Raw genomic sequence first — 72,089 nt, 5'->3', positions numbered from 1 at the left:
ATAATTCATTTCAAATTGAATACAAAGCACATATTAAATTATTTTTCCACAAAAAAAAAAAAAGAAATCTTTTCCCTTCTTGATTATCTCAGGTATTAAGTTACAACAATGAAAAGCTGACTAACAGGTGATATTTAGAATTTATAGTTAACAATAAGTTAAACATCCTACTTTGGAAAATAAAATAATATCTATGCAAAGAAAAAAGATTGGCTGCTATATACCAAAAACATCAGCAATGCCTTCAAAGTGGAAGGATTTGGGTAATCTTTATTGTTCTGCACTAATCTCTTTTATAGATACTTTATAGTGGGCATGCATTATTTTTGTGATCAGAAAAAGCGTTAAAAGTTACATCAGGATTTATGAATTTCTGTGCATAGATCTCTGTAAGATATTTTTAATTTTCTGTAGCTTTTGCTTTTCTTTCCCCAAAGCTTTGCACCACTCTTCTCTCTTTCTCCCACTCCAGTCACCTTTTTCACGTGTGTCTCGTCAGGTATTGCTTATAAAAGAGGTGTACTTCATTAATACCTCTGAGAGAAGAAATCCCTGGTTCATGGAGCCAGAAGACAATTGGATACAAAAAAGAAAAAAATATTTCTTTCTTTCACCAAATATCAGTCATGCAAATTTAATTCTAGAATTTCTTCTCCGTATATGACCAATTTAATTTTTATTTTGTTTAAAATGAGCAGCAAAAACTTTTGAGGTTCTTCGAAGTCTTTCAAGGTCGTTTATATAATTAGACTCAACTTTGTTTCAGAAAGGATTTAGAGTAGCTAGTAAAAACACTAAAGTTTAAAAAATGAATGAAATACAAAGTAAAATGTAAAATGAGAGAGTGAAGAAAGCAGAACAAGGAAAAATGTGACAGAAGGAGAGGGAAAATAAAATCATAAGATGAAATCTATTCCTGAGGGGCCAGTACTCTCCTTGAGAGGGTTCACTAGCTTTTGTAAGCAGCCTCTTAACTTCCCTTCCACAAAAAGAGATTGTAGGGGCTGGGGATGTGGCTGAAGCGGTAGCGCGCTCGCCTGGCATGCGTGCGGCCCGGGTTCGATCCTCAGCACCACATACCAACAAAGATGTTGTGTCTGCCGAGAACTAAAAAATAAATATTAAAAATTCTCTCTCTCTCTCTCTCTCTCTCTCTCTCTCTCTCTCTAAAAAAAAAAAAAAGAGATTGTAATTGGAGTGGATCACACTTTCCTAAGACTAAAAGCCAGAAGGAAATTACTCCAGTGCAAGATACATGTTTAGAGAATAATAATGACAGCAACATCTATTGAGGCTTCCTGTGAGTCATGTGCAGTGCCAAGCTCCGTAAGCCATGATTTTATTTACTCTTCATAATGACCCCATTTTTAATGGGTCTGTTAGTTAGCTTTCCATTACAATAACAAATATTTGAGATAATCAACTTATAAAGAGAAAAGGTTTATTTTGGCTTATAATTTTAGAAGTTTCAGTCCATGATTTGGTGGCCCCGTTGCTTTGAGCCAGTGGCAACACCTCACGGCAAGAGTGTGTGGCCAAGCAAAAACACTTCACCGCTGGGAAGTGAAAAAGAAGAAGAGGAAGACCAAGGTCCCATAATTTCCTTTGAGGGCACATCCCCAGTGACCTAAAGATCACTAGGCCCTGCCTCTAAAAGATTCCTCCTCCTCCTCATAGCACCAAGCTGGGGATCAAGTCTTTTAACAGGTGGACCTTTGTGGGGACATTGAAGATCCACACTGTAGCAGTGGGGAACATTTATTGCTGCTTCTCATGTTTCCACCATTGAGACTTTGGGGAAGAAGCTGATTTCTAATTAACTTCCAAGGAAGGAAACATTTGGGAGGACCTGCCTGAGCTCCTCAGTTTTGCCCTCCCCCCTTACCTCTTCCTTCTCAGAAGGAGTTGGATCGAGTTTGTGAATTTAAGAAATGAAATGAGCAACTGCAGTTCCTCTAGCCTCAGTGGATCTCTGCTCCTCCCTTCACCACCTTTGCTCTGGAGAGCTCTGCCTCTGTACTTCTGGGAGGTTGATGTTTTCCTCAATTCAGGTTTATCAGCAATAAACCTGGCCTTGTCCACAATCTGTTATCTGAAACGTTTGGGGGTCAGTTGAGTTTGAAAATACAGAATTTTCAGATTTTGGAGAGATTGTATGGTTCACAAACAGATTCTGGAGCAACATCCTATCAAACATATTAGGATTTCTGTAATAAAGGATATGAATATCCACACCAAGTGAAATAAATTAAGACTATATCACATTTTAAAAAAATGTATTGGAATGCATCCTTAAAACAAAGGATTCTACGGGGCCGGGTTGTGGCTCAGTGGTAGAGTGCTCACCTAGCATGCTTAAGGCACTGAGTTCCATCCTCAGCACCACATAAAAATAAAATAAAAATATTGTGTCCTCCTAAAACTAAACAATAAATATTTTTTAAAAAATTTAAAAACAAAGGATTCCAACATTATTACATCTGAAACAACTCACAATTATTAAATAATATCATCAACTATCTGATCAGTCATGCTGATTATTGAAGTTGTTGGTTATTATGACCGAAGTTGATGTGCACAGCAATGCTGTTAGCCTGGAGTTGATCCTCAGCGCATGATGAGGAGGGACTAGGATGACACCAGGTGAGAGCAATAAAGAGAGGGGAGGTTTTCCTGTTGGGTAGAATAAGCTCACAGGTGAAACTCCTCCAACTGACCCTCATATTCTCACCCTGATATACATGGAATATAAGAGAGAAAAACAGCTCTAGTTGAAAGGGTTTGTATTAGTATTCCCCAGAGAAAAAAGAATCTATCGAACAAATAGAGATACATATGAGTGGATTTATCAGAGAATTAGATGCTGTCCTGGAGACCAGGAAGTGCCACTATTTTTTACCAGCAAGCTGAAGACCAAGAAAGTGGTGGTGTAATCCTGAATCTGCAGGTTGGAGATAAGCCTGTGCTGTAACTCTCAGTTGAAGGTCTAAGAGCCAGGAGGACCTCTGGTGAAATCCTGGTGTCCAAAAACCTGAGAACCGGAAGCTTCAGTGTTTGACGACAGGAGAAGATGGATCTCTGAGCCCAAGAAAAGAATGCAGTCTCACCTTTCTTCCTCCACCTTTTAGTCCTATCCTGGCCCTCCACAGATTGGATGATTCAAATGCTAGTCCCTTCCAAGAATGTTCCTGAGCATCCCTTGACCCAGCCAAGTTGACACATAAAATTATGTGTTGAAGGGAGAAGAATGTTCGTAAGGGACAGCCAGATTCCAGGTGAATTCAGGAAATGACTGAAACATTTAGCAAGGGCTGGGGATGCAGCTTAGTGGTGGAGCCCTTGCCTTGTATTAGTGAGCCCCTGGGTTTGACCATCGCAGAAAGAAAAGAGAGAAACATTTAGCAGAGAGTGAATGGATGAGGACCTGCAGACTGCAGAACTGAAGTCCACAGTGAAAATATATGGATATGATGGTTGGCGATGGGCATAGAGAATCAAGGTAGACTTACGTGGGGGATGTTCATTACAGGAGAGGTCAGGGTGAAAATATATCCCTTGTTCTCCCACGTTCATCCCAGGTTATCTATCATCCTGACATGCAATTTAGGAGATGCCAAGGTTCAGACAATAAAGTATTTGATCTTGCTAGGCATAACGCTCACTGAAGAAGTGTGTTCTCCTGGCAGGAACATGGTTTTTGCTCACGTGGCATGGTGGGATCAGTCCTGACAGCCAGTCTGTTTCTGAAGTGACCACCCTTGGCAGCACTGGAAGCTGGAAGCTGGGATGACGTGTTCTCAACCAGGGAACACAGTTAGGGGTGAGAACGCTTAACCTTTGACCTACGAATTCCATAGCCAAGTATCTTCCCCTAAGGAGATAATCAATACTGCAGATAAAGATTACTTGTCAAGAAATCATTGTTCAGGGCTGGGGATGTGGCTCAAGCGGTATCGCCTGGCATGCGTGCGGCCCGGGTTCCATCCTCAGCACCACATACAAAGATGTTGTGTCCGCCGAAAACTGAAAAATAAATATTAAAAATTTTTAAAAAAAGAAATCATTGTTCCATTATGGTCTATAACAAACCAGACTCCCTGGAATATATCAGAGAATAATTAACTATTTTTGAATGAATAACCTCTACCATTTAACACCATGTAATAACTACCAGGAGAGGCTTTGTTAATATCTGCAAATTTAAAATGCTTATCCGATTTTTTAGTTTTTCTATTTGTCTTGAATCAAACTATGTTAATACATTTTTTAGGTAATTACAAAAGCTACATACTTTTTCAATGTAGTGTTACAGAATTGCTCAAAATACTCATGATTTCTAAATTCTTTAGATTTTTTTTGGTTCTCTTCCTTTTATTTGATTTGCTCCAGTTTGTTTACCCTCTCTAATATTTATTGTTTTCTGTATCACTTATTTCTATTTCTCTTTACTTCTGTTACCATACTAACTTAAGTTTACTTATTTATCTAACTCTTGAGATCACTTAATTCACTTCATTCCTATTTTTCTGGTTTTTGAATCAACAAAAGCATTTAAGTTTATAGATTTACTTCTAAAGGTAGATATTTGTTTTAATCAGCTTTTCTGATGCTGTTACCAGAACAATTGTAGAGGAGGAAAAACCTTATTTAAGGGTTCACAGTTTCAGAAGTCTTAGTCCATAGAAGGCCGGCTCTATTTCTCAGGGCTCAAGGTGAGGCTGAACATCATGGCAAGAGAGTATGGTGGCGGGAAGTACTTCACATCATGGTGATCAGGAAACAGAGAGAGAGAATCTCCATTTTCCAGATGCAAAACATATATCCCATCGCTCCACGCCAGAGAACCACTTCTTCCAGCCTCACCCCACCTGTCTCCAGTCACTACTCAGTTAATCCCACCAGGGATCAATTCACTAATTAGGTTAAGGCTATAACCCAATAATTTCTCCTTGCATTGTCTCACACATGAGCTTTTGGGGGACACCACATCTAAACCATACAATATTCAAATCCAACAAGTTTTGACATATCATACCCTAATTATCATTCATTTTTGATAATTTTATCAAACTCTTGAATGGGAATTATTTTGGAGTAAGTCTGTAGGTTTGCAGCTATGTCTATATTTTAAAAATTAATTTTGTTGTTGATTTCTCATTTGATTTAATCATCAGAGCACATTCTTTCTGCCATATTCTGACTTTGACATTTGCTGAAGATTACTTAGCGATACAGTACATAATCAATCTTTGAAATGTCCTGAATAAATTTTGTGAATATACCATAATCATGTACATGTCTATTTGTTAGAGGCCAGTTACTAGATATGTATTAGATAAAACTAGTTTATTTTGTAAATCTTCTGATCCTTATTAATTTTTTGTTCTAATTTACTAGGTTCTAATGGAAATATACAGAAATATTAGCACTGTGTGGTTGTTATGGCTGGGATATGAGGTGTCTCCCCCAAAGCTCCGTGTAAGGCAATGCAGCAATGTTCAGAGGTGAGATGATTATGGGACCTGTAACATCTTCGGTGCATTAATCCAGCTGATGGATTGATAATTTGAATGGATTACTGGGTGATGATTATAGGTGGGCAGGCATGTCATGAGGGCATGCCCTTGGAGATTATATTTAGTCCAGGGCTTGCTTTCTCTCTCTCCCTCTCCCCTTCCTTCGTCTTCACTCTCTCTTTTCTGGTGCCATAAGCTGCACAGCTTTCCTTTGCCATGCCATTCTACCATGATGTTCTGCCTCAACTCACATCCAGAACAATGGAACTGGCTGACCATGAACTGAAACTCTGAGACCCAAATACACTTTTCCTCCTCTAAGTCGTAACAATTCTGTGATTTGTTACAGGTAGATGCAGGTCCATAATTATTATGTTTTCTCAGTGGATTGTCCCTTCAATTAGTATGGACTGATCTTTCTACCTTACTATTTGTGATGATTATTTTATTTCAGATACTATCAATATTGCCATTCCAATATTGCCATTCTTTTCATAGATATTTGAATAGTGTTTTTACTCTAACTCCCCTTTAAAAAAAAAATAACTTTCTACTTTGAAATAATTCACAGAAACAAAACAACAAAAAAACGTACTCTCCCCCTAGTTTCCCTCAATGGTCATCTTGCATATCTATACATTCCTTTATTTTGAAATTTCTAACGTATGTCTCTTATAAACAAAATATATCTACAGTTTATTTCACCATCCATTCTTATCATTACAGCTTAGATCTGGAAAATACCCAAAGGCTCTTGTGTTGACGGCTTTGGTCCTCAATGCAGCAATGTTTGGAGGTGGAGCTCTTAGAAAGTGACTGGATCATGAGGCTTTGATCTCATCATGGATTAATTCTCTGGTGAATTCACAGTTGAATGGACTTTTGGAAGGGGTGGAAACTGTAGGAGGTGAGTTCTAACTGGAGGTGGTGGGTCATTGATAGCATGCCCCAGAAGGCTATATCTTGTCCCCATCTCCTTCCTTTCTTCTTCCCCCCACCCCCATCTTCCTGGCCACATGAGGTCAAGCTCTGCCACATGCTCCCTGATGTCCCTACTCACCACAAATTTGAAAAAATCCAAATGCAGTGGAACAGAATGACTATGGGCTGAAGCCTCTGAAACCATAAGCAAAGATAAATCTTTCCTCATTTAAATTTATTTTCTCAGGTCTTTTGTCATAACAACAGAAACCTAACACACTGATTATTTCAGATTTTTCTAAAAGGTGAGTTTAATCTGTTTACTTTTTATGTGATTAGTTAAATAACTGGAATTTTCTTTTTTTCTTTCTTTCTTCTTTGCTCTTTTTTTCTCACTATCCTTTGGGGTTTTTGTTTTTTTTGTTTTTTGTTTGTTTGTTTGTTTTGTTTTGTTTTCGTGATATGGGGATTGAACCCAGGGCCTTGTGCATGCAAGGCAAGCACTCTGCCAACTGAGCTTATCCCTAGCCATTACCCATTTTTATCTGCATCTTTATTTCTTCTTTCATGCCTTTCTATTTTCTTTTTTTCTTTCATTTTCTTGTTGCTTACAAGTATAGTGTTATTTCTATAGTCAATATACTCTCTCCAAAGAATTTTTATTGATTTCTATATTTACTGTATATGTGTGTGTGTGTGTGTGTGTGTGTTTCAGCATCTTTGTCTGGGTTCAATTTTCTTTCTGCAGAAGTGTATGCATAATAGCTTGCTGCTGCCATTGTAGTTCTTAATTGAAAGAATATGTGAGACAAGCTGCCTGTCTTAGTATATCCCCCATTCTCTAAGTACCAAACTCTAGGCTGATAATTCATGTCTTTTGAACATCATCTTTGCTGATAATTTATTTGTGATAATCTTTCTTTCTTCCTGGTAACTATTAGGAAGAATATGTTTTACTATAATTTATATACTAAATTGGGTTTGTTTTGGTTTATATTTATTCATCTTCCTTGGTAATTGGACTAGTCTTTAATGTACAAACATATTTAAATTCAATTCTGGGGAAGAGTTTGTTATTCTCTCTTTAAATATAATCCACCATTCCCTCCATTTTATTTTTCTGCATATAGGAAGCATTTTAATCTAACCACTATTCCTGGGTGAATATTTTCATGAACAAATTTTTTCCTTCTATTATATCCAACATAGCTTACCCTGTGTCTTTGGGTACAGTCCTGACTATGTTGTTTAAGTATTTCAATTAGTTATTTTTTATATTCACGCATTCTCAGTTCATTTATGCCACTAGTCTTAAATGCTTCTCTTTAATTTTATTTTTAAGTATTTTATTTTGTGGGGGAGGGGGGCGCTGAGGATTTAACCCAGGGGATGCTTTACCACTGAGCCACCCTCCCAGCCCTTTTTATTTTTCATTTTGAGACAGCACGTCGTTAAGTTGCTTAGGGCCTCACTGAGTTGCTGAGGCTGGCTGAGGCTGGCTTTGAACCTGACACTTTTGCCTCAGCCCTCCTGCCCCCACTCACTGGGATTACAGGTGTGCACCACCATACCCAGCCTTTTTAAGTATTTTAAAATACTTATTTTAAAGGCTTTCAGATTGTCCTATTAAGTTTCTGAAGTACAATTGGCTCAGGGTATTTTGTCAATTTTCTTTCTTGTCTTTATGTATTCTAGATAGTTGTTTTGCAGGCGCTTTGGGGGTTGTTTCAGCTTTGTTTTTATCCCTGCAGAGTATTCACCCCACCTGTTGGGTAGATTGGCCATTGCAGCAAACTTCTAGGGACCCCTGGGCGGTCCACAGTTGTCTCTGGCAGGTTACGGAAAACATTGCAATTCAATCGCGAGCTACTAGGGGGCTAGGGGCAAGCATTTCCTGTGTATGAGTCTGGGTCCTCCTCCTTGGGTCTGAAGTATCACAGAAACTCAGGATTCAGCAGCAGTCCGCAGCAGAAATTCTGAATTACAGTTCAAGGGCAGAGAGGTCACATCAGCCTTTGCTTCAACAGTAAGCTGACTCTGGCTTTGTGGCACAATTTGCCCCACCAGGGCCCAACTCCCAGCTCTCTTACCACCTCTCTCCGTTCAACTATTCAACTCTACATGGACCTTTTTCTGATCTTTAAGAATCACTGTATTTTTAAGTTTCCATTTTTTTTATTTTACCTACTACCATCATATGTTGGGTAAGATGGAGTTCCCCAGTGAAGCCAGTGCCCTCTTCAATGAGGTGCCGTTAATTCAGGATCAAGGACTTAAAATGGAGAATGTGGTTTTAATAGTTGTGTTTTATAGTGGTTTCTGAGCAGTGTGGATACATGGAGTGCATCGTTGAAAGCACCAAAAGAAGAAAAAAGACAATGGAGGCAGATCTCAACGGACCAGCAATGCTTTATTAATCAATCAAGGGGCACGTTTTGAGGGAAAATGGCAAGGAGCTGCAACAAGCATGTGGGTTTTAGAGCGTGTAGCAGGCCCAGGTTGTGGGAGGAGTTTTCATGGTGGACTCATTTAGGGAAGGGCAGGAGGACAGATAGGAGAACAGTAAGAGAAGTTTTCTGGGGCCTATTGTCCATATCCTCCATTCCACCTCTGAAAGGGGTATAATGCGTTGGAGTGATGTTATCCTAATCTGGCCATTGACTTAGGTTGCCTAATTTAAACTGTGGCCAGATCAGTGGAGGACCGTGTGGCCTGGATGAGCAATGAGACAACCTAAGAGGAGTCCCATGGGAGCCCCCATGGTGGAGACGTTTGACCAGGGTAGTGGAGATGGAGGCATCCCTTGATCTCTCCTGTCACCGGTCAGAGTTCCACCAGAGAATAACAGGGCAGCCCTTCCTCTAATCCCATTGGTGGAGGACCCCTGAGGTCCAGATGAGCCAAAAGGTGAGGGTCTCAGGAAGGGTGCCTCTGCCAGAGACCAGAAGGGATCTTAACTTTTCCAGTGAATGAGAAGGCTAGTGCTGCATGAGGGATCCAAATGGCAGAGAGCAGCCTCTGATCCAGAGTCTGAATACAGAGAAGGAAGGAAGGAGTTGGAGCAGAGAGGTTAGAAGGAGGATGCCTCTAATATCAATAAAGGACCTAACATAGGTCCTGGCTCCATCCCCCTGGCAGTAAAGAAGCAAAACTCTAGCCCAGGGCTCATGAAGTGCCTCCTTTTCTGAGTGTAAGGTGGAAAGGGAGAGAGGGGAAAAAAAATCAGTCAGTCGGGGAATTCAGCCATGCTAGTCATAGCTAGGGACTTCCCTGGCCTCAGAGAGCCACAGAAGTGACCTTTGAAGGCAGAGAGAGAGAGAGAGAGAGAGAGAGAGAGAGAGAAAAATGGGAGGGAAATGTGAAAATGTGGTAGAGGTTCATTAGGATGGGGAGGGGTAAAGAGCCTGAACTCCTGCTCCCGGGTTGGACACCAAGTGAAAGCTCATGCAAGAGAATACAGAAAGAAGAAGAAAATGGAAGCAGACCTCAAGGACCAGCAATGCTTTATGAAGCAAAGGAGAGGCGTGTTTCTGAGGGGAAAATGGCAACAGGCTACAACAAGGGTCTGGGGTTTAGAAGGACCAGGTCATGGGACACCAGGTTTTGGTGTTGGCCTAATTTAGGGTGGGGCAAGGGGGCAGGTAGGAATAGTAAGGGGAGTTTCCTGGGCCCTACTGTCCAAATCAGAGTAACTGTGTCCTCTGATCAGAGTTTGTGACAATCCTGGGTTCAGTTTAACAGGCGGTATTAAAAGAACAACCCACCATCTATTGTATTGTCTTTTGATTTTTTTTTTTTCTTTGTGAAAACCGGGAAGGAGTCCAAGTTTATGTCCAAACCTATCGTGTTTCCATTTCCTCTTGAATAGAAACAATTGGGAAAAGCTAAAATCTCAAAGGACAACCATTTTGCCAAACCAATAATGGCAGGTACAGAGAGCAGCAGAAAAACAGAATTATCAGAAGTTCAAACCTCGTCTTACCTTTCCTAGTTCTATTCCTGCAGATGGGAGGTCTTAATCCTTGTGGTTTGCTGAGAGATTGGATGGGAATTTTCTGTTTTTTACAGCAATTGGTTATGGGGAGAAAAAAGCATACCACTGGGAACAATTTTTTTTTTCCTAAAAAAAACCCCCTATGTTTGGTTTCAGCTTCATGCTGTTTTTAAACTTTTCTAGATGTGATGTCTTTGGATGCCTCTGAAGTTTTCTTTTTCTTTTATTTATTTATTTTTTTGTACTGGGGATTGAACCCAGGGGCACTTAACCACTGAACCACATTCATAGCCCTTTTCATTTTTTATTTTGAGACACGGTCTCACTAAGTTGCTGAGGCTAGCCTTGAACTTACAATCCTCCTGCCTCAGCCTCCCAAGTCACTGTACACAACAGCTTCTGGTTCTGGTGTTTTCTTCAAAAAAAAATACATGCTGAAGTGGAGGCTCCTCTCCAAGTGTGCACTTCTTACATTAAATTTAATAAGATGTTGAGATTCTAAATTTTGAAACATTAACACCATACACATCTGTCTTGTGTATGTCTCAAAGCCCTACATTGGAGAGATTTTCAGGCTGAAGTTCATATTGATTTCTAGGTTATTAGCATTATCAGCCATAGTGATGGTATGTGAGTTTATTCCAGCTAGATTAGAAAATTACTATTCAAGGAAAGGAGTCCTGGAATGGTGAAAAAATCAATGCATGGCTGTTGGTCCCAATTTTCACAATGTTGGAGTTATCATAAATTCTCACTTTCCTATAGTTGGGTTTAAGACTGTATAGTGCCAACTAGAAAGAACTTTAGCATTTTTTTCAAAGAGGGGTGCCATGTGCATACATATGAGTCTAAATACAGACATTCACACACATGAATCCATAGCACAAACATCGACTGAGAGAGTTCTGTAAATGAACATCCTAAGTGCCGTTCCGGGAGGACACCCTTTATAGATTTCTTTTTAATGTCCCTGTTTCTAGCTACAGAATGCAAGTCGTGCAAAGAATGTTACAGAGCTGCTTGCTTGGCATAAAGAAGAACTGTGAAATCCATAAGCCCTTTTATGCTGAGAACCAAAACAAAGCAACACCTCAGGAAGGAAGTATGTTGTAAAGGAGAGAGTTTGAATTTGGATTGGACCCTCTCATGGGGATTTTGCAAACTTCTCTGCACCTGCATTTTTCTCACCTGTATAATGAAGATGATTCCCGACCCGGAGGTGTCAATATTCTTTGACCAATGACAAACCCAGGAACTACAAGATGTCTGCTATTTGGAAAAAAAAAATATGTAGGAGGATGTATGGATAGGAGAACAATGTTTCAAAGCGAGTTGAATGCAATGTAAACTAGACATCCAGAAAGACCTGGGCTTGTTACCTTCCTAAGAAAAGCAGCTTAGCTTTTTCAAGCCCAACACATTCCCACACAGTGTCTGAGCAATAGTGACATTTACAGTCATCATCACAGCAGCCTCGTGTCAAGTATTATGATGTCACAGACAGGGAAACCAAGCCCTGGTGAATCTACCTCCAGGTATATAGGAACAAAATCAGTTTTCTATTTGTTAAAGCCCATTATTTGGCAGTATTCTCATTCCTCTGAAAAGCCAAAACTAAGTGATATAGTAATGTAATATCCTATATTTTCTAAAACCGACCTTATGCAGTCTACATGCTTCTTACCTTTCTTCCAAAAAAGAAAGAAAAAGAAATGCCTAGATTTCGTTCAGCTAAGCAGTTTTTGCAAGTCTCGCGCCATGCTGAACTTTCACTTTTTTGATGCTATTTCCAGTGGTAGCTCTCTGTCTTTTCTCTATGTCCTTGCTTTTGTATCCCCTTTACTCGTGATCTGTAAAAGCAATAAACTTATTTATATCCTGCCCCATTTGGAAGTGGATAGGAGGCATCTGCTTAAAGATCTTAGACAATTTCATACTCAAGGAATCAAATATGCCTTGCTTGAGTCTTAGCCATGTCTGATCTCAGTATGTGGGTAGTCAGTGTTATTCCAAAGCTTTCTATGAGAGCAAGGTTCAGCCAACTTGCTTAGTAGTGAGTTCACCTGCCAAACCAGATATTTAGTTTTTTTAAAAAACCATTATTTTATGACAGTTTTGGATCCACAGGAAAATAGCAATGATGCAAAGAGTACAGAGACTTCCACATGCCTCATACCCAGTTTCTCCTACTATTAGCATCTTACATAAGTATGGTCCATTGGTCACTAAAATTTTTCAAGAGATGGGACCTTGCTGTGTTGCCCAGGCTGGCTCCCGGACTCAGCCATCCTCCTACCTCACCCTTTTGAGTAGCTGGGAATACAGATTCAAACCACTGGGCCCAGTCATCTGCCACAATTATTAAACAAGTGGTGATACACTATTATTAACTGAAGTTCAGCTTTTTATTTCATCCATTTCCTCTCTTGATTTCCTATTTCCCATTAAAATGATTTCTGCTCTAGTATTTATAATATTCTACCTATATGCTTCAGCCTTAAATTATTCTTTCTCTAGTTTCCTAAGATGGAAGTTTAGATTGAAGAACTAGATATTTAGATATCTCTTTGCTTCTCATGTTGTATTTATTTCCGTCCAAGAAGAGCTTTCCCTGTAACTCACACACTTTGATAATTGTATTTATTTAGTTCAAAATATTTTTAGTACCTCTCAAGACTTCATCTCCAACCCATGAGTTATTTAGGAATATGTTAATTTCTAAACATTTTGGATTTCCAGGTCTATTTGTGTTATATATTTCTAGTTTAATTTTGTTATGATTTTTATTTAAAAAAAATTTTCCAGGTGTGCCCCAAGATCGATGCTTGGTATGTATTACACCCTTATAAGGTTGGTGTGTGTTCCATGGAAGAAGAATTATCAATTAGATACAGCTGACAGATATTCAGATCACCTAAATCTTGACTGACTTTCTGAACTATCAATTATTCAGACGACTGATAAAGTCTCCATCTATATTAATGGATTTGTCTGTCCTCACAGTTCTATCAGTTTTTACCACATGTATTTTACCATTCAGCTGTTAGGTGCATAAATGACAGTTTTGTCTGCTTGGAGAATTTCCACTTTATTGTTATACAATGTCCCCGTTTATCCCCAACATACTAGACCAGCCTCCATCTAGCATGGTGGCTGGGTTCCAACTGTGCAAATATGCAAGCCGCTGCTTCTCTGGAGACCTAAGTCTGGACCTGGCACCCCGCATCCCTTGGACCACATTCCGTTGGTCAAAGCACATCACAAGGGCAGCTCGAGTTCAAAGGAAATGGAAATAAACTGCTTTTCTCCATGGGAAGGGTGGCATGCACACACAGGGACGGCAGGAGCTTTCATGAGGATGTTTGTAGACAAGTCCACCACAGCATGCTTAGGTATTCAACAGTGTTTTCTTTTCAGCAAGGAGTAGCATTATTGGTACAGTCCAGGCCTTTGAGTACTATTTGTACACTTTGGCTTTGAATTATGAGTTGTTTATAGAGAAAACTGCTGCGAACATTTTGAGCCAGAGCCAAATTGAGCAGCAGCTGAACATGATCATTGATCATGTTGCTCATTTCACCTCCTTCCTTAGCATACAAAGGATATTTCTAATTTTTAAATGTTTGCTCTAAAGTACAGTACACATTTTTAACTAATCTAAGTCTACTGTCAGTGAACACTATACCACCTTACATGTAACGCAGGTATCTTATTATAGAGTATCCCTAATTCCTCCCTCTCTTCCCTTGTGATATATTTGTCATTAGTTATATTTATTTCAGTAATTGCTCAATTTATTGTTACTGTTATTACTTAAACCAAATTATTTCTTTTAGCTCAAGAATGTGAAAAATAAAAAAATTTAATCTTACCTTCATTTATTCCTTCTCTGATAATCTTCCTTCTTTATGTCGATCTGAGTTTCTGACTTAATTTTCCTTTTCCCTAAAGAACTTTTTTAAACATTTCTTCCAGGGAAGATCTGCTGGCTATACATCCTCTTAGGTTTTGTTTGCCTAATGTTAAAAAAAAAAAAAAAAAACAACTGTAGGAGACCATTACTTTGGACTAAGCTCCTGCACCAGGAGACCCAGCCAACTAGACTAAAACTCAAGGAGGGCTGGGGGTATAGCTAAGTGGTACAGCATTTGCCTAGCACACAGGAAGCCCTGGGTTTGGTCTCCAGCACCAGGATAATAAATCAAAAATGAAAATGGAGTCACTCATGCTGAAGTTCCATAACACCAAACCCCAGCTAACTTGTTATCTAACCGTCCAAGCAATCAGGATTAGAGAGATAACCGACAAATGTCATGAATTTTAGAAAACACAAGTATCAATTAGCATGATGATAAAGTTGCCTCTGCCTTAATCCTGGCACACACAAAAATAACCAAAGGTCCCTTGATGCTACCCAATCAATTATTTTTCTATTCTGTCTCCCTGTTCCTGCCTTACAAGGAAAGTACTTTGAAACGACCATAATATACTTCTTGTTCTTGGTCTCTGCTTTTTTCAGGCCTTCCCTGTCTATAAAACCAACCTTCTTGCTTGATTCTTTGGAACATTTATTCTCTTTAATAGAATGAAGTATTGATTGAGTCTAGAATGAAAAATATAGCCAGTTAAGGGGCTGGGGGCATACTTCAGTGGTACAATACCTGCTTAGCATGTTCCTAATTCCAACCCTAGCACCACAAAAAATCCACACACACACACACACACACACACACACATACATAACATCTAGCAAGTTAAGATCTTTAAACTACATTATTATAACTTCTGACTTTTGCCATTGAAAAAAGTCTTTGTTTCTCATTCATTTTTGAGGAATAATTTTGTGATCAAAAACAATTCTAGGTTGGTGAATTTTTTTTCTCTTGATAAATTAAATATTTCACTCAAAGTCCACTATAATTCTGCTTCTTGTTCCTCTATAGGTGAAGCTCCTTTGTTTGAAGTCAGGATTCTTTCAAAATTTCCTCTTTGTTTTTGGTTTTCTGTGGTGTGAATACGACATGTCCTATAGAGATTTTGGGGGGGGGAATTTATACAGCTGGTGTTCTCTGAACTTCCCAGGTCTGTGGTTTTGTGTCTGTCATGAATTTTAGAAAATTTTTCTTTTTTTTCCTTCTGGTATTCTAGTTATGTGTACTTATAACTTTCAAAGTTGTTCTTCAGTTGTTAGATGTTCTTCATTAAATTCAATTTTTTTCCTTCTTGATTTTCGGTTTGAAAAGTTTATATGGACAGATCGTTAAGCTCCCTGATTCTTTCCTTGGCCATTTTCAGTTCTTGATAAGCTCCTCTGCATTATTGTTACAGTGAGTTTTTTTGGTTTGTTTGTTTTTTGTTCTTCAATCTGGGGGATTGAACACAGGAATGCTCTATTACTGAGCTATATTCCCAGTCTTTTTAATAACCCTTTTGAATCAAACTGTGAAATATGATATATCAAGTTAGATGTAATGTTTTGAACGACCAACAATAAAAAAAAAAAAAATTTAAGACAGGGTCTTGCTAAGTTGCTGTGGCTGGCCTTGAATTTATGATCTTTCTGTCTTGGCTTCTTGTTCAGCTGGGATTGTAGATGTGAGCCATGACACCGAGTTATTACACTAATTTTATTCCTAGCATTTATTTTTCATCCTTTCTTAGAGTTTCCAACTCTCTGTTACCTTATACAGCTGTTGCTGAATATTGTTTACTTTTTCCATTACAGCCCTTCACGTATTCAAAAGTCATTTTAAATTACTTGAGCAATAATTCCAAAATTTGTTTATCTAAATTTGGATCTGACACTTTTTTTCCTTTTAGCTTGTCTGGAAACTTTTTTTGTTTTTGAAAGCTGGCCACAATGTGCTAGATAATAGAAATTGAGATAGTAGGGCTTTAGGGTGAGTTTCTAAGTTGATGTAACCAGAAATTGAGCGGTGTCTCATGTGTCTAATGTTTGCTGTAACTATATGTACAAAAAACTTCAAACTCCTCCAGTGTCCTGTAAACTTTGGGTTTCTCTTGTAATGGGGACTGAGAGCACTGGCTCTTCACTTGGGTCTGCAGATACCCAAAAGGTAACGAAAAACAGAATAAAATCTTGCCTTCATTTTGCATCTCTCTGTTTTGCTACCTTAAATTTTTTTGGGGTTAGATCCTGCTCAGCTCTGCAGGTAGACTCGTTAATCACTTAAGACATCTTCATTTAAACCTGTCGATCCTGCCCTTCAATACATCAAGATAAGACTAACTGAGGTATTTTCAAGATTTACAGGGACATCATAAGAATCAGCTTTTAGATTTCTATTCCAGATCACCTAAACAGTGCCTAGATATCTTCAGTCATTGACCTGGAACTGAAAATATCTTGCCCTTGTGTCTTGTCATTGTCCTTTGCAGTCACCCTGGATTCCAGGGGACAAGAATCAAAACTACCCCCAGGCAGGAGAAACTTTGTTTTTATTTTATTTTTTGGTGGTGCTGGAGATTGAACCCAGTGCCTCATACATGCTAGACAAGCACTCTACCACGGAGCTGTAGTCCAGCTCTTTTTATTTTATTTGAATTATTGTTATTATTATTTTTTTAAATCTCAGTCCTTTTTAAATTGTATTTTGAGACATGGTCTCCCTCAAGTGCCTAGACTGATCTCAACCTTGCAATTTGTCCTCAGCCTCTCAAGTAGTTTGGATTTCAGGTGTGCACCACCATACACAGCTCAGTGGTATTTCTCACCACTGATAAGACTCTGATGGCCGCCCTGAGATAATGATCAACTAGGCAACATAGCTATGCACACTTATTCCCATCCCCCTGTTTTTGTTCTTCCTGTATAGCTGCAAAGCTCTTGTTAGTTCCTTAAGGAACTAGGGATTCTTGGTCCCTTTGGTCCTTCCCAGTATGGTTATACTGAATAAATTCCTTTCCTATTTCACCATCATTCTTTCCATTTGGCTTTTTGGGGGGATAGTTGGAAATCAAAATCTGCAATCCACTGTTACTGTATTGGAGGTTATCGGTGTGGGGAAGAGAAGCTGTGTATAACCTTCTGATTAAATCAGGATTTTAGTGACCCTGTCCCTGGGCTGTCACCTCCACCAGTGTTCTTTTTAACCCCCTTCTGAAGTAAAAAGTCCAGAGGAGCTGGCGTGGAAGAAATGCCTTTCCCCAGTTGAGATAAGGCTCTGATAAAGACCTTCCACTTGCTTTGTTAAGGGGAATGTGAGAGAGGGCCTAGTCACTGACCTAACAAACACCATTTCATCCCTCTCTGATGACTCCATTTGTTTCGCAACTTTTATTTATTTTTTTTTCCTTTTAAGCTATTTCTTTCTGCAAGTTACTCTGGATCTCAGGAACAACTGGGCTGCTTGATCAGCATCTTTGTGATAAGGGACTGAAACTACCCCTAACCAATGGTGAGTCTGGCAGAACCAGTCACCCCATGAGATTTTCCCCTTAAGCAGGAGCAGTCATCTCAGGACAGGAACCAAATCATCCCCTCAAGCAATGATACCCTTCCCAGAGCTCCACAGAACCAGTCCTGGGGTAGTGAGCAAGCAGACCATGGCCTGACCAGCATGACTTACTCTGCCAGCTATGCAAAGCCCCCAAACTTTGCCTTTCTTCCCCTTTCTACAACCTGACAGTTTTTGTCCGTCCCTTGAAGACAGATCTTTGGTCACTGTACCCTTCTGTCTGTTCTTCACAGAGTGCACACACTGACTAAAAGCTCCATTCTTGCCCTTCACCCCTGCTCACCTCTTTGATTGGCTTATTGGACTGGTGGCTGGGCTTGGTCTGTGGGGACCTCTGCCCAAGGGCTCCAGTAACAAATGTTCCAGGTTTGCTTCACAGTATGCTTCACGATGGTTGCTCTTTCTCTCCCTCTACCAGAACCCATGGGGGTTTTGTTCACTTTTCATCATAAGAACCTGATAAGATTCTTGGGGAAAAACCTATGAAAGTGTGGGAGTCCCCATAAATTGGGCCCCAGAAGTTTTTCACTCAAGCTAGACCACGGGCAGCCTTCAGCAGTTCATTGAAATTATCATATAAGTGTTCCTACCGTTTCCCGCTCCAACTGCTGTTTGAGTTGAGCAGATATTAGCTGTGACTCTGGATTCACTTGTTTCTCCGTATTTGGGGTGGTAATTTACCTTGTAACCTCAACTACTTGATGTTTCCAAGAAAAGTCATTGATATTTCAGTTTGTAGAAGTTTTCCTTGTTGCGGGGACAGGAGAGATAACTTTCAAACCCTTTACGTGTTAGAGCTAACACCAGAAGTCCCCCAGCTATTGATTTTAATTTCCACATTCTTCCAAGATCAAGAAGATGCCGCTGCAAATGTGACATAATATTCCCATAGTAATGATTTATCCCAAGTACAAGTAGAAATATTTTCAACTTGCCCTGGTACTGTACCAAAAAAAAATTAATGAAAATACATCACATCAGAATGCAGAAGTTTAGGGCAAGAACTTTATGCTGCCTGTAATTTTCTGATGTGATTGTCATATTTAGACTACTTGTTCTACCCCAAGGCTATAGTTATTCCTTTGCCCCTGCTTTCATTCCTCCATAGCCAATGCTGAATATCACTGAGAAAGTTTATATATATATATATGCTGACAACTCTCAGAGTCATGAAGTACTTTTATGTGTCTTTTTGAACTTATTCCTACTGTGATATAAAAACCACATTGTTACATTTCTTACTCTACTTTCTTTGAAGTTCAACACTTAAAATTCCTTCTCTTATTGTAAAACAGGTCCTGGAACTTTTTAGAGTTAGGACTGATACTACAGTGTAAAATTTCCAGAGGCACTGAAAAACTCAGCGATTGAGAGAAAAAAAAATATTTTAGTGCTATATTTCTGGGTAATTAATGAAAAACTATTATAACAAAATATAATAGTTTTCAAGGTCCAGGATAGAACTCAGTGGTAGAGCACTTGCTAGTATGTGTGAGGAGACCCTGGGATCAATTTAAAGTACTGAAAAAAAAAAGTTTTCAATAGCATCAGGATCAGTACATTATCTTGTCCAGAGATTACAGATCCTTCACACATGAGTCACACATGGAACCCGATCTTTTATTACAGCATAGCTGAGACAGTTTGAAGCCTTTAATTAGACTTTACTAAAGGTTCAGAGGTTATAGAAAGTAATTTCAAGGCAATACTCAGTGGTTTTATTTTAACTGTCAATGAATATGGATACGGCTGCTTTCAAAGCTCTTCAGATAAAAAAGTTCTCTAGTGGGTATCTTAACCTAAACTGCATGAGGAAAGAGAGGGTCTTATTCTCCACCCATGATACCCTTGAACTTTTCTCCTGACATTGGTGTCCTGGGCTACCTGTGAAAGAATTACACAGCAGAAAAGGCCTCCATCCAACTTCCTCCCTGCCAAGTCAGTACAAGGACTGAACTCTTAGTTCTAATTTTCTTTGGCATGACTTCCTTTCTGGGATGATGGATGGGAGACTAGCTTCTTGGTTCTGTTGTAGGGACAAATGAGGCAAGGCACCGAAGACAGCAGGAAAACAGTTTTATTTGGCTGCAGCCAGGTTCAGAGGGCACAGCTTTTGCTGTAATCAATTAATCCCCTGAACCCTGAGTTCAGGGAGTTTCAGAATTTTATACCCAGCATGTAAGGGCAGGGGCTCAGAAGTTCACAGTCTGCAGAAGTTCACATAAAAGCAGCTTTTACTTTTACCCTTCTGGGCAAGTTAACTCTTCAAGGACAACACCCGAGAAGGGGAGAGCTTCTTCTCTCCTTTCTTTCCTCCCCCTGCCAGCTGTTACCATGGAGCCCATTTGTAACTTATCTTAAAAATGTAGACATCTCTGTGAAGCCCCAGCTCAAGGCCAGAGGCCTTGTTTGCACATTTCTTCAAAGTACCATACTGGATATGTTTTGAAAAACTAGTAAGGGGGTGTCCAACACCTGGAGTGCTGGTATCTTCTCGGCCAGTGGCAAAGTAAACAGGGCCTCGAAAATGGGAAGTTCATCTACATTGAACTCTTTTGCAGAGACTCTTTTGCTGACAGTCCTAAAATTAGTCTGGGTGAAGATTTCTGGAGAGGCCCCGTTAAGATTTTTCAGTGGAGAAAGGGGGTGTCACTTCAGTTCAACAAAAACCTTCATTACAGGACTTTGGACTTGTAGGGACTCAATTCGAAATCACATCCAAACATATTAATTCAGCATCAAAGTGTTTCTCCAGGTATCAATGATTCTGTTACAATAGCCCCACAAGCAGGAAATCAATGGTATAGATGAGGCTTGAGGCTGAATCCACCAGGGAAATTCCCATTCAAAGAAGAGCTGGCTGTTTCTACCAACATCTATGTCTCAGCTCCTGATTGCTTATGGACAACTTCTGAAACACACACACACACACCTCCAAAGAAAAGCATCACTGATAGTGTAGTTTAAATCCAAAGAAATATGGTTTAACTGTACAATGCCATCCTACCTCTTTAATTCCCCCCACCCCTCTCTGTCTCTCATTATTATCACATAGAGTCTTTGACCTTTCTAAGAGTTCCTCTTTCAGCTTAAGGTATCTATTTAATATATGCAAAGCTTAATAATCCCTCCTTTTGCAGAACAGAGCCCTCAGGATATTTTTAGTTCTTCACCTCCTGTAAGTTTTTCACCATCACAATGAAAGTTTTGAAAATACTGGAACCAAATTTTAGCTAGGACATGATGGTATAATCACTTTGTCCTTTATTTTGGAAGATCAGCACCTGTTACTAATAAAGATGTCAAGATTTTTGAGGTCCTAGAAATAAGGACAAATTTATGAGAGGTTTATAAAGTAAAATGTATTTGATTTTAAAGGATACTCCTTTATTCCTTGATGGGATCTTTATTACCTCTTTTTTTAAAAAAATAAACTGTTTTTATTAAATGATGATGATATCCTAAGTGGTCTTTTTAACTCTTGATTTGGCAAAATAAAAATTTTGAAACCACTGTTGTCTATTTAGCGTCATTGTTTTGTGGCTTGTTGTATGCCAATGGATTGAGTTGTGTCCCCTCGCCCCGCAAATTCATATGTTGAAGTCTTAACCCCAGTACCTTCTGAGGTACTGGGGTTAAGAGCCAATTAAGTTGAAATGTGCTTTTGAGAGTCTGCTCTAACTCAACATAGCCAGTGTCCTTGGGAGAGGAGATGAGGACACACAGAAGGAAGAACATGTAAAGACACACAGAAGATGGCCATCCATGCACCACAGAGAAAGTCCTCCAGAGAACCTTGACCCCAGACTTCCAGCCTCCAGAATTGTGAGGAAATGCTTCCACTGTTGGAGTCACCCAGTTCACGGTGCTTTGCTGGCAGACTTACAAAACCAAAACATTGTTGTTTTTGAAATTTTACCCTTCTATGAAATCCTTAAGTCTTGGGAATCTCACCTCCATCTATTATGGGTCAGTTTGTCTTGAAAATGGATGAGCAGGGGTCACATGTTCTTCTTTAGCATTTCTTAGCACAAAGTGGATGTTTAATCAATGTTTATTGAAAGCCAAAGATATGGAAAAATTTCCCAGAAAGATCTCTTGAGAAAATTCTAGATTAAGAAAGTCCTTCAACCCACACCCAGCAGACAGCAGACAAATTGGCAAGTGACTTACTCCTAATACTAAAACCAAATGGGAAAAAGCAAGATTCATTTTGTCAGAATTTGCTTCACATGGACCATTTTTCTTTCTAGTGTTTATTCTGTGAACATGAATCAACATTTCCTTCCTTTTTTTCCCCATTCTTCATTCTACTCTTGTCATTACTACAGTCCTGCTAACCTGGGTGTGGGGGGGTTCCTCCCTGTCTCTTCCTTGGGATGAAATTATCTTGCATATCATTTTAGGTGACCATCTAAGGTCCAAAAAACCCATTCAAGGTCATTTACATTCATGTCCTAGTCAAGGCCACATGTCTACAGGTCTTCCTTTCAGTGTTTTTGAAATACAGTTGATCTTCTGTATCCTAAGTTCCACGTTAGCAGATTCAACTGAATCTGTAAATAGAAAATATTTGAAAAACATTATACTTGTATTGAATCTTTTTTTCTTGTCATTGTTCCCTAAACAATCAAGTATAACAACTATGAATACCTCATTTACATTGAATCAGGTATTAAAATCAATCTAGAGATGATTTAAAATATACAAGAGGATGAACATAGGTTACATGAAAATACTTTGCCATTTTATATAAGGGACTTGAGTGTCTGCGAATTTGGGTATTTGTGGGAGGTTTGAAAACCAATTCCTATGAATATCAGGGGAAACTGTGCCTGTGGGAGCACTGAGACACTCATCTTCCCTCTTCCTGTCTATCTCAGACCTGAGTGCCCTCTCTGTAAATCCCCGTAAATTCTTTCTCACCACTGTCAGAACCGACCTCGTCAGCATAGTCCTTCAGCATTCAAAGTTGTTGGCAGAGAGGAAGGGCTGAACATGCCTGGATTTCCCAGGCAGAATTTCAAATAAATGTTGTCCCTGTACTGATGGTTATTATTGGCTCCTAGGTTTAAAACAGAACAGAGATTCTTAGTTGACATGGTTTGAACTGTCTGTAATACTCATGACATCTCACAGGCTTGCATGGAATTTCCTCCAGCTTTTTGAAATCTCCTCCACGCCCCCACCCCTACTTCGGCCCCCAGGAATCCAATATCTTTAACTTGGAAAACTGAAATTTTCCCTATTTACGTGGTGGTGGGGGGCGGAGGAATAGCCCTTTTGAACCCAGGGGTGCTTAACCACTGAGCCACACCACTACTCCTTTTTATATAGAGACAGATCTTGCTAAATTGCTGAGGTTCTTGCTGAGTTCTCAGCTAAGGTTGGCTTTGAACTCGAAATTTTTCCTCCTGGGATTGATTATAGGAGTGCACCACTGTGCCCAGAGGAATAGTCTTTTTTTTTTTTCCCTAATTTTTAAAACAAGGCTAAAAGGAAAATAGTAGGGAGTGATATTGGCCAAATTATATTGTTATATTATGTGTATGTATAAATATGTAACAAAATCCCACCATTATATACAAGTATAATGCACCAATGGAAAAAAATGAAAAGAAAACAAAATTAAAATGTAAATTATCAATATGTTAATTAGAAAAATCACCTTTCACATAAAATATGCCAACAGAAATGGTCTCAAATGAGATCCTCCTTGAAAGATCACAGTTCCATAGAGGCAGGTTTTATACCAGCAAACATTTGGTAACCTCAGTTCAGGCACTTTCCACTTGTGAATATTGCAATATACTCTGCAGGAGTGTTAATGAACACATCTGTTTGCCGTATTGCACAGCTGAATAACATCTGAAAACAGATCTGCTTCTCCATTTCAGAAAAGTTCTTGCTGATGAACAATATTTAGTTACATAAGTTCCTTTGCCTTGCCATTTAAACAAACACTGAAAACATGAGTCCCTAAACAGCTCCTCTCACTCAAGGACATATTATTTACTTTGGAACCATAAAGTGTCCAGGAAGACATTTTTACTCTAACTTCTGTTAATTTTCAGACTCTCTGAACCATGTCTACTGCTTATAATAGGCAACCTGTCCTTGCTTTGCACTCCCTCTGTGATCTGTCCTGAGGTCCTGCAGGGAGAACCATAACACACTAGCCATGGTTGGAAATTTAGCTGAAGGGGTTCATTTACAACTTTCTACACAGCACAAAAGCAAGACAAAAGGCTATAATCGATGTTACCTTCATGTACTGCTGCAAATCTGAGTGCAGAAAGATTTACTGGCTATGTCATTGCATAGACAGAAATTTCAACAGCTTCCAAACTTATTATGACTTTGTGTTTATTTTGCTGATTCATACAAGATCAGGTAAATGCACTCACTCGGCCACTCTGATTCTTTCAGAGAATCCTGATGTCTTATCTTGTTTCCCCCACACATTGTGCTTCATCCCCCCCAAGTACTGATGGGCGGATGATTTAGTGTTATAAATACCAAGGTGCCGCAAGAAATCAAACCCGTGCTGAAAAGTAGGTGAGCAAGGCAATCTTTCCTCCTGCCAGAGGGCAAGCTAAGGACCCTGGCTAGCAAGCAGCCTGGGCTGGTGGTGGTCTGCCTGCTTTTATCCCTAATACAGCACTGCCCTTCATCCTCATTGGAGGAACTTAGGGTTAAAATCTACATGATTAGCTAATTTTAAAATTGGGGCATGCAAAGGGAAGGGCTATAATTAAAATGGCTACAATTGGGTCTTACATCCCGACTAAGGCTAAATATTATATTCTGAAAATGGACCACCAGACTTTCTATTTCTCACATTGTCACATTAGTAAATTTGTCTCCCCTGCCTTACTGTTTTATGTCTAATATTAGAGATACCTTTTTGCCTCCCCCAGTACTATTTTTTGTCAGATATTTGAGATACCTTTGCCATAGTGACATCAACTGGAAAAAGTTGGAATTGGAATTTCCAAACATCATGGAAACCCCCAAATTCATACTTTTTTTTTTTTTTTTTTTTTTTGCACAGAAGTTCTGATAACAGTAGCCAGGTACTAGAATGGTAGTAGAATGAATTGGCAGTAGAATGAATTACTACCCTATGTACACATATGATTACATACCCTGTACAATTCTACATCGTGTAACACCAGGAAGAATGAGAAGTTATACTCCACTTATAAATGATGTGTCCAAATGCATTCTTCTGTCATGTGTAGCTAATTAGAACTCATTTTTTTTTAAATCAAGGAAAAATATAAGTCTTTTTGTCAATTGGTGGCTGGAGGTGCTGTTTACTGAGAAAACTGGGAAGAGCAAAAATGGGTTGGAAATGTAAGTATTATTTTTGCCAAATTTTAATTGAAATCTCCTATGATACACTCTTTTTTTTTTAGAGAAAATTTTTTAATATTTATTTATTTTTTAGTTTTTGGTGGACACAACATTTTTGTTTGTATGTGGTGCTGAGGATCAAACCCGGGCCGCACACACGCCAGGCAAGCGCGCTACTGCTTGAGCCACATCCCCAGCCAGTGATACACTCTTATAAGCAGTTAGAGATATTCTTGGAATCTGAGAAAGGTCAAAGCTGCATATTAAGACGTTCAAGTTACATGCATGACTGATAAAGTTATACTCCTCTAATGAGAGGTGGAGGAAGGAAAGAAGGAAGCCTGGCCTTGAACCCCAAATTAGGGTCCAGTGCGAGGTGGGAAGATCAGGTGAGCTAGTTCTAAAAACTGTGTGTTCATGGAGGGCCTGGTCAATTCACCATGGTAAAGGTGATGAAGGACCGAAGAGGCTGGACACCTGAGGAATTTTCAGGGAGCAGTTTTGTTGATTACAGGATCCAGAGGGACTATCACCCAAAGCATTTTCTGGACCAAGAGCCTACAAATTCTTGGGAATTTATACTATATATATTTTTGGTGGGTGGCTTGGAGGTTTACATTTTGGCAGAATCTACATAAAAGTAATTTTTTTCTTTGAGTTTTCAGAAAATTTTGCTCTCTCTCTTTCTTTCTCTCTCTTGAATAATCAGAGGTTTTACACATTTTACCACAAAAGCAGGAGTAAATCAGCAAGTCCAGGGTTAAACTTGGCTCTTGCATGGCAGAGCAATAGGAAATAGAAATTTCTAAACACACTGAGCTTTTTTGGAGAAATCTTTGCTGATATTCTGTTAACAAGAATAATTATGGTGAGGGTCTTCTGGGTGGGGGTCTCTGGCCTGCTTCAAAGGAAGATAATTTGTGGAGGCCGAGACATGGGAGGAAAGAAAAGATGAAGACAAAGACACTTTCAATCAGAGGGAAGAGAACTGTCCCCAAAGATGCACTAATTTGATCTAGCTATCAACTCTTGAGGAATGAAGGAAACACAGAAAGATTTGTTTCAGGAAACATTATTTATCAATATTAACTCTTTCCAGTTTCTTAGATACTAGTAAGTAAGCAAAAACTGACTTTCCCAAAGGAGTATATGCATTATCCATATGGATCTAATTTATTCCCAGTAGGTCCCACAGGGTGATAACAAATTCAACCATAGTTCTCTGAGAGAGAACTGGAGGCAGAGATGTCGCTGCTGACTTGAGAACCAAAGAGCCACAGGAAATACTTGCATCTTCACAGATGAAATGTAAATGTAAAAAAAACTGTCTTTGATTTATCTTCTCAGAGATACATGACATTGTTTGTTTCTCAGCAGGAATTAGATGTGCTAATTTTTTTTTTTTTTACACTATAAGTAGGTCGAGAAACAACTTAGGATTCTAAATAAATATCAGGGAGAGGTCCCCACCATACCCCAAAGGCATGAAAGTTTATCAAATACATTTCACGGACTATTTCAATCCCAAATCTACTCAGGCAAATGATTTTACCTTTGAAAGTTTACTGACTTCCCGTTTGCTTAATTCTTTTGAAGCTCACTGTTCCCAAATATTTCACTGATAGGTTTTTGTCCTGAGATTTTTGACAAGAACTTGTCATAAGAACTATTTTTGGCAGCTGCGTTTTTCAGCTTATGAAATAAAAAGGTTGGTGTAAATTTTGAGTCTTAGCTGGAGGGTAATCCTGCCCTTTCTAGAACTATATAACAAAAATCTTGACTCGAAAAATGAAATGCCACAGGTGATCTGATCTTCATTTTTTCTAACCAAAGCATTGAGATTAGTCAATATGTTCTCATAATGACATTTGGGATATGTAAGAAAAAGCTAGAACATAAAATAATTCCCATGAAGTAACTTCTTACTTTGATCTTATGCTATAATATATCAAAATCAATTATATTAGAGCTGGAGGTATAGTTCAGGAATAGAGTGCATAATTAGTGTTCAGAAGGGCCTAGACTCAATCCCCAGGACCAAAATAAATAAATATTTTATGACAAGGATTAAGCACTAGCCAGGTGTGGTGGTGCGTGCCTGTAATTCCAATGACTCAGGAGGCTGAGGCAGGAGGATCCTGAGTTCAAAACAAGTCTTAGCAATTTAGCTAGGCCCTAAGCAATTTAGCGAGACCCTATCTCAAAAGATAAAAAGGGCTGGGATGTGGCTCAGTGATTGAGTGCCCCTGAGTTCAATCCCTAGTATGTGTGAATAGATCGATCGATTAATCCATCAATCAAGGTCAGTATAGAGATACAAGCATACCCATGTTTATAGTGGTGCAATTCTCAATAGCCAAGTCATGAAACCAGGCTAGGTGTCTGCAAATGGGTGAATGGATAAAGAAAATCTGACACACACACACACACACACACACACACACACACACACAAAATGGAGTTTTACTCAGTCATAATGAAGAATGAAATTATGTCCTTTTCAGGAAAATGGGTGGAACTGGAGAGCTTCATGTTAAACAAAAGAAACCAGACTCAGAAAATCAAGGGGTGTATGTTTTCTCTCATATTTGGAACATAAAGAGAAAAAAAAAAAAGGTGATCTCGTAAAAACAGAAGAGAGATCTGTAGAGTAGAGGAAGGAGATTAGGGTGAGGGAGGAGGTGAGGAGAAGGGAAGAAGTACTAGAAGTTGAAACTGATCAAATTATGTTATGTGCATGTATGAACTTGCCACAATAAAATCTACTATTCTGTATAATTCTGTATGGCTTCAAACTTGTGATCCTTCTATCTCCCAAGTACCTGGGATTAGACGTGTGCACCACTGTACCCAGCTTTTTTCATTTGTTCTTTTTAGATGTATATGATAGTAGAATGTATTTTCAATACATACTTGCAGTATAACCTCCCATTCTTGTGGTTGTACGTGATGTGGAATTATACTGGTCATGTACTCATATATGAACATAGGATATTTTTCATTTTTAAATGAAGTGAGACCAGTTTCAATGCACAAGACTGGATTTGTTTGGAGGATACTTTTTTCTTTCTCAGATCTTTGTGCCTATTTAGTGGTATATATTGTTAAGACGCTTACTCATAAACAAGCTTTACCTGATCCTCTCAACAGCCCTGCACTGTAGGCAAATGGATGGAGCTTAGGAAACAAAAAATGGAAGAACACAGAGGTTAATGATGAACCCCAAGTTTTTGCATTTGGTTAATGTCAAAACTGCAACCATAGTTTGTTTCTGATCTTTCAGGATTGAAGGTGTGTAGTAAATGTTCTTTAATTAATTCATACATTTATGCCAACAAGACAGATTTTAATGATTAAACAATTTCATTTAAAATAAAATGTCCTTTCTATTTTTGTGACCTCAGAGCTGAAGAAATAACCTTGTCATGGGGTTCTTAATGCAGAACTTCCTTTCAACCATCCAATGAAATTAACATTCTGGTTCAACCAACATCAATGTTAAGTTTATCAATGTACTAATAGGTATTGTAACCTTTCATCCATAAAGTAAAACCAAGAGTATAGATAGGAAAGCTGTATGGAGATTTTAAGAACCAAACTTTTGCATAAATAGACTTATTAAGCAAGTGAAATAGTTATTATAGATGTATAATCAATAACTTATCCAAGTGTTTATTCCATTCACACATAATTACTGTGATGTCACCTATAAAAACAGCATAGGTGTTAACTGGGTGTCATTTGTATCAAAGAGTGAAAATACCAAAACTAACTTGTTAGCAGACATGAGAAAGAAAATTCCTCAGATTATAGAGAAATTTTCAAAGAACAATGACATTGCCAAAATCAGTTAAAAAAGACATTCCTTGTTTGATGACAAACTATTTAAAGCAGCAAAGCCTGCCTGTGAACTGTGGTATATATACACAATGGAATATTACTCAGCAATAAAAAACAATAAAATCATGGCATTTGCAGGTACATGGATGGAGTAGAAGATAATGCTAAGTGAAGTTAGCCAATCCCAAAAAACCAAATGCCGAACGTCTTCTCTGATATAAGGAGGCTGACTTATAGTGGGATAGGAAGGGGGAGCATGGGAGGAACAGGTGAACTCTAGATAGGACAGAGGGGTTGGAGGGGAAGGGAAGGGGCATGGGGTTAGAAATGATGGTGGAATGTGATGGTCATTATTACCCAAAGTATATGTATGAAGACATGAATTGGTATACTTTGTATAGAACCAGATATATAAAAAATTGTGCTCTATATGAGTAATGAGAATTGTAATGCATTCTGCTGTCATATAAATAAAAATTATTTTTAAAAAAGAGGTAAATAAGGACTAAAGTAAAGCTACTGACTTATGAACTCTTAAAAAAATGGTTCTTATCAACAAAAAGTTCTAAAAGCAGTGTCCTAAAGCAACCAGTTTATTAGTAAAAAGCATTCTAAACATATTCTTGACCTGTAAATTATAACTGTAAAGCTATACACACAAAAAAATTAAGTCTTTGACAACAAATTTACCACATTGTCTTAGTTGATGATTTTCATCACTCCAAACTAGGTAAATTAGATTGCATATTTTCAGACAATTTATTTCACACAAATACTAGCTTCTTGTTTAAGCATGTCAAAGTTTGATCACTGTTTGATCATAAATAAAGGCACAAGTGATGTTCTCCTCTGAACCCTTCCCATTCCTCTGTATTCTGGACCTGCCTGAAATATCCTGTTGCTAGTCCGCCAACATGAACAAGTGATTTAAATTAAAAAAAAAAAAAAAACTAAATTAGGGGTTTACAGCTTAATAATCAACCTTCCTTTGGAAAAGTATTTAGTCTTATCAGTTCACTTGTTACTGTTCCAAAACAGTTTGGCTTTCTGGATGAGATTTCACTCATTTTCTTAAAGACTATACACCTACTAACTAATTTCAGTGGAATCTGTTCTTCACAAATTGATAGTCGCCTTTCACATCAGTATGTGCTTGCTGGGTGCTGGGTATCACCATACTCAAAGTTTTTAAGAAATATATTAGGAATCATACACACACCACATCAGAGGGACTATTAGACTTTCATCCAACCAAACATCCCAGGAATTTGAGACTATTGTTTTCATGAAAAAATATTTTAACAACACAGGAACATATTGTATAATAGTTTTATTTTTCTCATTTTACTATTTTTACATTTTATCCACAAATATTTATCTGAGTAAAAATAGAAAATAACTGTTTTATGTAAAATTACAAAACAACCACAAAGAAATACATAATTGTTATTATGATAGTATAAGTGTCTATTTAAAGAGTAAAAATGTATGCAAAAATCTTCCTCCCTTTTACAAAAGATTGAGAATATTTTTTTCCTGGCAATAAGTGAAATATTGAAGTGTTAATATTTTTATACCCTTTTGATCTGAAGACATTGTTAGTCACAGGTTTGTTTCGCAGTTATGAATTTTAGAACATTTTTGTGCTATTTCAAGGATATACCTGTTCTTTATATGAGGCAATAGCATAAAATGAATGCAAAAAATAGCAGACCTCACCAAAAATATTTAGAGGCACAACCCTTTAAAAGAATTTTATTAATGAGTATCACCATTAATCTGGGGAGAAAACAACTAAAATTTTTTTCCTAACTAATTTACATGGATCGATATCAAATGGGTATGGGATCAGTTGACCTAAGTGAAAATTCCACACTTAGCAATTATGCTTAATTTGTTTGATTTTTCCAGCACCAACACATTAGACTTTCAGGCTTCAGGCTAGTAAGATACATAAGAGTTGGCTCTATGCAAACCTCACATGGAATATAAGTTTTTAAACACAAGTGAACATTATTCTTGTACTTTAATAAGGTACAGAAAAATGATCCAACAATTTTATGTCTTCCTTTGAATATATCTTACATATGAAAACTTCATAAAATAAAGAATGAATAGCATGAATTCTATTTTCTTTCATAAGTTGTTCTTTAATAGAGAAAAGACTACTTAATTGTTAACTTAAAAAAATGGAATATTTTATATACAAGTTGACACAAGTAATGAAAGCTTCTTGAATCAGTTGGAGAAATCAGTCACATTACTTATGTTATGGTGCACAAAATGGTGAAGAAAAAGAAACAGCATCAGATCATGTATGAGACCTGTTCACATTACGATGAACAGTAAGAACTGCCAAAAGAAGACAGCAGATAGACTGTAGTTTTTAAACCCTAACCTCCAAATCTTATAGGAGACAAAAAATAAATCTGATTTTAGGGATCTAGAAAAATATATTTCCTGACTTTAAAACATACATATAAAAATGAGACATAAACAAAGTCCGACCTCTTGGCTAAAAACTTTTAACATAATGTCTCAAAAATGTTTTAAATCTAAAAGTAAAGTTTTTAAGCTCCTAATTTAACAGAAGAGTATACTTTATTATTTTTTAAAACAGTAAATGACTTGTCAACTCCCTAGGCTGTAAGATGAGACAAAACGTTCTTTATAGATACCTATTTGTTATCTGACATTAGGGCTTCTGTATTTCATTTTGTTATTCCACTCAGATATTCTTCAAATAATAGTATCCAAATTGCAAGAATAACTTGTCAGTCTACTGTTTATAAAACAGTAAAAATGAAAGGTACAAATTTTACTATTTTTTAGGTATTTTTGCAGAATATTAAAGGACTTTAAACAAAATAAATGAATATGGGTTGCAGTCCTTTAAAACAGCTAAAATTGTGATTTAAGGTTACCAAAAAAGTAGAGCAAGAGATTTATCTTCCTGTCTCTAGGGTCCCTTCCTGACTCATTCCAAACCCTATGTAGTATTGGTAGTACCACCTGGCCTGTTATTACCACAGCCCTTTCCCCTTACTTTGTCAACAACAGATATTAAGTGAGCTCTTCTGAGCCTATTTTGGGGGATGAATTGAAAGGAAATTTACAAAGAAGAAGGTGTATGAAGTATTTGAGGATCAACTTGCTCCAGTCAAAAAAGCTATTTGCCAGTCTCTCATATCATGATTCATGCATAATCCCTTAAAACAAACAACAAAAAGAAAAGAAAGGAGACTTTTCTAGCCATTTCTGTTTAGTGTTAGCTCATAGTAAGGAAAGATTTATTTAACATTTTAAAATAAATTATTTAATAAATTCCCTTTTGAATATCTTTATGCCTTCATATACATGTGCATATGTCTAACGAAGTCAACTGGACATGTATATGGATATTTGTACATAACACACAAAAATTAAAAGTGGGAAGTTTCATTTTAAAGACTGCCTAAATAATGGAGGTTAAATTTTCCTTTTGTAACTATCTGCAAGTAATTTACTAACTTTTTAAAAGGTAAAGTACTGCTATCTGATTTAAAGTCTTCATTTCATCAGAAACACAGGAATATACAAGCTGCTTTGCATAATAAATGAGCACTGTAGATTAATTAAAAAAAAAGAAAGTCACATCAAATCAAACTTTTATTTTCTGGTTGAGGTATACTTTCTCAGTTTTTTTTTAAATCTCTGACAGGAAAAACAGAGATCATTTCAGAATTTTTGTAAGAGTTGGTTTATTAGAATCAAATGCCTCCTTCAAAATAATTTAAATTCTTGGTCTGACATAATGAATAATCTATACAGAAAACCCTTAACAATGGCTTGAGTTAAGCCAGATTTAAACCTGGATCTCCTTCTTTAGCATTGCTCTTTGCTAGTCAACTTCCTATTGTCCTTTACTTGCAAATATATAAATTACCTTAATAACCTGATACTCTTAGCTTAGTAATTTATTAATATTATTATAATTTTAATTGATTTGAATATTTTAGCTCTGCTTGATTAGATGAAACAGGCACACATGCTTTAGCTGAGAAATCTATTTTTCTGGTTCTATGTAAAGCAACATCTAAAGCAGCAGAGAGAGGAAACAGTTATATTTTCAAAAATAGTTAAGCCAGACTGCTTCCTGGAGTACTTCATTTATGTTTCATCTTCAGATGCTACTGGTTATTTTTGGTAGGGCTAGACATTAATACTGACCAGTTTAGCTTTCCTGTTAACAAACTATCCCACAATGAAGCTGCTTTCAAGCGTATAACATTGTGGTGATCCTTTAACATACACATATTCTAAAATATATGCTCAAAGTAAAAAGATCCAAATTCACAAGAGTATGAAATATTTATAAAAAAATCATGCATCAGATTGTACAATCTAGAAATAAAAGAAGATTCAAATTCAGTAATAAAGGTAAGAGCGATGCTTGCTCTAGATATTTAAGAAAGACCTTAGACTCCCAGAAGGTCCTGGGTCTCAGTTATCCTTTTCTGTTTGTAGAGAAGCAGCAGCCAGAGCTACTGCTGTGACTGGTTGGGCAATTCCATGGAGCTGCATCTTTGCAAGTTTCTTCTGTTCACATTCTGTGACCAAACGGTTCAATTCTGCTGCACTGTATCCAATAAGAGTCTTCAAGTCACAGACAAACTTGTACACAAATCTCTTTCCTTGAACTTTACAAATCATGTCCCCATCATAATAATACCTTTAAAAAGAGAGAAACACATTAGAACTATGAAAAAATGAAGAATTAAGACTTCTTAGAATTCACAGAATATTTCATAAGCAGAAGCCTAGAAGAGTTACTACACTTACCACAATAGCAGTTAACACTGAAGTAACACCAAACTTTCAAAGCAAATTTTCAACAACTGATCAAACACTGATTTAAATCAAACATAATTATTAAATACAACAAGAAAAACAAAGTCCTATGAATGGCAGAAGATGCTAACAGGGTTTTTGAGTCAAAAATCAAGATTCAAAACCCAGCATTTGGACTTACTGCCTTTGGGACCACAGGAAAATCAAATTATCTCTAACTTTTTATTCCTCACATATAAAATGAGATTAAAAACAGTACTTACCCTAACAGAATTATTGAGGATTATGAGATAATCTTTGTGAAGTGCTTAGCACACAATGACTGGCACATAGTTAGCCCTCTAAAAAATGTATGCTATGTTAATAAGTAAGAATCCAGACAATTAAAAAACTGGTTTACATATTCTACGGATTGTTGGATGTCCACTTCTCTTCTGTGAATTGTGTAAATTCTATTATAATGTAGATTTACCTTTAAATTTATCATTTTACTATACAAAGGCTTTCTCAATTTCAGCGAAATCATCCAAAACCAATAGGGGTTTCAAATGAATAAGTAAAAGGATTTGAAGATCAGAGAATACAGAAAAACAGGAAGTGGATATTATAAAGAAACAATGTTTCTAACCCTTATATAAACAGATTTGAGGAAATCATTCTAGAATTCTAGCTCGCTGTTGCTTCCTATGGAGATGGAAAAAGGAGTGGATTTGTCTTTACTTTGGAAAACAAGACTTACCACTATGCACTGATAATCTGAACAACAGAGGGAAAAAAAGAGAAGTCAAGCTCTTTTCTGGGCTGGCAGATTGTGAAGCCCTTATCTTAAAATTGCACTGCTCATTTTTTTTTTAATTTTATTTTTTTTATTGGTTGTTCACAACATTACAAAGCTCTTGACATATCATATTTCATACATTAGATTGAAGTGGGTTATGAACTCCCAATTTTACCCCAAATGCAGATTGCAGAATCACGTTGGTTACACATCCACACTGCTCATTGACAAAGAACTATCAACAAAAGGAACAACTATTTGCAATGTACCTGTGATATAAGCTAATACAGTTAGCAGGATTTTATTCTAAAAGTCACTTAGGCTTAATTAATAATCCATTAATCAAAAGATTGATCTATATATAGCAAATTATGCCATCTCTCCCCAATTCCGGAATAGCAAGAGTGTAACAGTTAGCTAGATTTCCTAGTAAAAGATATTAACACATTTGGGCAAAGTCCTGTGTTTTCTTTTTTGTCATAGCATTAATACAGAATTTGGATCTCAGCCTACAAAACCACCAATTTCTTGTCATGCACTTTTAAATGCTATAAGCATTTCAATTTAAGATAATTCCTACATTAATATACTAGGAGGCAATAACAGACACAGGAATAAAAGGAAAATCGAGAAGGAAAGTGGTTTCACCTAAGTGGAAAATGGAATTGATACCATATTTCCTAGAGGTTAAAGAAAACATGCACATGCACAGATTTTCATTTTACTTAATATTTCCTTTCTTCAATCTAGTTGATGCATCATAGAACTATATATAGTAGCATTCATTGCATTTGTTCTTTCCCTAAAATGAAAAAGTGGAAAGGTTCACAATACTTGTATTTTCATGGATGTGATTTTCTTTCTTTTTAAACTTGAATTCTTTTTAAACCTTTTTAATTGTGAATTACATAACACAAAAGACACAAAGTTAATTGCTCAGTGATTTATTACAAAGTGAACATTCTATCAACCCAGTTCTAAACAAACAATAACAGCACCTAGAATCTCCCATGTGCCTTCCCAATAACCATCCCTCCTACTCTAAAAGGTAAACACAAGCCTGCTTCCTGAGAGTAATTTCACTGCTTATTTTTTTTAATCACCTCAATATGTATCCCTAACTGTGATAGTTTACTTTAACTGTTTTTTTTTAAAACTGTACTAAATAAATGAGTTCATAAAGTATGGATTTCTTTTCTGAACATTATGTTTGTGAGTTTCTCAATATCACTCTAGCAGTAGTTCACTTTCATAAATGCAAAGTACTTAATTGTATGAATATACTACAACTTATTTATCCCCTCTACTGCTAAGATATTTGGTTTATTTCTGATTTGGAAATATTCTAGCAAGCAGCTATAAGCATGTGTGAGGGCATTCATGAACACTTTTTTTCAGGTATCTACTTGACAGACAGTGGTGGCTCAGTGGTAGAGCACTTGCCTAGCATGTGTGAGGCACTGGATTCGATCCTCAGCACCACGTAAAAATAAACAAAAAAAATAAAGGTGTTGAGTCCATCTACAACTTAAAAAAAAAAAAAAAAAGAGCAACTGCTGGGTTATAGGTTATACATTCCTACCAAAGTGTGGCAGCATGCCCACTGCTCCATATCCTCATCAACACTTGGTACTGGTGATCTTAACTGTGATTATCCTGGCCCTAGAATGTGCTATACAATTTTACTGTGATTTCAAACCTCATTTCCATAATTACTAACAAAGTGGTGCATCTTTGCATGTATTTATTGGCCACCTGAATAATCTCTCAACTGAATTATCTACTTAAATCTTTTGCCCATTTACAAAAAATTTTCCTTATTGATTTTAAGATTCTTCAGATATTTCAGATATAATTCTTATGACACATATGAGTGGCTTGCTTTTTATACTCTTAATGATGGCTTTAAAATTTTTTTTTATAGTAGATGGACACGATACCTTTATTTTATTTTTATGTGGTTCTAAGGATCGAACCCAGTGCTTCACACATGCTAGGCAAGCATTCTACCAAATGAGCTACAGTCCCAACTCTTAATAATGATGGCTTTTGATGACCAGAAATTCTTAATTTAAATATAGCCAAGTTTTATTGACCTTTTCTCTTATGGTCAGGTCGGTGCTTTCAATTGTTTAAATATTTCTACCTGTTACCTGCAATCATGAAAGTGTCACTAGATGTTTTCCTATTTTGCATCATCAAGCTACATGGAACTGATGTTTGGTATGATACAAGGGAGCAGTCAGGTGTCATCTGGCTCCCTTAGTCCCCAAACGAGTGGCCAATTACCCGACCACTGCTGACTGAAAAGTAAATTTTCTTCGTATGTTCCCACTGTCATATTTCTTTAAATCAAATGTAATATGTTCTTGGTTATATTTGGGTTTCCTATTCTAATCTATTTTATAATTTCTGATAGAAATTTTATACTAGTAAGTTGGGCATGGTAGCACACACCTGTCATCTCAGATACTTGGGAGGATAGGGCAGAAGGATCACAATATAGAGCCCAGCCTGGGCAACATAAGGAGACTGACTCAAGAAAAAAAAAAAAAAAAAAAGAGAGAGGGAGAGAGAGAATTCATACCACTATACCAAACCATTTTATACTCTTCCAATTTTATCAATGTAAAGGTTGGATATTTACATTTAAGCAGACTTAGAAAAGAAAAATTAAAAAAAAGGAAACAATATTTTGCATCTAATTCTAAAAGAGACAGTAATTGTATATTTGTTAAGAAATTTATATTCGATCATTTTAGCTATGTAAATGACAGCATCTATCTGATATGCAAATGATAAAATCTCAAATATTAAACACACTCGTTTTGAACAGCATACTATATGCTTTTAAATCAGATAAAAACGATTTTCAAAATACTTTATGTACCTCAAAGTTATTAATAAGATCTTTTTAAAGAGTCATTTTTAACATAACATACAAATTTTAGCTTTTTAAAAATACATAACATCTATAAACAAGCCAAATAATTAGTATCATTACATAAAATGTTTACAACTAGAATATGAAATTACCTTTTAGAAAGACTTGATATTGGAAAAAAGAAGCAATAAATGCTAACCTTAATGCACGACTGAGCTTCTCATAGTTCATCGTAGGCTTGTTTTTGCGTTGTCCCCATTTTTGTGCAACAAGTTCTGGTTGATTTAACTTAAACTCGCCTTCATCACCAACCCAAGAAATACAGTCTCGAGCATCCTTATCAGTAAGAAGTTCTAACAAAAACTGCCATAGTTGGATTTGACCATTGTTTCCTAAATTAACAAGACAGACAAGTTATTGTCCATAGTGTTACAAATTAACACAAGACACAGGCAACACACAGATGCCCTGGTTCAGATCTCAGAGGCAACAAAACAAAATCTTTGTTTTCACAAAATAATGTGAAATACTGCCCAAAGAATAGTCCATATTAACATTTTCATACAGTAAAATATAACTAATTTTATAAGTACCTGTTAATGCAAAAATACCTGTTCTGTTTCCAGGTGAGCTTCTATCTTCCCCTGAAATCCTTGGGGCTCTTTGTACTTTAGCTGCTTTTGCACTACTATTTATAACTTTAATAGTAGTTGGAGTAGCAGACTGCACTGATGCTGGAATAATCTGCACAGCTGCAAGAAAAGGGAGAAATTTTTTCTTCCAATACAAGTAGTAAAAACAATTCTTGAATGACCTTAAATGCAATCAATTTAATTAATGTTCTTCTAATTACATCAACACAAGACTTAATTCACAACAGTTTTGAATCAAACTTATACAATTTCAGAGAATGAGGTATATTTGCATTAATATCTGAAAATCTTAACAATGAAGAGTTAGCCTCTTTATTTTTGAAATAACAGTATAGATATTAGGCAAAGAATTATAAAAACATTTGTTTCTAAATATTTATTAATAAAAATTGCATAACATGTTGGAGAAAATTTGGACAAATAACATACATTACACTTCTAGTAACAAGACAAAGTCATATAACCACTTTGAGAAAAACTGTGGCACTACCTACTAAGGTTGAAAGGGTAGAAACCCTGTGACACTATCTTACAAATACTCAATTCAATGACGTTCATACATTTTAAAAAATACTATTCAGCAATGAAAACAAATGAAGTCAAGCTGTAACTATTCATAAAGATTAGTCTCATAAATGTTAAAAAAAAAGCTAGGTTACAGAAGGATATGCACAATATAATACTACTTCACCTAAAACCTTAAAACATGTGCAAAACAATGCTATAAAGTTTATGGTAACATAGTTAGTAGAAATCAAATTATGTAAATTGTAAACCTTAAGTTGATGATAGTTCTTTCGTTGGAAGAAAATGGAATCTACAACAGGTAAATCTGACATATTTTATTTCTTATGGGATACACAGGTGTTATACTTTATTTTTCTGTATATCTAAAAATCTTTCATAAAAAATGTTTACTACCTTGCAGTAATTAAAAAAAAAAGTCTTTTTTTTCTTCTATTTGGTACTGGGGATTGAACCCACAGGTGCTTTACCAGTCCATTTTATTTATTTGTTTTTATTTTGAGATAGGATCTCATTGAGTTGCTTAGGGCCCTCGATAAGTTGCTGAGGCTGGTCTTCAACTTGCGATTGATCCTTGTGCCTCAGCCACGCTAGTCAATGGAATCATAGGTGGGTAGCACCGTGCCCATCAAAAGATTTCTTAATGATTCAGTGGACCAATATTATGGGCATGAATACTCACGTTGATCAATTGTAACTATCTCATTCATCTGCTGTTCTTGGCTTGCCAGCACATCTGAAGAACACACACAAAAAAAGTTTTCATTCAAAACTAGAAATAAAAATTCCAATCCAATAAAATTCAACTTAATAAACAAAATCCTTTTAAAGTGAGTTCCATAATTAAAACCAAAACCAACTAAACAAAAAATCCAAATACTAAAGACATGAAACTTATAAATACTTGAAAAACTCCTGATAGTCATTTTAAAAGGCAAAGGTATCTTTTAAGGGAAGGATCACAGAGAGACTCAACATTCTCATAGTGTTCAGAAAAGTTCTTCTAAAAATTCTTCTAAATTTCTTCTAAAATTCTTCTAAAAAAGTTCTTCTAAAAGTTCTTCTAAAAAAGTTCTTCTAAATCAATTTATCTACATGAAGTCATGTAAAAAACAGTAAGAACACCAAGAGAGAATATACAGCAAACTGAAATTATTTAGATATACATTTCCACCAAAACTTGCTCAGAATAATCTATTAAAATATCTACCTTTAAATAAAATTATAGCAGTCCTATACATCACAATGAAATTAAATAATTTAACGTTTACAAATAAAGCTTTCAAAATAAGAGTTATGTTACACAAGGCCCTAACATAGCCCTTTACAGAACCATGCATTACTCATCTGTTATATTCCTTGCTTAAATGTTATTCTTTATCTGTCAAACAATAATTGTGAATCTCAGTTTCTACTACCAGGTCCATTTGGAGTCCACTGTTAACTATGCTGCTTTTAAAACATTTCTTGGTTCTTTCTGGTTATACATGATAGTAGATTTTGATAGTCAAACTGAACTCAGAAGTAATCATTCTAGGATCTCAGTGAGTCCTGGGACCTAGGATACCAACCAGACTCTATTAAGGGTGCCATTCCAAGAAAGGCTGAGGACCTAACAAGAAGTCTAAATCCCAAACTGAAAAGCTTCTTCTCAGCAAAAGAATCAGGTAAACAGAGAGCCTACAGGATGAGAGCAAATTTTTACCACATGCATATCAGATAGAGCACTAATCTCTAATATATATATTAAGAATTCAAAAAACACCAAAAAAACAACCCAATCAGTAAATGGGCCAAGGAACTGAATAGACACTTCTTGGAAGGTGATATAAAATCAATCAACAAATGTATGAAAAAATGTTCAACAGCTCTAGTAATTAGAGAAATGCAAATCAAAACTAATCTAAGATTTCAACTCACTCCAGTCAGAATGGCAGTTATCAAAACTACAAGCAACAATAAGTGTTGGAGAGGATGTGGGGAAAAGGCACACTGGTACATTGTTGGTGGGACTGAAATTGGTGCAACCAATCCGGAAAGCAGTATGGAGAGCCCTTGCAAAACTTAAAATGGAATCACCATTTGACCCAGCTATCCCACTCCTCAGTCTATACCCAACGGACTCAAAAATAGAATACTACAGTGACACAGCCACATCAATGTTTATAGCAGCACAATTCACAATAGCTGAACTGAGGACCAAATCTAGATGCTCTTCAGTAGATGAATGTATAGAGAAAATGTATTATATATACACAATGGAATATTACTCAGCATTAAAAGAGAATAAAATCATGGCATTTACAGGTAATATATATGGAGTTTAGAGAATACTATGCTAAGGTGAAGTAAGCTAATCCCAAAAAAACCAAAGGCTGAAAGTTTTCTCTGATATGTGGATGATGATCCATAATGGAGAATGGGGGGTGGAGCACGAGAGAAATGGAGAAACTTTACACAGGGCAAAAAGGAGGAGGGAGGGAGGAGAAGGGAGGGGGAATGGGGGTAGGAAAGATGGTGGAATGAGATGGACATCATTACCCTAAGTGCATGAATGGTGTGACTTGACTTTGTGAACAACCAGTGACATGAAAAAATTGTGCTCTATATGTTTATGGTTGATTCTCCCTAGAATTTTACGTAAGTATATGAAAGAGGAAAAAGTATTATTGAAATTCAAATTGTTTCATTTGTGACTAAAATGAATAGAGGTTCATTATCCTCAAAAGAAGTCAAGGAGAAAGTAACACAGCCTAGGTGTGACCAAACTGTAAAATCAGCCCCTAATGCCTTAATTCTCATCCATGAGTTTGGTCCTGGGAAGACAGAAAACAGAAGACAGAAGACAGAACACAAGAAAGAGAAGGGTTTTAGAAAGCTTAGTCCACGAGCATATAGATATTCTGAGTATAATATTTCCCCTGAAGCTTCAAAATCTTGACTGTGCATGAAGGAAGCATATTCCTTAGAGGCAAAGCTCTGGGGAATATAAATCCATTTTATTAAAAAACATTATATACTAAAGGTATAAAGAATTCTTTTTCTTAAAGAACACCCTCAGCAAAATTAGACCGTTGCCTTGGGTGACACAGAAGCACATTAGAATTGGCAGTATTGGGACATTTCCTAATTAACCCCCTGCAAGTATAGCAAAACCTGGATAAAGTTTCAACACAAAAGGAACTTGCCAGAACAGTGGCACACGCCTGTAATCCTACAGGCTCCAGAGGCTGAGACGGGGATCCTGAGTTCAAAGCCAGCCTTAGCAACAGCGAGGCAACAAGCAACTCCATGAGACTCTGTCTCTAAATAAAATACAAAATAGAGCTAAGGATGTGGCTCAGTGGTTGAGTGCCCTTGAATTCAATCCCCTGTACCAAAAAAAAAAAAAAAAAGGAATTGTAGGAATGTGGTAGCTCAGGTGGGTAATCAACACATATCAGCAAAAGAAGCTCTACCTCTCCAGCACTGCTTCTTCTTGAGATCACTGAGGAAGAACAGATAATAGGCTGGGTCAAATATAGTTTTGTCTCAGAGATATTCTACAGACTTCTTTATACAGGAAGGACCAGATTGGTTAAAGAATTCTGGTTCTGAGAAGACTTGTGAATTATAAAGAGTCAGCCAGAAGTAGCCTCACACATCATCCAGTTCATTCCATAAATTCTAAGCTGTTAGATTCCCAAACCACATGGGATTTCCCTGTCAAAGCAGAGCAAGAAAGATAAAATTCTTGGAGACACTTATCTATGCTGTAGGGATTTGCTGTTTTTGAAAACAACAATTCCAGAGCAGAACTTTTCTGTGGAAGAACCATTCTCTTTTAGACCAAGTTCCATGGAAATAGAAAAATATCTAAGACTCTTTTGCTACCCAAACTAGGAAAAGTCTATGAATGAGCTTTATAGTTGAGAACAATAGGAGAACCAGAAAGAATGAACTACAACAAAGAATTGATCTAGCAGATAGCAGGGAAACCTTGAGTTTGAGGAAAACTTAACTGTAGTCTAGGCACTATGGTTGTTGTGTCCTTAAGAATTCTTACAAGAAAAATATTGCAAATGAACATATTTCAATGTAAGACCCTGAAACAATTCAGAATTTTCCTTATTCATCTGAAAAGCTCTTCAGAGGAAAATATAAGAAAGCAATGACAAAGCTTCAACTAAGACATTTAACTTATTTATCTATAAGAAATGAAATTGGAAATAAACCCTATAAATGCAATAAATGTTGTCAGTATTTTAGTGTGATACCTTATTTATTTATTGGTAAGAGGGATTGAACCCAGTTTACCACTGAGCCACACCCTCAGTCCCTTTTTATATTTTATTTAGAGACAGGGTCTCGCTGAATTGCTGAGACTGACTTTGATCCTCCCGCCTCAGCCTCGAAAGCCACTGGGATTATTAACATGCCTAACTGGTACTTTAAAAAAAAATATTTAAAAAATCCATACAAGAATAAAACTGTGGATAAACAATGAAGAAAAGCCTCCCTCCAAAGTTCATTTCTCATTCAACAGCAGAGAAAGCGCCTCAGATGCAAAAGCTAAGCAGTACATGACTGTGAAAAATCTGTGTAGCAGAGCTCTTCCCTTATTTGGCATATGGCACACAAAATATTCACCATTACATTTTCACCCATAACTTATAAAGTAAAGTCAGAATTTGTCCTACTTATGAACTGAAAAATAATGAAGGTCTGGCTAGCATCTCAGATATATAAATAATAGTATTAAGGATTGGCTTGTTGTTAAGGTGTCTTAATAAATGTAATGTCACTGAAATATGAGATTAAAATTCAAACAAAACAATTTACATTTATTTGAGTTTTTTTTTTTTTTTTGCATCTACGCAGTTTCTAGTTTTCCTACAAAGTAACTTGACCGTAATGTTTGTGGAACGAAAGTGGAATCATTTACAAACTAGTGACTTCCAATTTATGATGGTGGGATGTACACTTCTTTCTCTTTAAAGACCCTATTCAACTATAGTAAATTAAAATGTTTAATCCCACTAATAATTAGAGAATGAGGTAGAAGCTACCTGTGAATAAATGATCTTAAACTTCTAGAAGATGTGCAGAAAATGGAAGAATTGACTGATAAAACAGCATCTGAGTTAAGAACTCAAATTCTAATGTAAGCCTGGGTTAAAATATTAGCTCTGCCTCTCCCTGTCACCTTGTGAAGCATTTTAAAGCCTAATTTTCTTACATAAAAACAAGTAAAGTAATGCTTTGTGGCAGAATTATAGGGATTAAAGAAGATAACACAAAGAGCTGTCAGCACTCCCATATGCAGTTAACAAAAGTATTACTGCTTAATTAACTTACTATTGTTATTAACAATTAAGATAAAAACAAATTTGTAAAGAAAGTACAATGTAAACAGATAATAACTCTTAAATTTTATACATTTTCGAAGAAGCTCGAGATGACTCCAGAGAATTTCTCCCCGAGGGACTCGCTGAAAAAAGTCTTCTTGGTTGAGGCTACATAAATCTCTCCCCGAAATGTTGAGGGTGGTGAGGTCAATGTCAGTCATGCTGAACTCCTTCATTACCCAAACCACCCAATGTAGGACTTGGTCTGTGGACCACTGTATAGGATCTAGAAAGAAAATATTATATTTAGTCTAGTTCCTTTATAGGTATTATATTTATAATTAACTTGTCAATACATAAACATACACAAAAAATACAGATGTTTTTCCCAACAAAATAAAATTATATGAAAAGATTTTTATACTGTATTTCTTATCTCCTTTTTAATTTCTCAATCTAATTTTGTTGTTCTTGTTATTGACAGATTTGTTTTGAGACAGGGCCATGCTATATTGCACAGGCTAGCTTTGAACTTGTCATCATCCTGTCTTAGCCTCCTGAGCAGCTGCGATTACGGGCATGTGCCATTTTGTCAGGCTCACTCTAAATTTATGATAGAATCTCTTGGTATTATATCAGCCTAGAATTTTATCAAGAAAAACAAAATACAACATACATGGTTATCTTGGAGAGAACAGAGCAAATTAACTAACTTCAAAATATTGTTTTATAGCATTGTCTGATTTGGTGCCTTGAAAAAAATTCCAAGGGGATTCCAGGGAGTGACCTTTAGTCTCTAAAATGTGAACAATGTACCTTCCGCCTTTTCCCTTCTTGTAAAAGGTTAGTTGCTCCTGCATTTACCTTTATGGCATCCCTTACAATACAACATACTAATTACTTACTCACTCAGCTGCCAACATTAAAGCCTTATAAATATAAGGCCTTTGTCTTGTAAATTCTTTCAAGCCCTTATGTGGTATATTCAGATAATTTCATTTTCTCCATCATATTTTACTATCTAACTGAATTCACAAATGAAAAAGATGGTCAACTGCATAAATATTACAGCACTAAGTAGAGCACACTATCTGTGAAAGTATGGATAGCCACAGAATCTTTTTTTTTCCTTAAAATTTTCTATATAAAGAAGTGAAGTGAAGAAGGATTATAGGAAATGGTAATTAATTTCTCTGAATGCATAACATAAAAATAGAAAAAAATAACAAGGAGGGGGACCCAAAACAAAAAAAATCACTACTTATGGATGTTTACAATAAAGCCAGGTGACAAGATATTCCCTACTCTATAAAAGACATGGGTAAAGACACAGCAAAACAGCTAGAAGACCTCCATGGTCCCTATATCTGTGCAACACCAAAAAAAAAAAAAAAAAAAAAAAAAAAAAGGTAGCAAAGGGGCATCTGATCCATTCTAAGTGCAGGAACACCAGTATACAGCTAAGAAGTATCCACTGAAAGCACAACAGGCCAAGCTGAAAGAAGCAATGGCTTAAAAATAGTTTTGCCTCAAACCAACAGCAGCTGAGTACAAGGGGTTCATGACGAGGTTTAAAGGACTGATGCAGTCTGGGAGTTTTTCAACTTAGTCAAGGATTACTTTCAGGAGAGTGGCACTCACATAAGGAAGACTGGAAGTAGAAACAAAAATGAGAAGCACAGGGACACAAGAAAATGGAAAGAGTTAGCTAAGAGTTAGCTCAGGTCCAAGCTAAGTAGAAAAAAAGAAACAACAACAAAGAGAAACCAAAGAATGAAAAACTAAACAAAACAAAAACCCCCCACAATAACAACAACAAAAATAAGGCAGAAAGTAACTGAGAAAGCAAGCTATCTATTTCTGGAATACTACTTCAAAACAACAGAAGAACGGAATTCTATTCAGCTAGAATAACCACCAGAACTACATTTCTCTAAAGAGTCTAAGACAGCTCATTTTACATCAAATTAGAAAAGAAATTATCAAGATCAATAAAGGGGAAAACATTAGCCTGATCTTTTCTCTGAAATAATATCAGGACTTCTGGTTTAACACGCCAAATTGGCAATACATATTCTGTCTCTTTTCCTGCAGAGGCAGTAATATGACAGTGAAAGAACTTTCAAAAGATGAAAAAAATCAGAGGAACATGAGAATAAAGTGACAGACGTGGATAAGAAATTTCTACTAGTTTTTTTTTTTGAAGACAATAAGCACAGAAATAGGCAATTTGACAGAAAAGGGGAAAAACCATGACCTAAATGTCCATCCAGAAAGATACCACTGGAAATTGAGTGCCTTCCTTCTTGCAGAACTCCTACATAGGCTCAGTCATGGTGGCTCCAGGCAAGAGGAAAGACTTAAAGCTGAGAGGATTGATTTAAAAGTATATGGTTTTAGAATCTACATGGCCTCTCCTTCACTCTTGGGGCAAGTAGATAGGAGCATCGCACACATGTGGACACCAAAGCACTATAAATGAGGAAAAACATGAAGATGACATTGGGAGAATAGTTCCTAGTAATAAAAATCTACAAATGGAAGAGTAAGACCTCTCCACCTCCTCCCTGTCCCAGTTCTCATTCCACTTTTAGAATGCAGCACTCACATACATATCAATCCTAATAGTCATCCCAATCTTCTATTCCTGACAGGCATTTGGCCCATTCTCCAAGTTGAAGAAATCTAACAAAAAGATCCACACACATCACATATGAATATCTTTTAATGAAAAACCCAATACCTCTTTTTATCAGCATCTAGTTAACAAATCCTTCAGAACTTCAAATGAGCTTTAAAGTTATTTGGTTTTGAATGTAAATACACAGGCAAGAATATTCAAACATTTGAGAAAGACTTAAACCAATAAATAAAAATAAACAGAAAAAAAATTCAGAGAGAGCAGAACATTATATATATAAATAAACGTTATGGAAAAGAACAAACAGAACCAAAGAGCCCTTGTAAATGAAAATTTAAAATCAGGCTAGGCACAGAGGTGCACACCTATAAACCCAGAAGTTCAGAAGGCTGAGGCAGGAGGATTACAAATTCAAAGCGAGCTTCAGCAACTTAGTGAGACCTGTCTCAAAATAAAAAATAAATAAATAAAAAGGGCTGGGTGTGATAGAGCATCCGGTGTTCAACCCACAGTACTAAAACCAAATAAACAACAATCAGATAGATTAAAATTTAAAGGCAAAAACATTTGCTAGAAAGTAGTAGAGTTGAAAAAGAAGGAAGAAAAATAATGCAGAGAGGATCTATCCAGGACATTCAATAGAGTTAAAAAAAAAAAAACAACAAAAAAAAAACCAGAAACACAGAAGGTAATAATCAAAATAATACTGTAGGAAAACCCTCTAGAACTGAAGGCTACAATTATCTAGATCAATAATGATCAAAAGAAATATAATGCAATTTTAGATTTTATAATGCCCATTAAACTAGTAGGTGAATTTCATTTTAATAATACATTAAATCTAATATATCCAAGTATATTACTGTTCAAGTATGTAATCAGTGCAAAAAAATTGATTTAATTGGTCATTTCACACTTACACCCCATCTCAGTTCTGACCAGGCACATTTCAAGTGCATACATGAGACTATTGGCTATCATACTCAATAATATAGGGCCTGACTGAAACTTTACACCATAAACCATAAATCTATGATGAATGAAAAAGATTCACCAAACCAAAGACTAGGCATTAGGAGCAGACAAAAAAAGGCTCCAGAAAATTTAAAAAACAAACAAAAGCCCAGGATATATAAAGGAGTAGATGAAAATACCCCTGGAATGTTTGACAATAATGGAACATGGTCATCAAAATTTTGAGGAAAAGTCATTTTTCAACTTTAATATTATATACCCAAACTATCAAAGAGAACATAATAAAGTTAGTTTTAGATGTGTAAAGCTCAACAAAAGAAAGAAAAAAAATCTATTTCTTAGTACCTTTTTATAAGAATAGTGCATAAACAGACTGAAATTCACCATGACAAAGGAAAAATATGAGATCCTGGAAAATGGGAGAACCAGCACTAGGATGACAGTTCTGCAGCAGACATAGAAAAGACTTGATCTAAAGACAACTGAGAATTTGGAAAACACTTACAACAGGAACAAAAATAGCTCAAAATGAGAGAAAGTGGTATTGTAGACAAACCTATAAATCAACTAAAAATAAATCAACTTTGAATTTCAGGAGAAGTAAGAGTTGTGTAAATATAATCATACAATAAACAAACACTTATAAGGCACACAAAGACTATGATTTAAATAAAAAATTGCATAACAATATTACAAAACGGAGAAGGGTAAGGTATCATTGTGTGCAATGGGGAAGGAAATGAAACCTTATCCACTATGATATGAAGTTAATTATGATTAAAAGCAATAAAGTAAAAGATAGTTGCACCTGGGGTAAAGGGCTGAAGACTGGAAAGTTGGGTTAAAGAATTACTGTTTTTCCTAAGAGATTTTTTTCTTTCTTTAAGTGAAACAAGATATACCGTAAGTGATGGATCTCACCAATGGGGTTAAGGAAGAACTATGGAACTGAATAGAGAGATATAAATCAATTGTTTCTGAAATACAGCTACAATAATTTTTTTGTGTGTATATGTAACATTTAAAATGTTAGTATCTGAAAATTTTGAAGGCCAAAAGCATGAATCTGTATTTTTAAAAAATTATTCAAACTGGAAGAAAAATAATCAATCCCAACATGTTTTAAACATTTGTATTTAATAAAAGAATAAATATTGACTGATTTTGGCTAGTCTTCTAAATAATATGTATTACATTAATGTGAATTTCATACTCAGTAGTTTAATGTGAAATACTGAAAAAAAATTAGCATAAAAACTATACACACATGTCAATACATACACATATACATATGTGTCTGTGAATACACAACAAATGAAGAAGTGGCCCTAAGCTGCTACTCCATATCAGACTTCCCTACTTTCCCAACAAGGATCTTAAAAGTATGCTCTGTCTCCTCATGCACCATCACGAGCCTAGCTTTTAACACCATGGCACACATATACATGAAAGCGTTCATTACACATATAATGAAAATGCAACTGATTTTTATCAAGATTATTGCCCCAATCACTTAATCCTTGAATCTCCCCACTCTGTACTCACACTCTCAGCTTAGTCCTAGCACTATTTCCTTCCTTTTCCCTTTCCTTTCTCTCCTTCTCTTTCTTGTTCTTTTCCTCCCTTCCTCCCTTTCTTTCTCAGTACTAGGGATTAAAGCCAGGAGCACTTTACTGCTAAACTACACCAGAAGCCCTTTTTTAAATTAATACTACCAGGCTTAAGCTTCACACCCAATGTTTCTGGCCTCCAATGTCCTTTTCTACAAAATCTTCCCCAGTTTTTTCTCAGGCCACTATGATTCCTTTGAGATTCTAATAGCTTGTTGTGTTTCTATAAGCTATTGACAACTTTAATATTGCCTTTCATAACAATTACCTATTTTCATCTTTCTTTTCAATTATACTGTGAATATGGTAAGGGCAGAAATTTTGTTTTATACTTTTATGTATTCCCAGCACCAATATTCATTCATCATACACGCTTAAGTGTGATACAGTTCAAAACGGAGAGAGAAAAATCAACATTCTTTTTACAAAATCTACAATTAAAATAGATTAAAACTTACCCTAATGTTCTCTATGTCAAACTAATTCTTATTAGTCTACCTAAGAAATTATTATAAGTTTAATTACCATAGGGAATCCCAAGGCGTTCCTGTTCTTTCCTATAACCTTCCAGTGCAGCAGCCCATCTTGTCACTTGTTCTGAAGTTTCATCTGAAATGGTTGTGATGTGTTTTGTACCATCAAGAGTTATCACTTGGGCTTCTTCAACAAGATGTGCTTCTGCTTCAGCATGGTGGGCATCTGGATCAATTACGACTTCAACAGTTTCCGCAGTTTTAACAATTTCAAGGATGTTAAGTTTTGGTTCAATTCCTTAACAGTAAATTTTAAAAAAATATATAAATTTAAATTTAGATGATAACACACAAGGCACAAAAAAATTGAAATTTAGTTTACATGTTCCCAAAGGAGAGGAAAAAATTTTAAAAATATACTTTTAGCAATATATCTAGAGAATTTAATAGATCCCTATTAACAATAAATACAAATCAGTAGAACTTTTGTCATAACAGTTCTGGATCAATGTTAATTTCCTGATGTTGATAACTGTATGATGATTACATAATAGAATCCTTGTTTTTAAGAAAAACACACTAGTGATGAACTTAGGAACAAAAAGTGATCGTGTCTACAATTTGTAATTAAATAGTTGAAAAAAACAATATGTGTGGGGAAAGGGAAAAAAAGCAAATGAGACAAAAATGAACATTTGAGGAATCTGGGTGAATGGTATTCAAGAATTCTTTAACCTGTTTTACAACTTGTCTACAATAATTAAAACATATACACATACATGTCTTATCAACAAACATCATTAGGAAAGAAAAAAGTACCAGCTTTTAACTACAATAGAAAATTAATAAATAAAAAGTATCAATATAGAATAAAAAATAAAAATTAAACTAGGAAGAATTTAAATGTTGAGTAGCAATACACCCTAAGATTTAAAAAAAAAAAAATTTCTAAACACATTAAAATTACCGACTCTGCTCTTTTTTATAAAGTATAAAGAACATGTATAAAAACCATGCTGACTTTGTTAAATTAAGTTCACACCATTAAATTCTAATTTTCATTTTCAACTAAATGAAGAAAAACCCAAATTCAGAAGATACTTAAACCCTAGTTTAAAGGTATTAAGAACTGTAATTTCTGTGAAAAAGATAAAAAATAAAGATGAGTTAAATAATTTATTAATTCAGAGACTTTCTATGCACATCTACCCCAAATAAAAATGCCTAAATATGTTTCAGAAATTATAATTAAGCTAAGAAATTATACCATAAAGATAGCTATTTTGTTTAGTGGTGTCTACGTGATTGTCTATAAGATAGAGTTTTTATTCAAAATAGAAAAAAGTAACCCTACATGAAAATAATCTCAAATACCTATATTGAAAAGACAGCACTAAGAAACTATAATACTATTTAACAGCAAAAGCTTATGGAATCTGTTATAATAATCTACATTAGAATTAAACTAAATGCAAATTTGAAAGAAAAACAAAAGTCAACTTAAATCCTTCATGAAAATTAGTATTATAAAAAAATGTACTATCATTGACTAGATGATATACAAAAGTCACTTTTTCAAATATATATGATAAAAATAATTAGAATTTTAAAGAAGTATTTTCCTAAGATTCATTCTCTCATCCTTATCCCAATTTCACTTTTATGGCTTTAAGTAAGTCAACTTTTTGTAAAATCTGCATTGAGAGGTTATTGAGTGTTTAAAGATAAAAATGATGAATTTTTCTATTTGCAACCAATAATCAATCCTGAAAGAATGAAGTATCAGAAAGAATAACTATCACTTTCAAAGTCCAAAGAAAACTATGCTTTGTGGACTACAATTGCAAGCAATATTTGTTCAGAGATTAAATAATTTAAAGATTTATATTAGAAATCCCCCAAAAACACCAAATAAAAATACAACTTCTTCCAGGGGGCGGGGGGGGGGGGAATCCCACTATTCAACCTACCAAAAATTTTCTTCTATTTTCCTTTTTTTAATTTATGTACTTGCACAATAGTAAAATACTGTGATAGATATGGTTACCTGGGTCACTCCACTTCCTTTGCAAACTCCCTGTGCTACACTATAGTGACCCGATTTCTTTGCAAAGAGAGTACAGATGTGATTTAGACTCTAGATTCAATGCTGTTAAGTCTTCTATTGGGAAATGAGTCAAGAAAGGGCAAGTAGGCACATGATATCCATATTTTGACTTATGTGGCTCACTATAAAAGGCAGAATTGTTCCAAGTTAATAGAGTGGTAGCTTTCACACTTGCAAGAATATTTGGCTATAATTCACTTTAAGTCATTTAACACCATCTAAATACCTATGACTCACAAAAATGAGTTACCATATCAAAAAAACATAATGTAAACTTTAACTTACCTTGGTAAGAAATTACCTGTACACTAAGCTGTACAGTTCCATCTGTCTTTACTCCTTGGTCAAATAAACTTCGTTCTGGATCCAGCTAAATATGAGTAAAATGAGTAAGATTATTTCAGCTAAACCATCAGATTAAGGATCCTGCCTCTGGCTTAGCAAAATGCAAATATGAAACAGAACTTAATTACTGAGCATACTAATTAAATTATAAGAACATGTTTAATTATCCAAGTTGTCATATCATTATTTGTCAAAATTAAAAATATCTTAACCACTTGAGGTAGTAACTGAGGACAGCATAAACCACAAAATTTATTTTTTAAATTTTATTTTGTGTTCTATTTTTTGGTACCAGGGATTGAACCCAGAGGTGCTTAACCACTGAGCAACACCCCCAGCCCTTTTAATATTTTATTTAGAAACAAGGTCTTGCTAAGTTACTGAGGGCTTTACTAGGTTGCTGAGGCTGGCTTTGAACTCGCAATTCTCTTGCCTCAGCCTCCTGAGCTGCTGGAATTACAGGCATAAAATTTATTTTAAGTGGTAGTTTTCTCTATCTCTAGAGTCTAGGTTGGTACCTTAAATAATGCCAAAAAGCAATTGTTCATTCTATAGATGTATTTAAAGTATAAGATAATGCAATGTCGTCATGGATAAGCAAGAGTGAACAATTAGTGGTAACAATTTTCTAAATTTATTCATATATTCATTCATGTTATATCTCCCTTGTAATCAATGCCATAAACAGAAGATTAGGGTTCACTTTAAATCCCTGACCACAAAGTTAATAAAATTTTAAAAATTATGGCCTTACAACTCGATCTAACTATGAATATTTTTAATCATACTTCCTGTGAGCATTAGGTGCTCTTTTTCCTTCACATCTCGTAGAGTGAATGTATTTCACACAATGACCAGCTGATGAGAAAAGTAATTATAATTTTCAGACACTTTTTGTCACTAGCTTGAAAAGAGATTTTCACTATAATTATCTTGAATAATGTATATCTGCATGTGTCTGCATATCATATTACCGAAGGTTCAAATCTCTCTCACTTGAATAATTCAGTTGATATAGCATTGATGGAATAAATACATTTCCTAAAATTTAGACTTATATATGTATATATATTCATATACATATACATGTACATACGTTTACATGCTGTACATATACCAATATATACTCTATATACACACACACTATATATACACAATTATGTATATATATACACATTCTACAATTCTAAGTAACTGTGTTTAACCTCTTTATATCTCAACTTCTATTTCTTTAGAACATGAATAAATATTATTTCAAAGACTGATATAAAAGTTAAATGGAATAATTTAGAAGCATTTTGCAAATATTTTTTAGCTCAATATATTCTGCTCTTATAATTGGGGAGGAGGAGAAGAAAAAAAATTACCTGGATATCTTGCAGGCAAATTTCATGAGCATCCAAAGAACACTGTAGTCTTGGTTCTAATAGTTTCTTTAAATTCCCTATTGGTTCATTGATGTCTATGGCCTGGCTCACACATTCAGCTGGGGCGTAGGTCTGTTCTACAATGCTATATATTTGAGAATACAAAAGTTAGCTATTACATTGTTACCCTAGATATTAAAGTAACAATATGCTCAAAACAAAATTCAATACCAAACTCATTTCTAGCCAGGTGTGGTGGTGCATGCCTGTAATCCCAGTTGCTCAGGAAGCTGAAGCAGGAGGATTTTGTGTTCAAAGCTAGTCTCAGAAACAGGGAGACACTAAGCAGCTCAGTGAGACCCTATCTCTAAATAAAATACAAAATAGGGCTGGGGATGTGGCTCAATGGTTGTACCAAAGAAAAAGCAAACAAACAAACAAAAACCTCATTTCTTCTTACATACTGTATATCACCAATTATCATTGCCTAACAGCTAAATGGAAATTTAAAGCACTCTTTATTTCCATTTAATTTAATCTGAACATTAATAATTATAATCAGCATAATTCCATTTAAAAAAAAAACATTTAAAGTCCTTAAAACTTTCTTATAACTCTTTTGTATTGGTATTTCACACTTTGAATTAGAAAAGGTTAAACTCTTTGGTAAGTAATTCTACATCTCTAATAAATACTCATATGATGCCAAATGGAAGACAGACATCAAAGAATACTTGCTAAACTGACTGATCTAAAATTTCATTTGCAATTGTCAAAACAGTATATTATAAAATTTGTCAAGTTCCATTTTCACAAATTCCAAGTATAATGAGGAAAAATGTGATATTCAATGAATGTATATATATGTATGTATACATATATATATGTATATACAATTCTTCCTAAAACATGCTTAGTTTATAAAAGAGACTACTAATTTTTTTAAAAAATTATTTTAAAAAAATACTTATTTTAAAATAGAAGTAAAAATATTAGGTATTTAAAAAACAAACAAACAATCCAACCAATAAATAATGGGCTAAGGAGCTGAACAGATACTTCTCAGAAGAAGAAATACAATCGATTAACAAATTTATGAAAAAACGTTCAACAGCTCTAGTAATTAGAGAAATGCAAATCAAAACTACTTTAAGATTTCATCTTATTCCAGTCAGAATGGCAGTTATCAAAAATACAAGCAACAATAAGTGTTGGTGAGGACGTGGGGAAAAGGCACACTGGTACATTGCTGATGGGACTGTAAATTGTTGCAACCAATCCAGAAAGCAGTATGGAGATTCCTTGGAAATCTGGGAATGGAACCACCAGTTGACCCAGCTATCTCATTCCCTGGTCTATACCCTAAAGAGTTAAAAACAGCATACTACAGTAATGCAGCCACTTCAATGTTTATACCGCACAATTCACATTGGTTAAACTATGGAAGCAACCTAGATGCCCTTCAATAGATGAATGGGTAAAGAAACTGGTGGTACATACACACAATGGAATATTACTCAGCCTTTCAGAAGAATAAGATTATGGCATTTGCAGGTAAATGGATAGAGTTGGAGAATACCATGCTAAGCGAAATAAGTCAATTCAAAAATCCAGGGCCAAATGGTTTCTCTGATAAGTGGATGCTAATCCACTTGGGGGGGGGGGCGGCATGTGATTAACTCTGGATGCGACAAAGGGGATGGGGCAAAGGGGTATGAAAGACAGTGGAATGAGACAGACATCATTACCCTAGGTACATGTATGATTGCACAAATGGTATGACTTTACTTTATGCACAACCAGAGAAGTGAAAAATTCTGCTCCATTTGGGTACAATGAATCGATGAGCTTCCTACTGTCATGTATAACTGATTAGAACTAATAAATAAATAAATGGGTATTTTGACTATTAAGCATTTTACCAAATTTCTCAGTTATAGCATACGAGGCTACCATTTTCTCTCTCCATTTTTTTGTTGTTGTTTGTTCGTTTGGGTGACAAATTTTAAAGTCACAGATTTTTTTTTTTTTTTTTAAGTTTTTAAAATTTTTGGTACTAGGGACTGAACCCCAGGACACTTTACCACTGAGCTACATTCCCAGTCCTTTTTGAGACAGGGTCTTGCTAAGTTGCTGAGGCTGGTCTTGAACTTGTGATTCTCCTGCCTCAGCCTCCCAAGTAGCTGGGATTAAGGCATGCTGTGCCCCAACTAAGAGATTTCTAAATCCTACTTTATAAGACATGGATGATCCATGTCACTCAGCCTCAATTTCTGCAAAGCAACAATCTGCTACAGCTGAGTAGCAACTATTGCTTCTTACACAGGTCAACAAAGTAACTATGCATTTCCTATAGAGACATGCGCAAAGCGCCAGAGAGTAAATGCTTTAGGCTATATGGACCTGGATGCAAACTTCCATTTAAAACATACATGCATGCCAGGTTTCAAGAGGACTCCCATGATCTTTACCCCCTAATATTTATACCCTTTTATAGTTAAAACTGGAGGCTATAAAGGAAGGGTTCTTATGTGGGAATGCCTAATAATAACTATCACAAAGGACTGTAGAGTCACTGAGTCCATTTCAGCCCGATCTCATAGACTTACAAATCTGCTGAACCTCCAACATAGATAAACTTGATCTGTTTTTCACTAATATGATTATGAGTTACTGTCTTCATAGTTTTCAGAGACTGGCTAAAATACTACTTACTTGTATGCTAACTGCTTACAAAAAAGTAATGCTTTGCTCCTTGCTCATTGTTGTCTTAGCAACATGCCCTAGTATGCCTTGTCCAGTTACCTGCCAACTGCTACCAAGGATCTCTGGATTGCCCTGAGGCTGTTCATGCCCTACCTAACAGAGAACAAGCACTTTAGGTCACTTCTCCTACAACTTAGCTCTCTTTGAGAAGAAAGTAGCTTGGAGATGTCATTGTCCATATTTTCATAAAAATGGAATATAAAAATTGACAGTGTGGATATATAACAGTAGTTCACTATGCTTTGAATATACTCTTTGCTGCCTTCACTGTGACTTATTTTTAAAAATGTTTCTTTCTCTTCCTCTCTTCCTCCTTCTCCCTAATCTTTCCCATTCCCAAACCTCAGGGGAAACAGGATTACCTTCATTCCCCATCCTAGGCATAGTTATCTATCCTGAGTACACACCCACCACAGGACTGAAGTAATTCAGATTTTGGGGATGGCACCAGAAGATCTCAGAAATAACTATCTCCCAAATTCACAAGTGAATTACAACTCCCAGAGAACACCAGAAATGTAGCCTTAGAATCACCTTTTTAAATACCCCAGAATGGGCAGAATCACAGTCTCTGGGACAGGAGTCAGTCCCTAGTGTTTCTTCTTTGCTAGCAAAGCAATAAAACTTCTTTTTCCAAAAAAAAAAAAAGAAAAGAAAAAAGAAGTGGTAGTAAAACCAGCAATAGATTATCCCCTATTGATGCTAATGTCATTTAAGAAAAACCTAAAGGAACTTAGGTATATTGATAATACACAAAAAATGGTAAGTTGAGAAAATACCAACCTTTCTTCTGTGCACTCTGTTTTCTCTGTTCCATCAATCTCAATTTCTATCAACTCCTCAGCTTCTCTTTTAGTCATGGTTGAAGTATTTCAAAAGCTCAGTTCTGCAAGTTAAATTTTAAGACACTTTAAAATTATCTGCATAAACTAATACACAAGCACAGACCAAATTAAAATAAAAGCAGAGTGCAAGTAGAAGAGTAACTGTTACGTATAAAAGAAAATCCACAAATGATATTTATATAAATGATTTATATATTTATATAAATGATTTATATATTATTTATAAATGGTATTTATAATCCAGTTTTGTTTAAAGGTGTTTATTAGCTTGACATAATGACTTCATTATTTTGTTGGATTTATTTTAATGTTTTTTGGCCCAATCTCAATGAGCAAGTTAATTTATGTTACTTCAAAATCAAAATATAAATGTGCAACTCAAATTCAAACCTGAAGCTTAGCAAGGAAATAAACCAAAATGATTAGCTAAAAGTTGGGTACTTTTTTTGGTACTGGGGATTGAACCTAGGTGTGCTTAACCACTGAGCAACACCCCCAGCTTTTTAAAAAATATTTTATTTAGAGACAGGGTCTCTCTGAGTTGCTTAGGGCCTTGCTAAATTGCTGAGCCTGGCTTTGAACTTTCAATCTTCCTGCTTAGCCTCTCAAGCCACTAAGATTACAGGCATGTTCCACTGCACCCAGCTAAAAGCTGTAGATGATTAGCAATATTTTTTGCAAAGCACCTACCAATATAAACTGAAGCTAGGATTTGTTACAAATTACTTAATAAACTAACAAATTATAGATGTGCATATAATTGCCTTGATTATACACTAGAATTTTTAAGTTGTTTTTTCAGATATAGTTTTAAACTATTAGTTCAATTTTTAATTATTTCATGTTAAATTATCACCTACTGCTTTAATAATCATTGCTACAAAAGTATAATTTAAAAATGCACTGTATTATTTTGAAAAATGTATTGCATAAAACAGCTACATATATTGGCATTTCTTGTGCTAATGGTAAAAATTCCAGGATCTACTACTCAATGTGGATCAATAAATTTGTCTTTGAATTCCATGTATCATCATCTCACAGAGCTTCAGAATTAGTTTTGGAGTTTACTCCCTTATCTGAAAAATACAAATCTTTTGCTTATAAGAAACACTCTCCTAAATCTGGTATTCCAACACTTTCAAAGGAATCTGTGCTCCCAGTTACAATATTTGACAAAGTGAATTCAAATATTCATTCCTGTTAATGATAACCATTATTTACTGAGAATCAGGCAACGTATTTACATAGAACAGGTCTATTCTGAACCCACCATCATATGAAAATTATTCAGGTCAGTGAAACTAAACTGCTTGTGGTTCTGTATTGTCATTTTAGATATATCAACCTAAACACACATTATTCCAGGTGGGGCCAAACTATGGCTTATTCTAATACAGGGTCCTGCATATACTAATTCAAAAGCCACCACCTTCTGCTACTTGGAACATTACCATGGCATGTTAACAGAATTCTGTCTGCCTTGCCCCCTACAGTCTATTCTCAGTCAATACAACAGTCAGAGTTGTATCCTTTTTAAAACTGAAGTTAAATCACAGCACATCTTTGACAGGTACCAGTTACTGTACAACCTAAAGATTTCACAATAGCCAACAAGGGCACCACATGATATATCTCCCATTTCCTACTCCCTCTCCCACATGAACTTTCTTGATTCTTGCAGTCCTATGGTCTTTGCTCCAATTTTTCAGATTGCCTGAAACCTAATACCCACAAATGTCTTCTTGGCTGAATCTTGTCTTTTCAGTAACCATACCCACTTAATTCTGTTATCTGTCTCTTATTTACTCCTTTTCCTTCTTTTCCATCGCACTTGCCCTTTAACTTATTATGTTAATATATTTTGTACATGTTATTATACATACCATAGTATGTATATCTATTTATATATGATATATACATACACACTTTGTTTCTTCCCATTGGATCTTCATTAAAACACAAAGACCAGAACTGTCCAAAAATGACCATAGGAACTTAAACTGGTTTGTATGGACTAGGAACTTCCTCTACTTTTTTGAAGTGGGAAGGGCCTGACAAAGTCTCAAGAAACCAACACCTCTATGGTTAGGAATAATGATTGGGAACCTGGGAATCTATTATAAAGGTAAAGAATTAAGGTGGGAGGTGGAATTAAAAGTTATCAATCTTGACCTTAAAATACAGATTAAATTGGATTAAAAAGTGAGCCCAGTGAAATCATGAAGATCTTTAAAAGTAGAAAAGGAAACTTAAGAGAAGCCAAGGTGACTCAATGGGAGCCTGTGACTGGCTTTGAGGATGGAAGGCAGGCACCATAAGCCAAGAGATGCAGGAAGCATCTAAACAAACTAGAAGAGGAAAGGAATGATTCTCCTTTAGAAGCTACAAAATACAGCCCTACCAACACCTGATTTAATTCCAGAGCTCCATTTCAGACTTTTTACCTCCAGAACTGTAAACTAATAAATTGGCAGCTTTTAAAGTTAATAAATTTATATAATGTTACAGTAGCAGTAGGAAAATAATAGTCTCCCTTTCTACTTTAGAAAGGGTCCCAATATCTCCAATTGCTAGATAGCTGGTTTCCTGACAACTTCAATCTATAAAAAGCTGACACCCAAATCTAAACTGCTTGGTATAAAAAGACCTATTTTTTTTTCCCATATTATTGAAGTTGCTCTAACACTTGCACCACAAGAAGGATAAACAGAGGGTAGAATTCACTACTCAAATAAACTTGTATCATACCTGTCCTTCCATTATCTCTACTCCAGCTGGTTACTCTTTGGGTTGATGAAAGGATGACGAATCTTTGTTTTCCTTTTTGACTGATATTGACCTGAAAAGAATTTCCTTTTCCAAGTAAAGCCTATTCCGTAACTAATACCATCTGAAAGTTTGTCAAATTCACCCTGAGCAAAATAGGTGATGACCCAGTAAAGACCTACTCTTTGTAGAACACCATAAACTTTACAAGGGCAGGTATATTTGTTCACAAATTATACAAAGTAACTTGAACAGCATCTTGCCCTTAGTAGGCACTCCATTAAAATATGTTGAGTAAATTAATGATTTTGATTACTTCAAACCATAAATAATGGATTCCAGGTATCTTAAAGTTTTAAGTGAAAGAGAAAATGAAATAGCATTTTTAAATGTGGTCTAAGGACAGAAAAGCATTTCTTAAAATTCCCAAAACATTAACTGCTATGGTTTAGATATGTGGTGTCCCCCAAAAGCTCCTGTGTTTACACATGAAATGACTGGATGAGAGCTGTAACGTAATCAGTTCATCCTTATCAAATTTAATTATATAAAGATTGGGTTCAATACATAAAAGAATGGAAAAAGATATTTCTGGAAAAAATATTTCAAACACCTAAAAGTGACAAGGGACAAATAAATGGAATAGATGACAATCTCCAGGAAGTTAAGGGGGGAAAAAATGGAACAAACTAATATAGAAAAAAAAATAGGAAAAGGAAATTCATAAAAAGGGAAACCAAAATGGTTCATGGAAAAAATGCTCAAATTAAAATCTTTCAAAAATGCAATTTGGCTCATGATCCTTCTGCCTTAGCCTCCTGAGTAGCTATAGTACCAGTGGTGCACCACTAAGCCTGCCTAAATAAATAAATAAATAAATCTTAAAAACTGTTCAGAAAAAAAAAGAGAAATAATAAAGCTTACAGCTGAACAGCACTTATAAAAAGTATCCAGATGCTGTCAAACAGCCCCAGTGACTTAGTAAGGATACTTGGGGCTCCCCTTAATATAAGTACTAAAACAGGAATTATTAAAAATAAAACTTCTCCTTTGACTTTCAAAAATGTTATAGATCAGTCTCCCCCCAAATAGAGGAGGTAGAAATGAACCCATACACTTTTGGAAAAACCGCGTTACTGGTAGTCTTTGAATTGATCTTTCTCAGTGCTACTTAGCCCCCCCAAAAAACAAAGGAGAGACTAGGAAACTGTCCAAATTCTTGAGAAGATCTTAGCTCTTTTTCTGGAACCAACTTCCCAGGATTCTACATCAATATTTAAGAAAATGGAAGAACAACACTACTTGGTGCCCCTCCACCTACGAACTGCTCCTTGTCCTAACTACATAAAACAATTTCACAGACTTTCATTGGCATCTTAGTTCTTCTAAATTAATAGTAACAAGGACTTCAGAACATTTTACAAAATGGATACAAACTAAGCTTGAATTAAACTAAAAATTCTGGTGTTAGTGCTTTTTTATTTTATTTTTTTTTTTTATTTTTTTTTTTTTTTTACAAAGCAGATATCCTTAAGATTCTGTTTTGGAACCACAGATAAATTTGAGGATTGTTTTTCTTCATTAGAATGAATTATTAGTTTAGAGAGCTTTGGATCATATTCCCCCATACAGGATAAAAAATTTAAGTGCAGTCTAGAAGTACTTCCATGATCAACTGCACATTTTCCCAAGCTAACAAATACTTTTAAGTACCTGAGAAAATTAAAAGACATTTTATTCTAAAGAATAAAATCAACATTAAGAAAAAGCACACAGGCTAGGATTGTAGCTCAGTGATAGAGCACTTGCCTAGCGCGTCGGAGGCACTGGGTTTGATCATTAGCACCACATATGTGGCCATCTTCAACTAATAATAAAGAAAAACACACAGGTGTGTATATACAGAGAGAAAGCAAACATGGTGAAAGGTTAACAGCTGATGACCCGCAGGTGAAGCGTATATGGGTGTTCACTGCATGATTTTTTTTTTCAATTTGTCTATAAGTTTGAAGTTTTTTTTAAAGAAAGAGTTACGGGACAACTAAAGCCAAGAGTTTTAATTTAGTACTAGGCCTATTTATGCCCCCATGACTAGCTTTCAATTTAACATCTCGATCAGTATTTGTTATCTCAAGACCATACACCAGTCATGACATATACTCCCATATATACAATCCATGTAAAACAGTTCTAAGTTCACCCAGCACTAGGGTATGTATAAAAATAATCAAGCTTGGAAATCCTTGATCAAATCCTTAGAGAGGATATTCCCTTAAAGTAGGCGCTAAAGAGATAACCGCTTTAAGTTTTAAGGCAACATAGTACCTGAGAATGTTAACCATAAGTAAATACCTTCTAAACTTTTCTCCTGCCATCAGTTATACTTACTACTGGTTGACGCTCATGCAATGGACTTTATTTCTAAATTACTACTCATCATTTTGCAATGCAATATTGGGGACGGTCCTCTCTACCCTTAACCTAAACAACTACGATTCCCTAAATCCAAACACGCACATCGCATTACACAAAAACTAAAAAAAAAAGTTGGCAAGCTACATTAACCCACTATTATCCCCTTAGTTCCTTTCTTGTTAAAAAAAAAAAATGGTGCTCGCATAGACTAACAAATGGTTTTGGTGCAACCGTGAGACAATTCTATATTGACAAATGGATCTGAAGCGAAGACGAGAGCGGGTGTGCATCTTCCTGTGAAATCCTGGGGGCGTCAGGAATGCCCCCACCACAGAGACAGAGCACGGCCGACTGCGACCGGCCAAGAGCGTACAGAAGCATAGGAAACCGCGACAGGCGGCAAGTACTGCCAGGGTCGCTGAGGCGCGCGGGATCCCGGGCCCCCCGCGCAGCTCGCCCCCCGCCCCTCCCCTCCGCTACCCGCACAGCCTCTCCTGCCCCTCCCCGCCCGTCTCCCTCAAGTCTCCACGAACGGAAATGGGAGTCACAGCGCCGGGGACCAGCGGAAACAAAACACAGAGGCGGCCGCGGGGGGGCCGCTGTGGGGGAAAAGGCCCCGGAACGAGGCCGGCCCGCGCAGGCCCGCGCTCCCCTCCTCCCCCGCGGCCGCACTCACCCGCTCCGGAATGGGCCCTGTCGCCCTCGCCCGCGCTCCAGAGCCGCCCGAGAACGGCAGCAGCGCGGGCTCCACGTGCAGCCTCTCTCCGGGTAAGACCTGAAGCTTCCGCGACTCGAAGTGTGAGGTCCCTGGGCCCTTCCCGCGGAATAGGCGCTGAGAAACCCCGAGCCCTCTCCCGCCTCCCAGGCACCCCCGGGTTCAGGACTACAACTCCCAGCAGGGCATGCGAAGCGAACGCCCGAGGCAACGGAGGCCCGCGAGGCACAACGCCCCAATCCAACTTGTTTTACACTTTTTCACTTTCCCTGCACTGTATACATCTCAACAACCTCAAGAAACAGGACACTGACTCGGGGGTGGGCGGGGAGGGCTGGAACTGGGGTGAAAGGCCAAAGTGCGCATGCGTTCAAAACAATGTTTCCAAGAGGAAAAAAGACAGGTCAACTTAGGCGAAGGAAAGATGGCGGAGTCTTCGCCAGGGGACCCGGAAGCACTTACCCTCCACTTCCTCCTCCTGTTTGGCTTCTGTCTCACCTACAGCCGTCCGGTCGCAGACTGTCTCCGAGACGCTTCCTGTCCGGTGAGCGTCGAACGACTGAAATGGCCGCCCATAATGCATTGCGATGGCTGGTAGGCGGGGAGGGGCGGAGCCAGGGCCGGAAGTAGAACTGTGGCGGCGTCGGTGGCTCTGGCAGCTCGGGACTGAGTGCAAGGTGACTGGGACGGTAGCTAGTCCGGCTTGGCCCCTTGGGACTGCGATTCTGGGTTTCTTCACACAGCCGGGGCAGCCTGTAACCTCTTCTCTAGTAGGAGGAGAAAGCAGTCTGTGTGCCTGGCACCTTCGTGGCATGGCGCAGGGTCACAACCGAACTCCGCGCTTCTAGGCCTTGAAGTTTGCCATAGACCCCAAAATAAGATCGATAATACCTTCCCCGCAGGCGAACGTGGGAGGAAGGGAAGCGGGGGGATCGTGAGTCTGAAGCTCGGTCGGGGCAGTCCAAGGTCAGGCAGGCGGGTCTCTGCTGCCAAACCTGTCGGCGCCCAGGGCACGCGGGAGAATCTTCTGAACTATGCACTGGGCAGGTCGTGCACCATAAAAGGGAAAGAGGCAGTTGGTAATCCCAAAATTGTGCATCTCACCTAAAAATTGTGAGAGGGTGCCTAACATTTCGTTAGGCAGCTTTGTGAATTGGGTACTGCAGAGACAACAAAAGAACTAGCCTTTGACTGGTCGGTCACTATAAATAGGCTACCCGTGCTACCTCCCATTGGCAAGGACTGCCAGGGCTCCAGTACCCTCTTGCTAATGCCTTTCCCATTCTTTTTACGTTAGGTCCTTAACATAGGCTCTGCTAGTACTTGAATAAGTAATTTTATCACATGTGGTATTACACCTATTTGTGTACTGATATGTCCTCGTGATGGTGGGTTATGCACACTTATTATTAAATCAGAAAAATGAAAGGACGTGATGGAGGAGCAACAAGTTTTGATAAGAAGGATTACGGGTTCATTTTTGGGGTGAGTGTAGGATTTAGGTCATGAGAGCTGTAGAATATTATTCATTATATGTTGTGAGGCTTCAGGAAAAAGATGTTATTTGGGAGTCATTGGTACTTAGGTGATAGAAATTTCACCCAAGTTGTTGTAGGAATGACGTCTTTGTGGTTAGCTTTAGAGCATATTAACTGTGAGGATGTGAGCAATTTAATAAACTTTCTTATAAATAATATTATCATCTGTAAAGCAGGGGTAAGAACACCTTTCTGTAAACTCTTTAAGTATCTTTTTTTCAGAGTTACAAGGAGGGGATATATGAAGTAGTACTTTGCAAAATACGGAGGGCTGAACAGATGTTACATTACTGCTGGGTGTTAGGCATGTTCTTAAGTTTGCAGGAAGGGAAAGAACTTTGAATTGGATGATGTTTTTTACATATTTATGTTGATTCAGTTCTCCTGTGTAATGTTGGACCAGGGTACTGAACCTCTATGCCTCAATTTCTGTATGTATAAAGATGAAATGATACAGAGTACCTTATAAAGGCATTTGTTGTTGGCTTGTAGTCTTCTCAAGATTTTTTTTTTCCTGATGGAGTACAGGTGTGATATTGTAAGGAATTCTTTCAGTTCTTCAATGGTTTACTTTCCTTCTCTCTAGTGAAGGATATCTTGCTGATCCTATGATTTCTTTGGGTAGTTTTTATTTGCTATTCCTGGGTTTGTCAATATTGGTACTATTGACATTTTTGGACTAGATAAGGTAGTTGTGAGGTGGGGGTGCTGTTATTATAAATATTTGGCAGCATCCCTGGTGTCTGCCCACTAGAGGCCAGTAGCAGTCAACTTAGTCAGACCAACCAAAAATGTCTTCAGACATTGCCATATGTTTCTTGGGAGATAAAATCTCCCCTTTCTTCCACTTTAAGAACCATTTTGCTACTCTAGTGTTTTCTGACTAGTGCTTCTCAAACTTTCATTGCGAAAGGCCATACAACCTAGTGGGTGTTTTTGAAGAATACAATGAAAATGAATTATTGGAAAAATGAGATGAAGGGGGAAAAAATGAAACAAAACACACAGAATACAAATTTTTTTTATTATTAAGTTCACAGCATAAAATAATTTTGTTGAATATTGCTCTAAAAGCTTCTTAACTGCTTATTCAATTCTCTATTACTATAGATTAGTAATGGTTTGTTTACCATCACTGGACTTATCTATTATGACTTCTTATAAGTCTCGTGTCAGGATGAGGATAATTATTAGTTTGGAGGAGGGCATGAGAAGCATGTTAATATATTGGGACTACACTTTTGGATTTAGAAATGCTACCAAGCCAAGTTGAGCACATGGTATGGGCCTGTAGACCCATCTACTCAGGAGGCTGAAGCAGGAGAATCACTTGAGCCCAGGAATTCAAAGCCAGCCTGGGGAACATTTGAGACCCTGTCTCAAAAAGAAGAAGAAATATCACCTGGCTATATTTGTCACCATTTCAATTTAGGGATTGGTAAAACCCTTTAAATTTTTAAAGTAAGTTTTAATCTGACGAAATTTTTCTATTAATTTGAAATATTTTTTGCATTTGGTCATTAAATCACAAAACCAGGTCTAAAAAGAGATCATCCTCTAATTTATCTACTGGAACTCTATTTAAATTAGAAAATAATATATTTTAGCTATTGTTAAATTTCATATTTTTAAAATTTAGACATTCAGAGCTGGACTTGTAGCTTGTCTAACATTGAAGGACCTTTGTTTGATCCCTAGCACCAGGGGAAAAAAGATCAGACTTTCATCTCCTTTGCAAATTTTGTTTCACTGATTAGGTCATGCTGTCTTATCTTACCTTCTGTTGTTACAGGGCTTACTTGTGCTGGTTGGTTTTTTTTCCCCCCTCCTCTTTCTTTTGGATGTTGATTTGGTTGTTACAGTGTTTTTAAATGACTAGAAACCTACAGTTATCATAAGCAAAGCAGTTTCTTTCCCTGTGGGTCTGTGAAGCATGAATTTCCCGCTGTTGTCCCTAGCTACAGCAGCTGTCTACAGTCTCTGCCTAGTTCTATTTTGGCCTTTTGAGGAATTGGAGAAACCTAGCCCATTCATTTGGGAGCAGGTTTTCTTTTCCTGCTGGTGGTAGGTAGTGTTTTAATAGCCTGCTTCTATTATTTCCTCTGGTCCAAGGCTAAGTTAGAAAAAAAATCCCATCCCAGATTTTGTACTTTCTGCTGTAATGCTGGTGGAGCCTCATGCTTGAATTCCTAACTGTTCCTAGGTCCTAGAGCCTTTTAGTAAGAAGCAAAAATCTTGCAGTGTGAATTGAGAGGGGAAGGGGGGGGACTATGGTTAGTTTTAGACTGAGTTCTGTAACAATTAGCAGGATTAAACACCCACCCCCATGTGATATATTTAGAAGTGTTTTGCAAGAAATGCATTAACATTCCAATGCTTGTTTTTAGTACCATAGAATCACCATGGTTCTTCAGAGGCTCTTCAAGTTCTCCTCTGTCATTCGGTCTGCAGTCTCTGTCCATTTGAAGAGGAACATTGGTGTTACAGCAGTGGCATTTAATAAGGATCTTGATCCCATACAGAAACTCTTCGTGGACAAGATTAGAGAATATAAAACAAAGAGACAGTAAGTAGATCAAAGTTTTATGATTTGAGTCACAAACTCTGTCTTCTTTATAAGGAATCCCAGGAAGAAATCCATTAAATCTATTGTCATTTAAAATATATTCTTACTGTAATGTCATTATTATGAACTGAGTCAACTCAGAAGTATGTAGAATCTTATAAATCATTTAGCAGCTATCCTTGAGGAAAGCAAGTCCCTTCGACATTGATTAGCCTAATTGAAAGAAAACAAAGTATTCTGATTCTTGTGTCAGAGAATTATTCTGATTTTCATAGTCATATAGCTCTGGGAATGTCAAAGGACAAAAGACTAAAATGACATTAAAAAAAGTCCAAGAAAAGTTTGATTACAAAACCACACAGTTTTAGATATGCACTTTAGCCATCATCAGCCATTTTTCAAATCTTAGGAAAAATATCAATTTATAGTTCCATTTCTCTCATTTAGTTGTCTACTGTTTGCAAAGTACAGGGTTATTTTAACTCTGGTGGGTAATACTGCATTTTTAAAATATTCTTTAATTAGGATAAGAAACTTTTAGACAAGTAAATACAACAAAAGGTAAATGGTTAGGTGCTTAGGAAGTGACATATTCTGTGTTTGGAAAGTTCATAGGAAGAAATCCTCCTTTCCATCTTGAGGCATTTGAAAGGCTTCTTGGGAGAGATCTTTTATTCTTTCTTTGAGGACAGTGTTTGGGGTCATTCATCCCTCTTGAGAATCTTATGAATAGCCTGAAGGTGAACATTGAAAGTCTTGATTGAAGGCTCTATTTAGAATTGTGCTATTTGTTTTGGCAGCCATTATCATGTGGGACTATTAAAATTCTAATTCATTGCAGGTAAGTATAAATAAAAATTCAGTTCTTCAGTCATCTTATCCATATTTCTTGTGCTCAGGCTAGGAGTCTAGCTCAGTGCTAAAGCATTTTCCTAGCATGCATGAGGCCCTGGGTTTGATCCCCACCCAGCATTCTTAAAGAAAATTACATAATATCTTTCCTAATGATCAATATCTGTTCAGATATATGTGGATATTACAGGAAGTTCTATTGAACAGTGCTGACTGAAAAGAAAATTGGGTCCATTAGAAGGAACATCATTATTGGGTTCTTAAGTTGGAGTTGTCTATATGTCTTTGTGTAAGATCTTTTAACAGATTTACCAATGCTTTGATAAGGGCATGTGGGAAAATATTACCCTTAAAAGAATTTTTGTAAATTTTTTGTTTATCGGGGCTTGGGATGTGGCTCAAGCGGTAGCGCACTGGCCTGGCATGTGTGCAGCCTGGGTTCTATCCTCAGCACCACATACAAAGAAAGTTGTTTTGTCCACCGAAAACTAAAAAATAAATATTAAAAAATTCTCTCTCTCTCTCTCTTTTTCTCTCTCTCTCTCTCTCTAAAAAAATTTTTTTTTTGTTTATCATATCCATTAGTAGGCAGGTAGTAACACTTATGACAAACAGAAAATTTTGTTCAAAGAATAAATTAGACATATTTGCTTCTGCTGCTCATCCATGGTGCTATACTCATTTTCCCAAAGCCCAACTCTATTTTTTTCTCATTTTATTGCTTAGCAAATAAAATGCAAATCACCAGGCTTAGTGTTCCAGGCCTCACATGAACTGGGTTCTGCTGGATTTTCCATCTAGACTGCTCAGTGTCCCCTCATTTAACCAGTGCTTTGCCACCTCCATTTTCTTGCTTTTTCAGTTTTAGAAGGTCTTGAATTAAAATCTAGCCCTAAATTCATGATTTATCTCAAATACCACCTTTGTTAAATTTCCCATGATTAGCTTAGTATAGGTGATCTTTTCTAAATTTGACTGGCTTTTTGTTAAATGTGTCTTCAAAGCTTATTATTTAACTACCTGACAATATAAATTTTTATAAATATGTCATCTTTTTCTTCTAATGGCAGAATTGCTGAGGGTTTGAAACAGTTTGCTTCTTTGATAGAACATTATTGTAGAGAGAAAATTCCCAAGATCTTTTCTTTTTATTTAAAAATTTTAGATGCTGGGGATTGAACCCTGGAACTCTCACATGATAAGCATGTGCTCTATTACAGAGCTATACTTCTAACCTTAAGATCTTTTAATTTAAAAAAAAAATCTTTTTTATTTTTTGGTACTAAGGATTGAATCCAGGGGCACTTAACCACTAACCTACTCCCCAGCCCTTTTTTTTTGAGTCAGGATCTTGCTAAGTTGCTAAAGACTTGCTAAGTTACTGGGGTTGGCTTTGAACTCAAGATCCTCCTGCTTCAGCCTCCTGAGCCACTGGGATTTCAAGAGTGTGCCACCATGTCTGACCTAGCCACAAGATCTTTTTAAAGTTTGTGATGGCTGATATAAAGCAGATGATAATACATAACACTTATTGCATGCTTGCTATGTCCATTATCTCTTTAATTTTCTTAAGTCCCTGTTTCGTAGGACCTTCATTCTTATGTTGAAACTTAACATTTAGAATGCTTCCTGCCTTGCTCTGGTTTATGCATTTACTGAATGGGAAAGATGACATTCAAATGGAACCAGTCTAGTTTTATTTTATTATGTTTTTGGTATTGGGAATTGAACCAAGGAGTGCTTAAGCAGTGAGCAACATCCCCAGCCCTTTTTTTTATTTTATATTTTGAGACAGGGTCTTGCTAAGTTGTTCAAGGCCTCACTAAGTTGCTGAGGCTGGCCTTGAACTTGTGATCCTCCTGTCTGAGCTTCCTGAACCACTAGATTTACAGGCTGTGCCACCATGCATGCATAGCCTGGAACCAGTCATTGACTCCAGAGCCTACAGACATTTTATTGCAAGTTAGACTCTGAAGAATTCTAACTTAATAAGGATCTTTGACACAGACTTTGAGTGTTAAGAGATTTGTTTGTTTGATATTACCTCATTTTATTTGAAACCTCATCATATTAAAATAGTTTGAATTGAAATATAAGTGGAAATACTTGTTTTTTTTTTTTCCTACTTTCCCTCTATGAATACCATTACAAGGTCTATTAGAACTTGATGGTGAAGAATAATTTTTGTTTTTTAAAGTGGGTCATACAGTTAGGTTTTTTGTTCATTTACACAACAGAGCATCTGGAGGACCTGTTGATACTGGCCCAGAATATCAACAAGATTTGGAGAGAGAACTTTTTAGGCTTAAGCAAATGTATGGTAAAGTGGACATGAACACATTCCCTAACTTCAAATTTGAAGGTAAGTCTCTTTGGTCGCAGATTCATTCTCACAGGAAACTATTATAAGTGGAGAATATTTACACTTTCTTTTTGTGCAGGGGAGGTATTTAGAGGATTAAATGACAATGACATGTGAATTTATTTAGGACCAAATAAACTCATGGGAGCTCTTCGACCAGTGTCTGCTGCTAGTGTAGGAGATCATAAAACACAGTTTGTTTGTTTGTTTATTTATTGGTACCAGGGATTGAACCCGGGAGGGGGCTTAATCAATGAGCCCATTCCCGGTGCTTTTTATTTTTTATTTTGAGACAGAGTCTCCCTAAGTTGGTTAGGGACTCGATAAATTGCTGAGGCTGGCCTTGAACTTGTGATCCTCCTGCCTCAGCCTTATAAGCCACTAGGATTACAGGCATGTGCCACTACACCTGGCATAACATACAATTTAAGCAATGAGGTTCTGAAATCAAACTGTTTGATCTTGAATCCTAACAGTATTGCTTACTGACTGTGTGGTTTTGGACAGTTCACTGGAACCTGTTGTCCTCATCTTATATTTGAGGAGAATGATAGTATCTTCCTCTATACACAGTAGTTGTAGTCAAATGACATACATGAAGTCAGTTAATAGCCTCATTCATAGAAAGTGTTAAATAAATGTTTAACTATTGTTAAATTTCTGTGTAGATTTTAAAAACAGATGTTCAAGTTGGGTATTGTGGTGCACACCTATAATCCCAGTGACTGGAAAAGCTGAGGCAGGAGGATTGCAAATTTGAAGCCAGCCTGAGCAACTTACTGAGAACTGCCTCAAAATAAAACTAAATTAAATTTAGGAAGGGCTGTGGATATAGCTCAGTGATAGAACACTAGCCTAGCATGCATAAGATCCTGTTATTTAATTCTGAGTACCACAAAATATAGATTGGAAAATAAAGACAGATGTTCACTTAAAAAAAAAAATCTGAAGATTGATGAATTAAACCTTCAAACATTCTGGATGCATTTTATTCTAGTATGGCTAAGTTTGAACCTTTTTTTTCTCCTCTTCTTATTTAGATCCCAAATTTGAAGCCATCGAAAAACCCCAATCCTGAAGAAATGTAAAATGAATCTGGTAATTCGTTATGAATTAATTGTACAGCTAATTAAAAGTTTCAAAATAAACAAAATTTCACAACTATCAAGTGTTGTTTTAATTCTGATTGCAAATAAATTATCTGCTGATGTTGAATGTGTGTTTGAGTGTATTGAATTCTGTGTCTTGGGGTTGTTTTTAAATCCTTTCGTTTGACTGTAATGAAGCAGATGGAGATTTTGGAGATTTTGGATACAGCTTGCCCAGATCCCTGCCAGGCTCTTTTCAGAGTGCAGAGGAGGAATCTTTTCAGTGGTATGGACTTACTTCCCTCAGGGAATGATACACCCTTTCCTAAAACGTTCAAAAAATGGTTTATAAATCATTTGTCATAGATTTTTCAGGAAACTCAAGAGTAATTTTAGATTTAAGTAGGACCATCTATTGTGCTTTTAACTTCTATAGACTCAAAGTCCAGACTTGTTTGCAGATCAGAGTCCTTTATAGCTCCTATAGATTGAAAAGGGAAAGGTTGGTGACAAAGAGGGAGGAATGCTTCAAAACAGAGTTTACTTTAAA

At 36.4% G+C, this 72,089-nt stretch overlaps 2 protein-coding genes across 6 annotated transcripts; one reads left to right on the top strand and one right to left on the bottom strand.

The window, feature by feature from the left end:
• Positions 1–33,303: 33,303 nt before the first annotated feature.
• On the bottom strand, positions 33,304–63,683 carry Gabpa (GA binding protein transcription factor subunit alpha). Of its 5 annotated transcripts, none has more exons than XM_026411720.2 (11): positions 63,095–63,646; positions 57,173–57,275; positions 53,624–53,768; positions 52,197–52,281; positions 49,857–50,102; positions 44,197–44,391; positions 39,461–39,514; positions 38,212–38,352; positions 37,800–37,992; positions 35,442–35,518; positions 33,746–33,819 (listed from the first exon to the last, which is right to left on the bottom strand). In XM_026411720.2, the coding sequence occupies exons 2-10, from the start codon at positions 57,247–57,249 to the stop codon at positions 35,458–35,460; spliced, it is 1,197 nt and encodes a 398-aa protein (XP_026267505.1). In that variant the 5' UTR covers positions 57,250–57,275; positions 63,095–63,646; the 3' UTR covers positions 33,746–33,819; positions 35,442–35,457. The 5 variants fall into 5 exon arrangements, with proteins under 5 accessions (XP_026267496.1, XP_026267480.1, XP_026267487.1 ...); XM_077795379.1 differs by lacking the exon at positions 33,746–33,819 and adding an exon at positions 37,174–37,248 and having other exon boundaries at positions 35,455–35,518; XM_026411711.2 differs by lacking the exon at positions 35,442–35,518 and having other exon boundaries at positions 33,304–33,819; positions 63,596–63,683.
• Positions 63,684–63,705: 22 nt separating this feature from the next.
• Positions 63,706–71,666, top strand: Atp5pf (ATP synthase peripheral stalk subunit F6). Its single transcript, XM_026411730.2, has 4 exons — positions 63,706–63,810; positions 67,059–67,237; positions 70,327–70,451; positions 71,492–71,666. Exons 1-4 carry the CDS (start codon positions 63,721–63,723, stop codon positions 71,527–71,529), a joined length of 432 nt encoding a protein of 143 aa, XP_026267515.1. The 5' UTR covers positions 63,706–63,720; the 3' UTR covers positions 71,530–71,666.
• The last annotated feature ends 423 nt before the right edge of the window (positions 71,667–72,089 follow it).

Source organism: Urocitellus parryii, chromosome 2 (assembly GCF_045843805.1).
Source record: "Urocitellus parryii isolate mUroPar1 chromosome 2, mUroPar1.hap1, whole genome shotgun sequence".
NCBI lineage: Eukaryota > Metazoa > Chordata > Mammalia > Rodentia > Sciuridae > Urocitellus > Urocitellus parryii.
Note: the sequence above shows the minus strand (reverse complement) of the source record. Positions and strands in the feature narration are given on the sequence as shown.

Coding starts and splice junctions, on each gene's coding strand:
- Atp5pf (XM_026411730.2), top strand. CDS start 63,721: ATGGCTGGTAGGCGGGGAGGGGCGGAGCCAGGGCCGGAAGTAGAACTG. Junction 63,811..67,058: donor AGCTCGGGACTGAGTGCAAG/GTGACTGGGACG, acceptor GCTTGTTTTTAG/TACCATAGAATCACCATGGT. Junction 70,452..71,491: donor CCCTAACTTCAAATTTGAAG/GTAAGTCTCTTT, acceptor CTTCTTATTTAG/ATCCCAAATTTGAAGCCATC.
- Gabpa (XM_026411711.2), bottom strand. CDS start 57,249: ATGACTAAAAGAGAAGCTGAGGAGTTGATAGAAATTGAGATTGATGGA. Junction 53,769..57,172: donor ACAGAGTGCACAGAAGAAAG/GTTGGTATTTTC, acceptor TCAAATATATAG/CATTGTAGAACAGACCTACG. Junction 38,353..39,460: donor GATAGTTACAATTGATCAAC/GTGAGTATTCAT, acceptor CTTTTCTTGCAG/CTGTGCAGATTATTCCAGCA.